Source organism: Vigna unguiculata, chromosome 5 (genome assembly GCF_037176805.1).
Source record: "Vigna unguiculata cultivar grain cowpea cultivar isolate G323 ecotype 2 chromosome 5, ASM3717680v1, whole genome shotgun sequence".
Lineage (NCBI taxonomy): Eukaryota > Viridiplantae > Streptophyta > Magnoliopsida > Fabales > Fabaceae > Vigna > Vigna unguiculata.
Genome location: NC_140796.1, coordinates 25,969,916 through 26,042,004, shown reverse-complemented (window position 1 = coordinate 26,042,004; position 72,089 = coordinate 25,969,916). Strand labels below are relative to the sequence as shown.

The window sequence follows — 72,089 nt, the reverse complement described above, 5'->3', positions numbered from 1 at the left end:
TTATACATAATTTTATTTATTAATTTAATCACCATTAGTAATCATATTATTAATAATAATATTATGAATGAAAAAATAAAAATAATCGAAACTTCCTAAAATTTCCAAATAATATTATAATATTATTTGATAGTTACATTTGACGGATTTCACTCTCAGTCATTTCAGTATATATAGTTATCATCCCTAACCTTAAATATATGCTATAAAACATAACAAAAACATATTCATATATATATTTATATATTTATTATGTACATATAATGGATCATGCTTCTACTAATATACGCCGAAATAGAAGATACATAAATCTGAAACTTTTCCGATTCACAACTTAGAATATATATTTATCAACATTTCGAAAAATAAAAACAGTCCACAGCATTTAATACCCATTAAATCTATTCAATTCTAAAAATAATAACAAATCAGCAACATTAAATAAACAAAAAAAATATTATTCTGATACCAATCGTAATTTTTTGGGTAAATCATGTATTAGTTTTATCTCCTTCAAATATTTGAAGAACTCATTCATATAACTACAGTATAATAATATTAATATTGTGTCAACACTTGACTCATAAAACCCTAAAACTATCACAAATGTTACAATTCCATGTCAACCTCTGAAAAATAACACCTCATTCGTATCACATGTTGAACCCATACCACTAGTCATTGCCACCCCATGAGTATAGGGCCTCATCTCATATCAATACCATGTCCCATTAATTCCAACTCACTCATTAACTTCACATGCCAAGCTTCCACGATATCCATCATTCCATTCATGAATTATGTGACACATACATGGCAATCCATTATATATATATATATATATATATATATATATATATATATATATATATATATATATATATATATATATATATATATATATATATATCTCAACATATCAAGCATACCCAAACAATTACAAATCATCCAAGGACAACCAAGCAATCAAACCACACACTGTCTCGCCCAATCCCTCGCTCAGGCTGAAGGGTCTCGCTCAGGCAAGCCCCCTTCGCCTAGCCGAGGGATCGAAAAGGAAACAGGAACCAACGCGGGATCTCACTTAGGCGAGACCCCTCTCGCTTGGGCGAGTGGTTCGCTCGCTCAAAATAATGAGTTGGACGCTTGGGCGACCTTTCGCGAAAAAGGATTTGGGCGAGCCTCCGCCAAACTCACTTAGGCGAGTCCGACTCGCTTGGGCGAGATTATCAGTTCTCGCCTGGGCGAGATTATCAGTTCTCGCCTTGGTCTCACCTGCAGCAGATGTATCTTTCAACCCCAGCCAATTACACAGAGCATTTCACGTCCCAAGAACAATGATTAACCCATACAAATAATTCGCAAGCTCAAGAGCAGGCATAAAAACACAACTTAAACTCGAACCCTAATTTCCTGTACTTGGAAACGTTAGCTAAGGCTTTGATACTCGAACAGTGAGGGACAATAGCTCACGGGACAGTTTTGCGAGCTGAAAAACAGTGGTACAAGTTCCAAAAACGAGCTCATTAGAAAGCTCTAACTGAGAACATACTGAAGAATCAAAATGAACATAGAGCTTGAGTTGGGAGGGACTTACGCGAAACGGAAGAATGAGGTTGAGCTTGCTAAGCTATGACGACTCCAAACCCTAGCAGAGGATGACGACAGCTGCTCTAAGAGATATGTGGGATCTGTTTTACGAAGGCTAGTTACAAGTTAGGCTTTTGGGGTATCTTAGGTCAGAAATTGAATTGGGCCAACCCCATTTAGGCCCAAAAGATTGGGCAACCTCTACAATAAGATGGGCAGAAATAATTGGGCCTTACATTCCCTCCAACAACAAAAATTTTCGACCTCGAAAATGAAAGCTTACCAGGCAAAAAGATGTGGGTGTGATTTCCTCATATCCTCCTCCAACTCCCAAATCGAGTCACTCGTTCTCTAATCCCAGATGAATGTAACTAGGCGGATTTCCTTTCCTCGGTGCTCTTTAACTTTGTTATCCTCTAGAGCGACGGGTGATACTTCCACTGTGAGGTCTTCCCTGATCTGTATATCCTCGGCTTCCAATACATGCACTAGGTCAAACACGTATTTCCTCAACTATGATACATGAAACACTGGATGAAGGTTCGCCAACTGCGGGGGTAAGGCTATCTCGTAAGCCACCGGCTCAATCCTCCTCATGATCTGATAGGGGCCAAGGAACTTGGGCAAAAGCTTCCTTGAGCGGAGAGCCCTTCCCACTCCCGTGGTTCGGGTCACCCTCAGGAATACATGATCACCAGTTGCGAACTCCAGAGGTCTCCTCCTACGGTCTGCATAGGCCTTGTGCTTACTCTGAGAAGCCTGCATCTTGTTCCTCACCGTTCTCACTTTCTCAGTGGTCTGCTCTAACAATTTTGGTCCAACCAATACCGCTTCCCCATCCTGATACCAACAGAGAGGAGTCCTACACCTCCTGCCATAAAGAGCCTCGTATGGCGCCATGCCGATGCTCGCATGGAAACTGTTGTTGTAGGTAAACTCTATCAAAGGTAATACCTCATCCCAAGCACTCAGATGATCCAATATGCAAGTCCTCAACAAATCCTCTAATGACTGAATTGTCCTCTCAGACTGGCCATCGGTTTGAGGGTGATAAGCTGAGCTCATAGTCAACTTGGTCCCCAAAGCCTCCTGTGAGGTTTGCCAGAACCAAGATGTAAATCGTGGGTCTCTGTCAGAAACTATGCTCAAAGGTACTCCATGCAACCTCACAATCTGCTTAATGTATAGTTGGGTACATCTTAGTCATGCTAGGATGAAAACTAAGATGACTCTTATGTCCTTCCTCAAGAATTAACTTCTTTACCTCAGCATCATTGGGTACACAGATCCTGCCCTAGAACCTCAAGATATCATCATTACCCAAAGTGAAATCTCTAGTCTCATCTGACCCAAGCTGTTCTCTGACTCTGTTCAGGTTGGCATCTAATAAATGCCTCTCTCTCACTGAGCTCAAGAAGTCACTAGATATAGTATGGGTACTACACCTAATGGACTCGGACCCTAACTCCACCTGTAGCCTCATGTCCCTAAACTTCTCCAGTAATTCTACCTCTTTTATCATGAGATGTGTCGTATGTACAATCTTCCTACTCAGAGCATCTGCCACCACATTTGCCTTCCCCGGATGATATAGAAGCTCGAAGTCATAATCTTTCAGGAACTCCATCCAACTCCTCTACCTCATGTTCAGCTCCTTCTGGTCAAACAAGTACTTCAAACTTTTGTGGTCGCTGAACACATGAAACTGAGCACCATAAAGATAATGCCTCCAAATCTTCAAGGCAAAGACTATCGCCGCCAACTCTAAGTCATGAGTGGGGTAATTCCTCTCATGCACCTTGAGTTGTCTCGAGGCATATGCCACAACCTTCTTCTCCTGCATCAAAACGCAACCAAGTCTGAGGTGGGAGGCGTCACAGTAGACCTCGAACGGTTTCCCGACATTCGGGATCACTAGTATTGGAGCGCTAGTCAATCTTTTCTTCAACTCCTGGAAACTTTACTCGCACTTATCTGTCCAAGTGAAGGGTTGGTCCTTCCGAGTAAGCAGTGTCAGGGGTGCCACTATTTAGGAAAATCCCTCTATGAACCTCCTATAGTAGCCCGCTAACCCCACAAAGCTCCTGATCTCTGTGGCCGACTTAGGACTTTCCCACTTTACCACTACCTCAACCTGCGCTGGGTCCACTACAATCCCCTTGGCGGATATCACATGCCCCAAAAACTGAACCTCATCCATCCAGAATTCGCACTTGGACAACTTGGCATACAACTGTTTCTCTTTCAGAACACCAAGCACCAACCTTAGGTGTTCTGCATGCTCCTCCTGAGTCTTAGAATAGATAAGGATGTCATATATGAAAACTATGACAAACTTATCTAAGAAGGGTCTGAAAATCTGGTTCATGTAGTCCATGAACACTTCTATAGCATTGGTCACACCAAAAGGCATAACCACGTACTCATAGTGTCAATACCGGGATCAGAAGGCCGTCTTCTGCACATCATCAGCCTTTACAAAAATCTGATGGTATCCCGACCACAGGTCTATCTTCGAGAATACTAATGACCCATGCAGCTGATCCATCAAGTCATCAATTCTCGAGAGCGGATACTTATTCTTGATCGTCATCTTGTTCAGTTGCTTGTAGTCCATACACAGGCATGAACTCCCATCCTTCTTCTTTACCAGCAACACTGGTGCTCCCCACGGCGAAGTGCTGGGTCGGATAAACTGCTTCGCCATCAGTTCCTCTATCTGTTTCTTAAGTTCCACCAACTCTGCCGGAGCCATGCGGTATGGAGCCATCGATACCGGACCTGTCCCTGGTACTAGGTCAATAGAGAACTCTACCTCCCTACTGGGAGGTAACCCAGGTACTTCATCCGGAAACACGTCCTCAAACTCATGCACCACAGGTATAATTGATGGTCCCTCTCTCTCCTCCACTTCCAATCTCCCTCACCACCCCTTGAGGAGATAGCAACTGGAGCTCCTCTGAATCGGGAAACAACAACCTCTTCTCCTGGCAGTCTATAAGGATGCGGTTGGCAGAGAATCAATCCATCCCTAGGATCACTTCCAACTCTTGGAGAGGTAGACATATCAGATTCACCCTATATCTGCGTCCTTCCACCTCCACAGGAGACCTAGCACACAAGGACGACGTCCTGACCAAACCCGATGCCGGAGTAGATACCACAAGTTCACACTGCAACTCACACCGGTAGACCCAACTTTTTCACACAAGCATCTGACACAAAGGAGTGTGTCGCTTCAGAATCATATAACACGCAGCATCTCATCCCAAAAATCACACAATAACCCATAACGAGGTTACCTGAAGTTGTCGCCTCTACTCCGGTCATGGCATAGACTCTGCCCATCGCCTGAGGCCTGTTACCTCTATCTCTCCGCTGGTGCTGGTGAGGAGTCTGAATTGGAGGGCGTGTCGTTGCCCTAGCAAGAGTGGGACAATCCTTCCCAAAGTGGCCCTCCTTACCACAGTTGTTGCATCTGCGGTAACCCTCCATGCGTGGGCAAGCGCTCCTCAGGTGTGGGCCCCCACATATGTAACACTGCCGCTGACCCTCTACCTCATTCTTCATCTTCTCCATCACCCTGACCTTCTCCACTAGAGCGGCAAAATCCTTAATGGATAAGGGTGCTTGATATCGCTGTCATTAGGCGATCAAATTACCACTACTTTAGCAACTTCAGTATTGCCAGTTAGTAGTGAACAAAATAGTTAGGGTTAAGATAACCCTGAGTCGTCTCACAACGAATACGGAATTGATCTCAAATATTTGATTCTTAAAAATGCAATTAAAACTAGCAATTATAAAAATAGGGGGTTTTGATATGCAAAGATAATGACACGGAAGATTGTAAACACAGTAATAGTAAATAGGTCAATTCCACTACTTTTTCTAAATAAGATTCTTCATTGGTTATCTAGAGATTATTGTTAAATTAATTATTGTTGTTGATTTACAAATTAATCAATGTAAAGACTCAATTCATTTGTTGGCATCCTCACTTTTAATCAAAGTACAGTCTCAATTAAAAGTGAGAATTGTTAGATTGTCCATAGTAAATTCAATCAAAGTACAGTCTCAATTAATTTTACTATGCCTAATCATGTCTATTCCTTTGTTTCTTTACCGAATAGAAAACTTAATTAATCAAAGTAAAGTCTTAACTAATTTTAGTTAAAGTAATTACCTCTAATCAAATTAAAGTCTCAATTATTGGCAAAAACTTATCTAATCAAATGAAAGTTTCTAAACAAAATCAAAGTAAAGTCTCAATTTAATTTAAAAACCTTTTAACTCATATGATTAGCATGCATGTAGATTTAAAATCATTATTTTCTATTCAATTAAGAAGCAAATGACATAGATAAACAAAAACCACAACAATAATCAAAATAACAAAACATATAAATTCATCTAACCTCAGAATCCATTTAAGAAATTACAGTGGAATCAACCCTTAAAGCTTAGCCCTCCATGGCTTTGATGGAATACATGATAATATGATGAAGGAAAGAAAATAAAAGAAAAGAATGAGAGATGTGGTGGAGACGGTATCTACCAAAACCAGAGAGTTCTAAGTGTCTAAGCTGTAAGTTATAAATTGTAAGTCCTCCCGCTTCTGCTCCCTTAAGTCTATTTATATAGGCTTCCACTGGACTTTGGGCTTTATCTATCAGTTGCTAAAATCTTTTATTTTTATTTAATTAATTAGCAACTTAATTCTTGTCCAATTTCCAATTATGCCCCTCTTATTTAAGCATTTTTACAAAATTGACCAGAATTTGACCAGAGTTTGACCAGTTGACTACCTATCAGATGCTGACACGTGGCGCAGAGTGCACTTTCCAGAATTAGGGTTTCACTGTCACACTCTTCTCCCTCCCTCGTGACGGCGCGGCTGCTCCGATGTGGTGGCTGCTCCGGCGACTTGGCTGCTGTTGCGTTTGCGTGGCGGCTTCGTGATTCCTGTAGGTGCTTCCATGGTGGTTCAGCAGCGTTTTCCAGCGAAGACAGGTACGTGAACGAAACTGGTTCGTGCAGATGCAGGTGCAGGCACTAGTGGTGGTCGAATCTGAAGGTGTTCGCTGCTGCGTCGCAATGGTTGTGGTTTCCGCTACTGTTATGGCCGTTCTCGCTCACGGCTGCGCAAAGAAGATGGAGGCGGCGCTGCTCGCGGAATCTGGATTTGCGGGTGCAGGCGTGAATGAAGATGGTGGAGTTGTTGCTGCAGCGGTGGCATGCGAAGCTCGATGGAGATGCGCTGGTTGCTCGCGCTCGCGGAGAAGATGAACTCGCGGTGGTTTCCGGCTTGGCGATGGTGCGTCGTGGTGCGGAGAAGACGGAGGCGGCACGGTGCTGTTGCGGTGGTGATGGAGATGGCGCGAAGGAGGAAGATGGTTGCGCCGCCGTTGCTGCAGATTGGTGGTGCTGGTGCGTCGCCGGCAATGGCGTGATGGTGATGCAGTGGTGGCCGGCGAGGTGAGGAGGTGCGGCGGCGGCTGCCATGGTGGTGGAAGGAGAGAAGAAAATTAGGGTTAGGGTTTCATGAGTGAGATGGAGGAGATGATGACGTGGCAGAATCTGAGTGGTCAATTTGGTGAGTGGAGGATTATGACATGTGGCAGCTTATGGTTGGCTAATTTTAAAAGGTGGGGATTGCCACATGGCATGATCTGGTTGAGTGGAGTTGAAGTGGTAGGAGGGGTGCAACTTAGTGAAAACTGGGGGTGCAGAACAGGTTTTTGGTGGTCCACTTTGCAGGAGTGTGCAAATAAAATCTGGGGGTGCATTTCGCTCCTGATTTATTCTTTTTCAGAATTTCTTGATTTTGGACTTATTTTGTAACTTTGAATATTTTAAAATCACACTATTAATTGACCAAAAATAAATTCCAACTGCATTAACAAACGTTAGAATATCCAATAATATTTTATGCAACTAAAATCAATTTTTACGCCACTTTTACCAAACTTACTCAATAAATCCAATAATCACAAATCCTAATTAAATCAATCTTTAAGCACTGAAAATTCAATTAAATCTCCAAATTTAAATATTAAATGAGGGCAAAAATTTGAACTCATCACAGTGCTACCATCAAGCGAATATCTCCCCTGAGGCCGTTCTCGAATTTCTGGCATCTCCACTCCTCATCGAGCGGCAAGGTATAAAAGTGGCTGAGGTGCTTGAACTTCTCAGCATAGTCGGTCACCGTCTTCCCTCCCTGGGTCAGTTGGAGGAATTCCACCTCCTTGGCATATCGAATGCTGTCTGGGATATATTCCGAGAGGAATTTCCCCCTAAAGGCCTCCCACGTCACCGACTTGCCTCTCTCCTCCATGATGGATTTGGTACTGGTCCACCAGTGCTCAGCCTCCCCGGTGAGCATGTATACTGTGAAAGCTAACATGTTCTCCGCTGGGCATGTTTTCGCATAAAAGATCCTCTCTAGATCCTTCAGCCATTGGTTTGCTGCGTCTGGGCTCGTCTTCCGGTTGAACTTCACGGGATGGTGTTTCAGGAAGTCTTCCAGACTCAACTCCCTGACTGGTGGTCGTGGCTGCGGGCCAAACACTGGGGCAGTCACCATGTTCTCTTCCAGTTGGCGGAGGGCCTCCATATGTTACCTATGAGCATCCTCGGCAGCCACACGTGCAACCTCCATCTGCTGCATCACTGCTTGTTGTTGCTCAAGCGACGCCGCCTGTCGCTGCATCGCTGCCTCATGTTGCTGCATCATCGATGTGCTTTGCTGCATCATGGCAGCCACCATCGCCTCTATTGCCCTGGCGATATCGGGCAAGTCACCCTGGGACGATTGTGAAGTCCTACGAGGAGGTGCCATAGTTCACTGACACACAAAAAAATCACTTGGTTAGGCTCGAATAAGGCACGAATTTAACTAAGAACACTCAGAAGGCACAGAGAAAGCTAAGCGGACATCCAAGTCCATAGACCTAAGGAATGACCGCTCTGATACCATAAATATAACGTCCCATTTAATTATTAAGCGAAATTAAAAGACATGTCACACAAAATAGTAATGTAGAGTAGTCTTGGGGTCCTTAACACAACCCCTACAAACTGGGCTCACCACGATGCCAATGGAAACCAGATAAATACATGGGCTGTAGCCCTAAAGAAAACCCATGAAACAAAGAAACATAAAGTCCAGCCCAGATGGCTAAGCAGCGGAATCGCCATTTCCTTGCTGACCGCGGGAACCTCGCCCATCTGCTCCCATCAATTAAATTGATGATCATCGCAAGAAATAAAAACCACATACAAGACAACCATACAACAAACAGGGTAAGCTAGAGCTAACAACATTTTCATCATACAGTCAAATATACTTTCACCGGATTCAGCGGATGCTTGCACTTGTGGTGGATACCTCTGCTCACCCCCAAACTATGTGTTATAAGTGTTACGATGCATCAATTTTCCCTCACCACAAGGTTAGCCCTTAGTGAATTTCAGGCCTCCTGCTACTCTCACCACAGGAGTCAGTCTGCTCTAGGTGAGACTAATTAATTCCTTAGAGTGTCAGGATGCAACCTTACCTTGAATCCTTACCTAGTTATACAGATGGGGTACCACCATGGACACCCACTAACACGGGCCATGGAATTACGTCCCGACCACTGAAGCGCAACCATTGAGGCCTCACCAAGACACTCCAAGGAATTACACACTGACACGGACCCAACAATCATAAATCAACAATAAGAGAATACCAATCATGCTTACAATTCCATGTCAACCTCTAAAAAATAACACCTCATTCGTATCACATGTTGAACCCATACCACTGGTCATTACCACCCCATGAGTATAGGGCCTTGATGAGTCATTATTATCTTCCATTCCACTAGCCTTTGTGTACCCATTAGACAGTTGATTAGTGCTTAATTGTTCATCTTTAGAGTGTTTTTCATATATTGGGCTTTATTGGGCCACTGTTCCGAATTTGGACTAATTTCACATTATTTGGCCTAATTTTTGTTTTTAATTATTTTTAGGTATTTGGGTGAAGCAATATTGGAGCTTGGACGTCAATATTCAGTTGAAGAGAGTCGCCAAATCATTTCCATGTCATTTCCATGTCATTTCCACGTCAGCAAAGTCAATGGGTCAACATTTGAGGCCCAGAGTGGCATTTTTGTAATTTTGCAGCTCATAATGGCAATTTCATAATTCTGAGTGGCATGGGTGATATGACCACGAAATTAGGTCTGCATGGGGAAGACCCGCCGCTCCATCATCTTCAACCTCTCTTCAAAACCTCCAATTTCGTTCTCCAAGCTTCCATGGACGTGCCCCTTGCGGTTTTTCACGTTTTTGGCTCATTTTTACCGTTTTTATGCATATTTGATAGCACCCATTGAGGGTTTTTTGTTTTGAATTCATTTTCTTGCTTGGGTAGTTCGTTTTGTGGGTTTTATACACTTGAAAAATGCATAGAGGTGTTTACGGACGACTTTATTGTATATGGGTCCTCATTTGATGCATGTTTGGATTGTTTGGACAGAGTTTTAAACAGGTGCATCCAATCTAACCTTGTTCTCAATTTTGAGAAATGTCATTTCATGGTAGAACAAGGCATAGTATTGGGGCACATAATTTCAAAAAAGGGCATTGAAGTTGACCCTGCCAAGATCTCAATTATTTCACAATTGCCTTACCTCTCTTTTGTGCGAGAGGTTCGTTCTTTTCTTGGCCATGCAGGGTTTTACAAGCGCTTCATTTAAGATTTCAGCAAAAAAGCCCTCCCACTGTCCAACCTACTGCAAAAGGATGTTGACTTCATCTTTGATGAATGATGCAAATAGGCTTTTGATTGCCTCAAGAAGGCCCTGACCACAACTCCAATCATTCAGGCGCTCAACTGGACAGCCCCATTTGAGCTTATGTGTGATGCATCCAATAATGCATTGGGGGTTGTTCTAGCTCAAAGGATTGATAAGCAACCGAAGGTAATCTACTACGCCTCCAGGACATTAGATGTTGCCTAAGCAAAGTACACCACAACAAAAAAGAAGCTCCTTGCGGTAGTTTTTGCACTTGAAAAGTTTCGATCTTATCTGCTTGGTTCTCTTGTTGTTGTGTTTACTGACCATGCAGCTCTTAAGTAGCTGATGAAGAAGGCAGAATCAAAACCTTGGCTGATAAGATGGATGCTCTGGCTCCAAGAATTCAATTTGGAGATCCGTGATAGGAGCGGAACACAAAACCTAGTTGCAGACCACCTAAGCAAGATTGAGAGGTCTACTGATGATGCTTCACCAATCTGGGATCACTTTCCCGATGAAAGTTTGTTGACACTCTCTACTTCTTCCTCACCTTGGTTTGCTAACATTGTTAATTATCTTGCTGCTTCTATTTTTCCTCCCCTAGCATCAAGAGCTCAATGTGATAAACTCAAGAGCGATGCTAGGTATTACATTTGGGATGACCCCTATCTGTGGAAAATGTGCAATGATCAGGTTACCAAGAGATGCATTCTGGACCATGAGATTGACTCGTTCCTCAAATTTTGTCATTCATCTGCACCTGGTGGTCACCTTGGCACACAGAGGACAACTCGCAAGGTGCTAGATTGCGGATTTTATTGGCCCACCATCTTCAAAGATGCGTGGAGGATATGTAGCACATGTGAGGAATGCCAACGAGCAGGAGGAGCCATTTCTTGGAGACAACAGATGCCTCAACAACCATGCTATTTTGTGAGGTGTTTGATGTCTGGAGTATAGATTTCATGGGCCCTTTCCCTGTCTCTTTTGGTTTCACTTACATCTTGCTTGTTGTTGATTATGTTTCAAAATGGGTGGAAGCCAAAGCCACTAGAACTAATGATACTCGAGTTGTTGTGGACTTTGTTAGGTCTAACATATTTTGCAGGTTTGGAGTTCCTCGAGCTATTGTTAGTGACCAGGGCACCCAGTTTTACAACAGATCCATAGGGGTTTTGCTTCAAAAGTATGGGGTCGTGCACAAACTTTCTACACTATATCACCCTCAAACTAATGGGCAAGCCGAGATCTCAAATAGAGAAATCAAGAGGATCTTGGAGAAGATTGTGCAGCCCAACAGGAAGGATTGGAGCAATAGACTTGAGGACGCTCTATGGGCTCACAGGACTGCTTATAAGGCACCTATAGGGATGTCTCCTTATCGGGTTGTCTTTGGTAAGCCTTGCCACCTTCCAGTGGAGATAGAGCATCGAGCATACTGGTCTGTCAAGTCATGCAACTTCTCTCTTGATCAAGCTGGGGAGGAAAGGAAGCTGTAGTTGAACGAGTTAGATGAGATCCGTTTGGAGGCATATCAGAACTCTATGTACTACAAGGAGAAGACCAAGAAATTCCATGATAGCTCCATAGCTAGAAAGGAGTTTATTGTTGGTCAGCAAGTTTTACTGTATAACTCCAGACTTGGACTCATGGGGGGTAAGTTGCGATCAAAGTGGATTGGTCCTTTTGTTGTTACTAATGTTTATCCTTATGGTGTAGTTGAAATCAAAAGCCAGTCCACCGATAAGAGCTTCAAAGTGAATGGGCATCGTCTGAAGCCATTCCTTAGCAATCTTGCCTTGGTGGATACTGTTGTGGAGGAAACTTCCCTGCTTGACCCCACTGCTGTTTCACCATGATTTAGGGAGTTTTCTTTCCCCTTCTTCTTTACTTTTATTGCACTTGTCCAGGTCTGTCTGTCTGTTGTTGTTTCCGTTTGTTTGTTTCATTTTTGTTAATTTGTGTTAGTCAATGTTATGTTTTTGCTTTCTGTTTGGAAAATCACTTCACTCTTGGAGGATGAGTTGTTGGTTACTCTGTGGACTGATATCCTTGGTTTCTCTTTGCATGTCAAGTTGCTTTTGGAATTATTTTACCTGTGTGAGAATTTGAGCCACTCTCTGTTCTTTGATTGTGAGAATATGCCTCTTGAATGCTTGCATAGTGGCCTTGGCTTGACTCTTTCTGAATGCTTTTCTGATTCACATGCATGTTGGGATATGATTTAGGCAATTTTGTTCTGTGAGCCTATAGCCAGATGAGCCTACCTTGAACTGTTTCCGTTGATACCCCTTTTTGAGCTTGCATACCCTTTCATTGTTCTACAACTCATTACAAGCCCTTAGCCTGAAAAACCATGATTATTCCTACATTAGGAAATTTTGGAGCTTTGGAATTGTTTTGAGAATGGGTGCTCAATTAAGTGTGGTCTGGTTGTGCGTGCACTTATTGTTGGTTCTTGGAATTGCTCATTTGTACACCAAAGTAGGATTTCAAAATTGTTGTTTCTCTGCATGTTCTTTGTATAGAAAAAGAAAAAAAAAAGAGAGAAAACAAAAAGAAAAGGAAAGAGAATAAAGAAAAGAAATAAAAAGGAGTTTGGATTTGAGCATTGTGTGAGAACCGAAGTTGGAAGTATTGGTGTTTGGGATTACTTTCATCATTGATTGAGACTTATTCCCCATTGCTCCTCTATTTCCTTGGTTTCTTAGCTACTTATCCATATGTTCCACACCTTGTCCTCAGCCCCATTACAACCTTGAAAAGTCCTTCTGATCTTGACCTGCGTGTGTTTCTGGTTTGGTTGTTGGTTCTAGAGGCTTGCCAAGTATCTTTGATGTTTGTTTTTCAAGGGTGCTTTGAGAGTAAACAGTAGCCTAGAGATTTGAGTGATACAGTGCATATTTCGTGAGGTTATGTTGCTTTCAATTCTCTCCTTGAGCTGAACTGAGTACTTGACATGTTTTGAATTGCTTGGATGATGTTCATGGATACCTTGCAGCTTTGAATCCTTCTGTGTTAGATGTGTTTCCATTTGTCTGTGTCGAGTCTGTTTGTCATGTGTCTGTTTGTCTTGTGTCCTTTTGTCTCTCTTGTTATGTTTGTGATGTCCTTGCTTTCCTTTACTCTTTAATTTTGCCCAGGAGTGCAAAAGGGTAAGTGTGGTCGATTTTGATGAGTCATTATTATCTTCCATTCCACTAGCCTTTGTGTACCCATTAGACAGTTGATTAGTGCTTAATTGTTCATCTTTAGAGTGTTTTTCATCTGTTGGGCTTTATTGGGCCACTGTTCCGAATTTAGACTAATTTCACATTATTTGGCCTAATTTTTGTTTTTAATTATTTTTAGGTATTTGGGTGAAGCAATTTTGGAGCTTGGACGTCAATATTCAGTTGAAGAGAGTCACCACATCATTTCCACATCATTTCCATGTCATTTCCACGTCAGCAAAGTCAATGGGTCAACATTTGAGGCCCAGAGTGGCATTTTTGTAATTCTGCAGCTCATAATGGCAGTTTTGTAATTCTGAGTGGCAGGGGTGATATGACCACGAAATTAGGTCTGCATGGGGAAGACCAGCCGCTCCATCATCTTCAACCTCTCTTCAAAACCTCCATTTTCGTTCTCCAAGCTTCCATGGACGTGCCCCTTGCGGTTTTTCACATTTTTGGCTCATTTTTACGGTTTTTATGCATATTTGACAGCACCCATTGAGGGTTTTACGTTTTGAATTTGTTTTCTTGCTTGGGAAGTTCGTTTTGTGGGTTTTATACACTTGGAACAGCACCCATTAATGGGGTTTTCGCATTTATATATGATAACACCGTTTTGCATTCCATTGAAGCTTTGAAATCTCTCTTTTTGCTCTTAATTTTCGTTTTTTAGATTTCATAAGTTAGGCGTTTTTGATTCTGTTTTTGTGATTCCAGAATTGTGGTGTCTAATTGCTCATTTCCATGTCTAGCTAATTTCGTGTATTGACTCCTTGATACAAAATGCAATAAAGCTTTGAGGTTGTGCTTACTTGTGACATATGCCATATCTCTTTGTTCTAATTCGGGAATGCATTGTGATGAATCTGTTTGTGCTTAATTTACAGAGTAATTGCATGTGTTTTGGTTAAGTTATGTTCATGCTTAATTTATGTAACTTGGCTGTCACGAATTTAAGGATGTGTGCTTTGCTTAATTGCATAATGAAGCTAGATTATAATTTTCGCTTAGTAGATTATTATCTAGTGGATTGAGAGAAGGCAGAGGTGTTAATTTGGTGGCCTATGATAAGTGAATTTGAGTTTCAATCAAGGATGTCAATACGATTTTAATCACTCTTTGCATTCAATTTAATCTGTTGATTAGAATTCTGAATTTGTCTGCCAACCCCCCCCCCCCTTTGTGTTGTATTGTTGTGTTCGTCTGGAAATTGTGATAGAGCACTATCCCAAGATTCCATACAAGAAGAACTTAAAGATGAACATTTACAATTCATAGGACCTATGACAAGGGCAAGGAGTAAGAGATTGAAAAATTACATTTATTCAAGACTCTTGATATTACAAGCAACTACAAGTGAAAATTCAAAGGATATGAAGATCATGGCTTGGAGCACTCTTGAAGGATAATTATTAGGAAATTAATTTATATTTTTAAACTTTGGGTTTTCTTTTAGAAAATAAGTTATGTTTTTGGGCTTTGGGCTTTCTTTTATAAATTAGTTTATGTTTTGGTTTGGGCCTTCTTGTAGGGTTCTTAGGTTTTCTTAAACTCATGTACCTATGTATAGAGGTATCAAAAACTATTGTAGACACTGTTAGTCATATATTGAATTTGATTTTCATTAAAGAGAGGGTTCTCTTTGTTCATGGCTTAGGCCTTTGGTTCTTATCAAAGATTAACATCTTTGTGGCGAATCTTCACTTGACTTATCAATCTGCTAGATTGTGGCGTCCTCCATCTCTGTCTTATACCGCGTTCTTCTCTGATTTATTCGTGTCGTGCCTCTTGAGGATTCAAATTCAGAAACGATCATACTCTTTCCTGGATAGGATCGTGTCATCTGGTATCTAGAGCAAGGTTCTGGTTTGAATTTCCTCTTCTATGTTATTTTTCTGTCATATGAAACAAAAAAAAAATTAATTACAATTTTTAATGTCTCTTTGTTCTATGTTTTGTTTTAAATTTTGTTTGTTTCCTTTGTAAGGAGTAAAACCCCTAAGGTTGTTTCCAATTTGGTTGAATTTTTTGTTTTTTTTATTTGGCGTATTTATTTTTTTTTTCTTTTTTGTTCTCTGTTTAAATTGTGTATTTCTACATTTGATTTGTGAAAATTATTTGTTATTGTGTTTGGGATTTTCAAGTGCCCATACTTTGATTTACATGAGTATGAGGGTTTGAAGGATCAATTGTTTAATTTGTTTTTGTGTTGAACTGCAAAAAAAAATATGAATACAACAAAAAAAAAATATTGTGGATCAAGTCAAAAGGAAACAAATTTATATTGGAAAAAAAAAGTAGAAAAAGAAGGATCCAAAAAAAAGGTGGGGGGGAGTTCAACACAACTTTTATTGCAATTTTATTTGTGGTTTATTGATATTTACTTGCAATAAGTCTTTCTCTTAGAGTCTCTGTGTTGTCTCATTTAAATCTCTTTGGTAGTCCTATTATTTTCTAATTTTAATTTTCTTGTTTTGTGTCTTTACAATTCCTTGAAGTTTGGTCTAGTGTTTTGAATCTTCTTTGTCCTCTTAAGTCAAGATTTAGATCTCGCAACTTTCTTCACATTGTTTGTTCACTCTTTCCTTAAGCTACTAGAGTTCTTCGCCAAGCACTAAAGGGAATTTGAGTGGTAAAAGGCAAAAGAGTACATTCAAGAAAAAGCCTATATGTGTGATAGATGAGTGGAAAATTGAGTGAAACACTTAGCGGAGTGGTGAGGTCCTAAATATATTTTATTATACTAACATTTTCTTGCAGGAATTAGCAAATATTGAGTAATGAAAAATGTTTCCACAGAGGCATCCTTTTGGAACTGGTTTAACATATGGTTTAAATTATCCTACTCCTAACCAAGATCGTTTGGTTCAAGGACTTGAACGTACCAAGAGACTGACATGTAGAGATACACCTAGTGTTTATGAGGTATTGGTAGCAGACGTTAATGCCTTGGAGTCTAGAATTATAAAGCTAATTGGCAAGATTGCTAGTATTAAACGGAAGCACAATCTTGTTAGAAAATCATTGCCAAAGACAAGTACACTAAGATGTTCCAAATGTGAAGGCTATGGGCATGAAACTCATCAATGTCCTAATGGGGATGCAAGTCCCGTGACTCATGAAGACCTCAAGAACTACATTTCATACTTGAGAGAGGAGGAAGAAAGGACAATGCAAAAATTAGATGTATTGAAAAGAAGGCAAGAGCGAAAGCTAAAAAGAGTCCATGAGAAGGAAACACTTATAGAAAATGAAGCAAAGGAAAAGAGAGAAAGAGACGAGAAAGAAAAGAGAGAAAAAGTAGGGAAAGAAAAGAGCGAGAGAGAGGAGAAAGAAGAAGGAGAGAGAAAAGAGAACAAAGAGAGAGAAAAAGTAAAGAAAGAAGAGAGTAGGAAAAGAGAGAAGGAAGAAAAGAGAGAAAAAGAAGAGAGCGAGAGAGGAGAAAGAAGAAGGATAGAGAAAAAAGAAAGAAGAGCGAGAAAAAGTAAAGAAAGAAGAGAGTAAAAAAAGAGAGAAGGAAGAAAAGAGAGAAAAAGAAATAAGAGAGCATTATGAATTGTCAATGAAAAAATGTACTAACTTTCCTCTTATTGTTTTATTGTCTATGGACGATTTATTCATCAAAGAGCAATGGCATCAATAATGGAAAGACGAAAGGATACTTAGGGAAGAGCTATTCATCAAGCAACAAGGAGATCAACAATGGGAAGACGAAATGATGATAAAAAAAGACACAAGCTTAGAAATATACGCTCATGAGTTAGCTTGTTTACCCATTTCTAACAAACCTACAGGTGATCAAAGTCATACCTATAATTGGGTTGTTTGTTTGAGCAATATTCCTTTTCTTTTCTTTGAGCATTTTATCTTTAATTTAAAATTCTTTGATGATTGGTGCAGGTGGGTATTTGACCCTGGAGGTAGAACTCCAAATCTTTTATAATAAGAGATTGACCTCTTTCAGGATCCAAATTTCAATTTAGTAGAATTTCTATTATTTTATTTTCGATTTGTGTCTTTGATTTATGTTTGTGTTTGTGCATAAGACCTTCTAGAATTCGGGTCAAATTCTCTCCAAACAGGAGAGAATGATAAAGAATCTTCAAGTGAGACAAATTTGAGGACAAATTCTCTTTAAGAAGGAGGGAATGATGGAGCACTATCCCAAGATTCCATACAAGAAGAACTTAAAGATGAACATTTACAATTCAAAGGACCTATGACAAGGGTAAGGAGTAAGAGATTGAAAAATCATATTTATTCAAGACTCTTGATACTACAAGCAACTACAAGTGGAAATTCAAAGGATATGAAGATCATGGCTTGGAGCACTCTTGAAGGATAATTATTAGGAAATTAATTTATATTTTTAAACTTTGGGTTTTCTTTTAGGAAATAAGTTATTTTTTTGGGCTTTGGGCTTTCTCTTATAAATTAGTTTATATTTTGGTTTGGTCCTTCTTGTAGGGTTCTTAGGTTTTCTTAAACTCATGTACCTATATATAGAGGTATCAAAAACTATTGTAGACACTTTTAGTCATATATTGAATTTGATTTTCATTACAGAGAGGGTTCTCTTTGTTCTTGGCTTAGGCCTCTGGTTCTTATCAAAGATTAACATCTTTGTGGCGAATCTTCACTTGACTTATCAATCTGCTAGATTGTGGCGTCCTCCATCTCTGTCTTATTCCGCGTTATTCTCTGATTTATTCGTGTCGTGCCTCTTGAGGATTCAAATTCAGAAACGATCATACTCTTTCCTGGATAGGATCGTATCAAATTAAAGCTTTGAATGAAAATATTGGTCGTTGGGAGACGACTTGGTTCACTTTCACATACTGCATTTAATATGTTTTAATTTGGTGGGTCACAGCCTCTATCAGGTCTCACCTTATATCAATACCATGTCCCATTAATTCCAACTCACTCATTAATTTCACATGCCAAGCTTCCACGATATCCATCATTCCATTCATGAATTATGTCACACATACATGGCAATCCATTATATATATATATATATATATATATATATATATATATATATATATATATATCTATATCTCAACATATCAAGCATACCCAAACAATTACAAATCATCCAAGGACAACCAAGCAACCAAACCACGCATTGTCTCGCCCAATCCCTCGCTCAAGCTGAAGGGTCTCGCTCAGGCGAGCCCCCTTCGCCTAGGTGGGGGCTCGAAAAGGAAACAGGAACCAACGCGGGATCTCGCTTAGGCGAGACCCCACTCGCCTCGGAGAGTGGTTCGCTTGCTTAAAATAATGAGTTGGTCGCCTGGGCGACCTTTCGCGAAAAAGGATTTGGGCGAGCCTCCGCTAGACTCACTTAGGCGAGTCAGACTCACCTGGGCGTGATTATCAGTTCTCGCCTTGATCTCACCTGCAACAGATGTATCTTTCAACCCCAACTAATCACACAAAGCATTTCACGTCCCAAGAACAATGATTAACCCATATAAACAATTTGCAAGCTCAAGAACAGGCATAAAAACATAACTTAAACTCGAACCCTAACTTCCCGTACCTAGAAACATTAGCTAAGGCTTTGATACTCAAACAGTGAGGGAAAATAGCTCACGGGACAGTTTCGCGAGCTGAAAAATAGTGGGACAAGTTCCAAAAACGAGCTCATTAGAAAGCTCTAACTGAGAACATAGGGAAGAATCAAAATGAACATAGAGCTTGAGTTGGGAGGGACTTACGCGGAACGAAAGAATGAGGCTGAGCTTGCTAAGCTATGACGACTCCAAACCCTAGCAGAGGATGACGACACCTGCTCTAAGAGATGTGTGGTATCTGTTTTACGAAGAGTAGTTACAAGTTAGGGTTTTGGGGTATCTTAGGTCAGAAATTGAATTGGGCCAACCCCATTTAGGCCCAAAAGATTGGGCAACCTCTACAATAAGATGGGCAGAAATAATTGGGCCTTACACCAGAGGTGTGCATTTATGTTGTCTTTCTAATAACTCTAAAATATCATATACATATTTTCCTACCTTTCTTTTTCTATTTCTTAGGAAATATTTTTAAATCTCATGTATATAACCATATTCACCCACGTAACAATATATCTTTTCAATAAATCCATTTAACAAATAATCATCATTTATAACTCATTTATAGTGCCATAATTACTTTATATATCCTTCAAAATAATCTCTTATCTTTCATATTCTAAAACATCATTTAAATAAAATAAATCTTTTAAAATAATAAACCATTACGTTTCTTATAATAACTTTCTAAATAAATACTTTTTAAATAATTAATGGTGACTTAAAAATATTTAACATCTTTTAACAATATCTCATAATATTTAACGACATATATCTAATATATTTTAATTAAATAAATTTGAAACCATTTTGTCTTTTACTTTAAATATTTATTTAATCTCATTTATTTATTTTTATAATTATCATAATTTTTTGGATCTCTTATTCTCTTAACAAATAAATTTTTCGTCCTAAAAAATGAAATTTCTAGAATGCATTTTATACAAAATTAAAAATATTTTAAAACTGTACAAAATTAAATTAATATTTTAAAACATGAATTTGATTGTATAAAATCATATTATTAGTATCTATATATAAATATTTATACAATTGTATAATTAGTTTTTAAATTAAATAATTAGTTATTGCAATATATATATATATATATATATATATATATATATATATAATTTATACATAATTTTATTTATTAATTTAATCCCCATTAGTAATCATATTATTAATAATAATATTGTGAATGAAAAACAAAAATAACCGAAACTTCCTAAAATTTCCAAATAATATTATAATATTATTTGATAGTTACATTTGACGGATTTCACTCCCAGTCATTTCAGTATATATAGTTATCATCTCTAACATTAAATATATGCTATAAAACATAACAGAAACATATTCGTATATATTTATATATTTATTATGTACATATAATGGATCATGCTTCTACTAATATACGCTGAAATAGAAGATACATAAATCTGAAACTTTTCCGATTCATAGCTTAGAATATATATATATGCAAGTCAGATGATCCAATATGCAAGTCCTCAACCAATCCTCTAATGACTGAATCGTCCTCTGAAACTGGGCATCGGTTTGAGGGTGATAAATAGTCAACTTTGTTCGCAAAGCCTCTTGTAAGGTTTGCCAGAACCGGGATGTAAACCGTGGGTCTCTGTCAGAAACTATGCTCGAAGGTACTCCATGCAACCTCACGATCTCCTTAATGTACAGCTGGGCTAACTTGGCCATAGACATCCTTAAGTTCATCGCCAAAAAGTGGGCATTCTTGGTCAACCGGTCCACTATCACCCAGATAGTGTCATGTCCTCTAAAAGTCTGTGGTAAAAGGGTTACAAAATCCATGGAGATGTTGTCCCATTTCCACACTGGTATTTCTAAGGGCTGTAGGTTCCCACCGGGCCTCTAGTGCTCCACCTTCGCCTTCTGACAAGTGAAACATGCTGATACGAACTGAGCCACATCTCTCTTCATCCGTTGCCACCAGAAAGTCTCTTTAAAATCTTGGGGCATCTTAGTCATGCCAGGATGCAAACTAAGACGACTCTTGTGTCCTTCTTCAAGAATTAACTTCTTTACCTCAGTATCATTGGGTACACAGATCCTGCCCTGGAACCTTAAGATATCATCATTATCCAAAGTGAAATCTCTAGTCTCATCTGACCCAAGCTGTTCTCTGACTCTATTCAGGTTGGCATCTAATAACTGTCTCTCTCTCACTGAGCTCAAGAAGTCACTAGATATAGTAAGGGTACTAAACCTAATGGACTCGGACCCCAACTCCACCTGTAGCCTCATGTCCCTGAACTTCTCCAATAACTCTACCTGTTTTATCATGAGATGTGCCGTATGTACAGTCTTCCTACTAAGAGCATCTGCCACAACATTTGCCTTCCCCGGATGATATAGGAGCTCGAAGTCATAATCTTTCAGGAACTCCATCCACCTCCTCTACCTCATGTTCAGCTCCTTCTGGTCAAACAAGTACTTTAAACTTTTATGGTCGCTGAACACACAAAACTGAGCACCATAAAGATAATGACTCCAAATCTTCAAGGCAAAGACTATCGCCACCAACTCCAAGTCATGAGTGGGGTAGTTCCTCTCATGCACCTTGAGTTGTCTTGAGGCATATGCCACAACCTTCTTCTCCTGCATCAAAACGCAACCAAGTCCGAGGTGGGAGGCGTCACAGTAGACCTCGAACGGCTTCCCGACATCCGGGATCACTAGTATCGGAGCGCTAGTCAATCTTCTCTTCAACTCCTGGAAACTTTCCTCGCACTTATCTGTCCAAGTGAAGGGTTGGTCCTTCCGAGTAAGCAGTGTTAGGGGTGCCACTATTTTGGAGAATCCCTCTATGAACTTCCTATAGTAGCCCGCTAACCCCACAAAGCTCTTGATCTTTGTGGCCGACTTAGGGCTTTCCCACTTTACCACTGCCTCAACCTTCGTTGGGTCCACTGCAATCCCCTTGGCGAATATCACATGCCCAAAAAATTGAACCTCATCCATCCAAAATTCGCACTTGGACAACTTGGCATACAACTATTTCTCTCTCAGAACACCAAGCACCAACCTCAGGTGTTCTGCATGCTCCTTCTGAGTCTTAGAATAGATAAGGATGTCGTCTATGAAGACTACGACAAACTTATCTAAGAAGGGTCTGAAAATCCGGTTCATGTAGTCCATGAACACTGCTGGAGCATTGGTCACACCAAAAGGCATAACCACGTATTCATAGTGTCCATATCGGGATCCGAAGGCCGTCTTCTGCACATCATCAGCCTTTAACAAAATCTGATGGTATCCCGACTGCAGGTCTATCTTCGAGAATACTGACGACCCATGCAGCTGATCCATCATGTCATCAATTCTCGGGAGCGGATACTTATTCTTGATCGTCATCTTGTTCAGTTGCTTGTAGTCCACACACAGGCATGAACTCCCATCCTTCTTCTTTACCAGTAACACTGGGGCTCCCCACGGCGAAGTGCTGGGTCGGATAAACTGCTTCGCCATCAGTTCCTCTATCTGTTTCTTAAATTCCACCAACTCTGCAGGAGACATGCGGTATGGAGCCATCGATACCGGACCTATCCCCGGTATTAGGTCAATAGAGAACTCCACCTCCCTACTAGGAGGTAACCCAGGTACTTCATCCAGAAACACGTCCTCAAACTCATGCACCACATGTATAATTGATGGTCCCTCTCTCCTCCACTTCCATACGGGCGAAGATTATGAAGCCTTGCGCGCCACTCTGAATCTTTCTCACCACCCCCTAAGGAGACACCAACTTGAGCTCCTTTGAATCGGGAAACAACAACCTCTTCTCCTGGCAGTCTATAAGGATGCAGTTGGCAGATAGTCAATCCATCCCTAGGATCACTTCCAACTCTTGGAGAGGCAAACATATCATATTCACCCTATATCTGCGTCCTTCCACCTCCACGGGACACCTAGCACACAAGGACGACGTCTTGACTAAACCTGATGTCAGAGTAGATACCACAAGTTCACACTGCAGCTCACACACCAACAGACCCAACATTTTTTCACGCAAGCATCTGACACAAAGGAGTGTGTCGCTCCAGAATCATATAACACGCAACATCTCATCCCAGAAATCACACAATAACCCATAACGAGGTTACCTGAACCTGCCGCCTCTGCTCCGGTCATGGCGTAGACTCTGCCCGTCGCTTGAGGCCTGTTGCCTCTATCTCTCCGCTGGTGCTAGTGAGGAGTCTGAACTGGAGGGCGTGCCCCTACCCTAACAAGAGTGGGACAATCCTTCCCAAAGTGGCCCTCCTTGCCACAGTTGTTGCATCTGTGGTAATGTCCCAACCGAAATCGCGACGAGACGACGAACCAAAAAATAAAATTTTGTAAAAACAGAGTTTGGAGTCGCCAGCATAGTTATTATAGGAAACTAGGGAAAACCATAAAAAAGAGCAAGGTCTGCGAAAAACCAGATTTTGGGTCCGGGAGTCGGTTATGCATGGGGAAGGTATTAGCACCCCACAACGCCCGTCCTAAGACGGTACCTTTAATTAAATGTGAAAAAGTTATGTGTTTTTTCTAAATATTTATTTTTCCCAAAAAATGTTAATAAAAGAATGTACAACCCCCAAGATAAAAGAATGCATTGGGCCCGACGAGGATTAATCATCGCTCCTACGTATCTCTATGTGAATGGAGAATCAGGGTTACGTAGTTCTTTTATGAAAAAATATTTGGATAAATATTTGAAGAATGGTTTAATTTTTTTAATAATTTTGAAAACCTTTTCATTTAAATTTTTAGTATTATATTAATATTGATGTCACACGACGCGAGCGGCCGAACTGACACTGAAAATAAATTCTTTTTTTTAATCTTTGATTTTTTTATCTTTTTAATCTTTTATAATTTTTTCATATTTTTTTTAAAGTTATTTATAAGTGGATGCGGATGTCACTGCAACGTGAGCAACCAGATAGATATTAAAAAGTAAACAAAGAAAACTATTTTTTATTCTTAGATTGATATATATTTTTTTAGAGAAAAAAAACGAAAGTCTAAAATCAGTGTCACGCAACGCGAGCGGCCAAGCAGACACCAAAGAAATAGGAAATATTTTTGTTAATGATTTAAACAAAATAACGAAAATAAAAAAAATAAATTAAAAGAAAAAAACTAACAATGACGTACCTTCTGCCTTTTCTTTTTTCTTGCCTCCTTTTATAATATTTTTGTGTTTTTTTTAAGAGAGATAAAATGAGATGCGTCTGTGTGGGTGGTAATGAGAGAGAAAAAAAGAGTATAGAGAATCTTCTTCTTTTTTTTTACCTCCTTCAATATGTTTTTTAGAGAGATGAAAGAAGAGGTGTGTATGTGGGAGTGGTGATGGGAAAGAATTAGAGAAGTGTAGAGAATTTTTTCTTTCGGTCATGATAGAGTGCGTATTTATACTCGCACCTTGCAATATCAATACAATCTCAGCCTTAATTGTAATGAACAATATAAGGAAGAAATTGGTTATGATAACAACACATTATGGAAATCAAATCATAGTAAATCATAGCACAAAATCAATCCCAAATTAGTAATATTGATTCTAACCATTAACAAATCAGAGCACAAAATCAATCTCAATTAGTAATATTGATTATAACCATTTGAAGAAATATTTCTTTTAATTATTAGAATATTACTAATTTCTCTTCTAGGAACAAGGGTAGAAAGCAGGTTGAGTTGTTGGGCTCATGAGAAGGAGTGCGATAATTAATATCAAATTTTTGAAAATAAATTTATTTACCCGGACGAAATTGGGTGTTGACAGGTAACCCTCCATGCGTGGGCAAGCGCTCCTCAGGTGTGGGCCCCCACATATGTAACACTGCACTCGACCCTGCTGGGGAGGAAGACCCCTAGACCCCTGCGGCTGATGGGGAGGTCTGTCATATGGTCTCCTCCGCTCGTCGTGTCTGGGCTTGGACCTATATGGTCCATCAATCCTCTCAGGCTGCTGGGGTCGCTGCCCTCTACCTCATTCTTCATCTTCTCCATCACTCTAGCCTTCTCCACCAGAGCGGCAAAATCCTTAATGGATAAGGGTGTTACCATCAAGCGAATATCTCCTCTGAGGCCGTTCTCGAATTTTCTGCATCTCCACTCCTCATCTAGCGGCAAGGTATAAAAGCGGCTGAGGTGCTTGAACTTCTCAGCATAGTCGGTCATCGTCTTCCCTCCTTGGGTCAGTTGGAGGAATTCCACTTCCTTGGCATATCGAATGTTGTTTGGGAAATATTCCGAGAGGAATTTCCCCCTAAAGGCCTCCCACGTCACCGGCTCGCCTCTCTCCTCCATGATGGATTTGGTACTAGTCCACCAGTGCTCAGCCTCCCCGGTGAGCATGTATATTGTGAAAGCTAATCTGTTCTCCGCTGGGCATGTTTTTGCATCAAAGATCCTCTCCAGATCCTTCAGCCACTAGTTTGCTGCGTCAGGGCTCGTCTTTCTATTGAACTTCACGGGATGGTGTTTCAGGAAGTCTTCCAGACTCCACTCCCTGACTGGTGGTCGTGGCTCCGGGCCAAACACAGGGGCAGTTGCCCTGTTCTCTTCCAGTTGGTGGAAGGCCTCCATATGCTGCCTATGTGCATCCTCGGCAGCCACACGTGCAGCCTCCATCTGCTGCATCATTGCCTGCTGTTGCTCAAGCGACGCTGCCTGTCGCTTCATCGTTGCCTCATGCTGCTGCATCATCGCTGTGCTTTGCTGCGTCATGGCAGCAATAATCGCCTCTATTGCCCTGGCGATATCGGGCAAGTCACCCCGGGACGATTGCGAAGTCCTACGAGGAGGTGCCATAGTTCACCGGCACACAGAAAATCACTTGGTTAGGCTCGAATAAGGCAAGAATTTAACTAAGAACACTCAGAAGGCACAGAGAAAGCTAAGCGGACATCCAAGTCCATAGACCTAAGGAATGACCGCTCTGATACCATAAATGTAACATCCCATTTAATTATTAAGCGAAATTAAAAGACACGTCACACAAAATAGTAATGTAGAGTAGTCTTGGGGTCCTTAACACAACCCCTACAAACTGGGCACACCACGATGCCAATGAAAACCAAATAAAAGTCTAACAAAATGAGAGTAGAATAGTGTGGCATAGAGCAATACATGAGCTGTAGCCCTAAAGAAAACCCATGAAGAAAAGAAACATAAAGTCCAGCCCAGATGGCTAAGCAGCGGAATCGCCATTTCCTTGCTGACCGCGGAAACCTCGCCCATCTGCTCCCATCAATTAAACTGATGATCATCGCAAGAAAGAAGACCCACATACAAGACAACCATACAACAAACATGGTAAGCTAGAGCCAACAACATTTTCATCATACAGTCAAATATACTTTCACCATCCAATATCAATACAACAACCAAGCATGTTATGACTTTTCAATCGATACACTACGACTCGACTCGACTCGACTCATCCGGATACGTATAACCTAGTCGGATTCAGCGGATGCTTACACTTGTGGTGGATACCTCTGCTCACCCCTGAGTTGTTCATCCCCGAGCTATGTGTTACAAGTGTTACGATGGATCAATTTTCCCTCAACACAAGGTTAGCCCTTAGTGAATTTCAGGCCTCCTGTTACTCTCACCACAGGAGTCAGTCCTCTCTAGGTGAGACTAACTGACTCCTTAGAGTGTTAGGATGCAACCTTACCTTGAATCCATACCTAGTTATACAGATGGGGCACCACCATGGACACCCACTAACAGTGGTCATAGAATTATGTCCCGACCACTGAAGCGCAACCCTGGAGGCCTCACCTAGAAACTCCAAAGAATTACACCTTGACACGGACCCAACAATCATAAATGAACAATAAGAGAATACCAATCATGCTTACAATTCCATGTCAACCTCTGAAAAATAACACCACATTAGTATCACATGTTGAACCCAAACCACTGGTCATTACCACCCCATGAGTTTAGGGCCGTGATGAGTCATTATTATCTTCCATTCCACTAGTCTTTAGGTACCCATTAGACAGTTGATTAGTGCTTAATTGTTCATCTTTAGAGTGTTTATCATCTGTTGGGCTTTATTGGGCCACTGTTCCAAATTTGGACTAATTTCACATTATTTGGCCTAATTTTTGTTTTTAATTATTTTTAGGTATTTGGGTGAAGCAATTTTGGAGCTTGGACGTCAATATTCAGTTGAAGAGAGTCGCCACATCATTTCCATATCATTTCCACATCAGCAAAGTCCATGGGTCAACATTTGAGGCCTAAAGTGGCATTTTTGTAATTCTGCAGCTCATAATGGTAGTTTCGTAATTCTGAGTGGCAGGGGTGATATGACCACGAAATTAGGTCTGCATGGGGAAGACCAGCCGCTCCATCATCTTCAACCTCTCTTCAAAACCTCCATTTTCGTTCTCCAAGCTTCCGTGGACGTGCCCTTTGCGGTTTTTCACGTTTTTGGCTCATTTTTACCGTTTTTATGCATATTTGACAGCACCCATTGAGGGTTTTACGTTTTGAATTCGTTTTCTTGCTTGGGCAGTTCGTTTTGTGGGTTTTATACACTTGGAACAGCACCCATTAATAGGGTTTTCGCATTTATATATGATAGCACCGTTTTGCATTCCATTGAAGCTTTGAAATCTCTCTTTTTGCTCTTAATTTGCGTTTTTCAGATTTCATAAGTTAGGGGTTTTTGATTTTGTTTTTGTGATTCAAGAATTGTGGTGTCTAATTGCTCATTTCCATGTCTAGCTAATTTCGTGCATTGACTACTTGATAAAAAATGCAATGAAGCTTTGAGGTTGTGCTTACTTGTGAAATCTGCCATATCTCTTTGTTCTAATTCGGGAATGCATTGTGATGAATATGTTTGTGCTTAGTTACAAAGTAATTGCATGTGTTTTGGTTAAGTTATGTTCATGCTTAATTTATGTAACTTGGCTGTCACGAATTTAAGGATGTGTACTTTGCTTAATTGCATAATGAAACTAGATTGTAATTTTCGCTTAGTAGAGTATTATCTAGTGGATTGAGAGAAGGCAGAGGTGTTAATTTGGTGGCCTATGATAAGTGAATTTGTGTTTCAATCAAGGATGTCAATACGGTTTTAATCACTCTTTGCATTCAATTTAATCTGTTGATTAAAATTCTGAATTTGTCTGCCACCCCCCCTTTTGTGCTGTATTGTTGTGTTCGTCTGGAAATTGAAGCTTTGAATGAAAATATTGGTCATTGGGAGACGACTTGGTTCACTTTCACATACTGCATTTAATATGTTTTAATTTTGTGGGGTACGACCTCTATCAAATTTGGCGCCGTTGTCGGGGACCAATCGTTTCGTTCAAAGTAAAATTTTTAGTGTGTTTGTGTTCTGTGTTTTGGTGTGTGTAGTTCAAGTGTGGTTGAGTTGGTATATGTTCATTGTGATGTTCATGTTGTGTTAAGTTCAGTGTCTGTTTCCATTCCTGTGTGTTTCTGTGTAGTGTAGTGAATAGTGTCGCGACGCACATGAATAATGTCATTTGTAGTAGTGAATAATGTATGAATAGTGTCGGAATCTGGCATTTAACTTCTGGATTTTTGTTCTGGTAGCTACGGTGCTTTTTTTGACTTGAAATTCCCCTCCCCCCCACTTCTAAGACTTTGAACTTGATAGGAAAAATAGCTGGAGCAGTTGGTATATGGTCTGAGTTAAGAGATTCAAAAAAATTTTGGACTGATTTTTAGTGAAACTTCAGAGGACCATAACTTATGCTCTGGTTATCAGAATCACTATTATTTTATATGCATTTGGGGTGGAATTTGATTTCCCACCTTGTTGTAACCGGTTTATCCAGTTTCCAAACTCAGATTCTCCAGAAAATTCCATTTTCTACATTTCAGCAATCATTTTTGTGATTTTTCTTCATTTTTTCCACTTTTGAAAAATTGTTAAAAATACTTGTGCTTTGAGTTTTGATCTGATTTTTTTTGTGCTTCTGTTAGACCACTCAAAGGAATATCCTACCAATTTTCAAGTCATTTGGAGGTCGTTTGAGTATACTTGTAGTTATACCCTATGTTATGCCAATATCACTAGAACTCATGTTTTTTGGTGCATGACTAGGGAAAACCCAAGTGAATTACAACCATTTGACCCTGAGATTGATAGGAAATTCCACAGAGGAAGTAGGCATCTTAGGAATCCATCTTTGCATGCTAAATATTCAGTGACTTTTCTTGACTCTTATGATTCTCATCACATTCCTAACACTCCTCATTCTTTGCATTCTGAGCGTACTGTTTATTCTGAGCATTTTGATTTTCATACTGATAATATGGCTCAACCTCCTCCACCTCATGAGAGAACCATGAGTGAGCTCACTGCACCAGATTTCACTTATGATAGTTTATGCATTCAATACCTTGAGGAGGAGGTTCCATATGTGCTGAAAACTGGTTCAGTACACTTGTTGCCAAAGTTTCATGGTCTTGCAGGTGAGGACCCGTGCAAACACTTGAAGTAGTTTCATGTCGTATGTTCCACCATGAAGCCTGCAGATGTCCAAGAGGACCATGTATACTTGAAGGCTTTCCCCCATTCTTTGGAGGGTAATGCGAAAGACTGGTTATACTACTTAACACCCAGGTCCATCACAAGCTGGGATGACCTAAAGAGATTATTCCTTGCCAAGTTCTTCCCTACTTCAAGGACAATAGCCATAAGGAAGGAAATTTCTGGCATCAAGCAGCAATCTGGGGAGACCCTTTATGAGTACTGGGAGAGGTTCAAGAATCTCTGTTCAAGCTGCCCACACCATCAGATCTCTAAACATCTCTTTCTGCAGTATTTTTATGAAGGTCTGCACCACATGGATCAAAATATGATTGATGCCACAAGTGGTGGTGCCCTTGGTAACATAACCCTAGCTGCAGCCAGGCAACTAATAGAGAACATGGCTTCAAATTCTCAACAATTTGGCACAAGGAGTGATGCCATAGTTGTTAGAGGTGTTCATGATGTAGGAGCTGTCGAGTACACGAAGAAGTTGGAAAGTAAAATTGAAGCTCTTACCACACTGGTCAACCAACTTGCTTCCAATCAGAGAGCTCCAGTTGCAAGAGTTTGTGGCCTTTGTACATTTGTTGATCATTTTACAGACTCTTGCCCAGCATTGCAACAACAGGCTACTGCTTCTTCTTTTACACTAGTGGATACCCCTCAGGCCTATGCAGCAAATATTTTCAACAATAATAGGCCCCAACATCACAACAGAACCATGATTTGTCAACAAACAGATATAATTCAGGATAGAGGAATCACCCTAATTTGAGATGGGGAAACCAGGGTAACCAGCAGCCCTAACAATTTCCAAATGTGCAACCACCTCCACAACAAAGAGTTGCACATGCACCACAACCTGCTCCTGTTCCACCTGTACCCACACCAGCTCCTGTTGCAGCATCTGCACCTTCTTCTTCTACTTCATTGGAGGAGTTAGTCCAGATGGCCACTTAGCTAAACCAGGCACAGGCTCAGAATTCTGACAAGCTTCCATCACAAACGGTGGAAAATCTGAGGAATGTGAGTGCCATTACGTTGAGATCTGGGAAGAACATTGAAGTTACCACTTTCGAGCCTACACCTTCAAAGGAAGTCGACCCTGCCACACTTCAGAGAAAGCGTGATGCTCATGCAGCTGGTCCTTCCACATCTGGTGTGACTTCTACGCCTTCCACCTCTACTGCTGCACCTTCCATACCTCTTCCTTTCCCTCCAAGAGCCATTCCAAGCAAAAAGATGGAAGAGGTTGACAGGGAGATCTTAGAAACATTCAGGAAGGTGGAGGTGAACATACCTTTGTTGGATGCCATTAAACAGATTCCCAGATATGCAAAGTTCTTGAAGGAGCTATGCACGCATAAGAGGAGGCTAAAGGGAAACGAAAAGATCAATATGGGCAGAAATGTGTCAGCATTGATAGGTAAATCTGTTCCTCAGATTCCTAAGAAGTGCAAGGACCCAGATACATTTTGTGTACCCTGCATCATAGGTAACAATAAATTTGAAAATGCAATTCTTGATCTTGGTGCTTCAATAAATGTAATGCCTCTGTCTATTTTTAAATCTCTTTCTCTTGGACCTATGCAACCTACGGGTGTGGTGATTCAGTTGGCAAATAGAAGTGTTGCCCACCCCGTAGGTTTGGTTGATGATGTTTTGGTTCGTGTTGGTGAATTGATTTTCCCTGCTGATTTTTACCTTCTTGATATGGAAGAGGGATTTTCACATGGTTCTGCACCAATCATTTTAGGCAGACCATTTGTGAAAACTGCACGAACCAAAATTGATGTCCATGCAAGTACTTTGTCCATGGAGTTTAATGATATTGTTGTGCGATTTAACATTCTGGATGCCATGAAACATCCTTCTAAGGATCATTCTGTTTTTCACGTGGATATTATTGATAATGCTGTTGATGGATTGATTTCTGATTTCCACTCTCTACATGCATTAAAACATTCATCTGTGTCTGAGTTATCTGAATTTGCATGCATTGATGTTCTTGATTCTAATTCTGATTTTGATTCTGATGATGTTGAATTTACTGAGTTTGAGTTTTTGGATGTTGTACCTATTGACTTTGATGTTATACAATCAGGTTGCACTAACCATATTGCAGGAAGTACATATGCATCTAATTGTTATGCTCAGGTATAGGCTGTGGAACCCATTTCTCCCTCCCCTCTGGTTCCTGATATTCAGCCAAAAGTACTCCAGAGTTGAAACCACTGCCAGACAACCTCAAGTGTGTCTACTTAGAGGAGGAGGTCAAACTGCCTGTCATCATTTCCACCTCCCTCACTGCTGAACAAGAGCAGAGGTTGTTGCACGTTCTTAAAAAGCATAAGAAGGCAATTGGATGGACATTGGCTGACATCCCTAGTATTAGCCCATCAACATGCATGCACATGATATTGTTGGAAGATGGAGCAAAGCTAGTGAGACAGCCACAGAGGCGACTCAACCCTGTCATCTCGGATGTTGTAAAGAAGGAGGTGACCAAGCTTCTACAAGCTGGGATCATCTACCCCATTTCTGACAGTCAGTGGGTCAGCCCCATCCATGTTGTTCCAAAGAAGATAGGCCTCACTGTAGTCAAGAGTGAAAAAGAGGAGCTGATTCCAACAAGAGTGCAAAACAGTTGGAGAGTTTGCATTGACTACAGAAGGCTAAATCAAGAAACCAGAAAAGACCACTTCCCCTTGCCTTTTATTGATCAGATGCTTGAGCGCTTGGCAGGTAAGTCCCACTATTGCTTTCTTGATGGGTTTTCTGGTTATTTTCAAATTCACATTACACCTGAGGACCAAGAGAAAACCACATTCACCTGCCCCTTTGGCACTTTTGCCTATAGGAGGATGTCGTTTGGCCTATGCAATGCCCTTGGCACATTCCAGCGGTGCATGCTTACCATTTTTAGTGATTTTCTTGAAAAATGCATAGAGGAGTTTATGGACGACTTTACTGTATATGGGTCCTCATTTGATGCATGTTTGGATAGTTTGGACAGAGTTTTAAACAGGTGCATCCAATCCAACCTTGTTCTCAATTTTGAGAAATGTCATTTCATGGTAGAAAAAGGCATAGTATTGGGGCACATAATTTCAAAAAAAGGCATTGAAGTTGCCAAGATCTCAATTACTTCACAATTGCCTTACCCCTCTTCTGTGCGAGAGGTTCGTTCTTTTCTTAGCCATGCAGGGTTTTACAGGCGCTTCATTCAAGATTTCAGCAAAAAAGCCCTCCCACTGTCCAACCTACTATAAAAGGATGTTGACTTCATCTTTAATGAAGGATGCAAAGAGGCTTTTGATTGCCTCAAGAAGGCCCTGACCACAACTACAATCATTCAGGCGCCCGACTGGATAGCCCCATTTGAACTTATGTGTGATGCATCTAATTATGCATTGGGGGTTATTCTAGCTCAAAGGATTGGTAAGCAACCGAGGGTAATCTACTACGCCTCAAGTACATTAGATGCTGCCCAAGCAAACTACACCACAACCGAAAAGGAGCTCCTTGCGATAGTTTTTGCACTTGAAAAGTTTCGATCTTATCTGCTTGGTTCTCCTGTTGTTGTGTTTACTGACCGTGCAGCTCTTAAGTACCTGATGAAGAAGGCAGAATCAAAACCTCGGCTGATAAGATGGATGCTCTGGCTCCAAGAATTCGATTTGGAGATCCGTGATAGGAGCAGAGCACAAAACCTGGTTACAGACCACCTAAGTAGGATTGAGAGGTCTACTGATGATGTTTCACCAATCCGGGATGACTTTCCCGATGAAAGTTTGTTGACACTCTCTACTTCTTCCTCACCTTGGTTTGCTAACATTGTTAATTATCTTGCTGCTTCTATTTTTCCTCCCCTAGCATCAAGAGCTTAATGTGATAAACTCAAGAGCGATGCTAGGTATTACATTTGGGATGACTCCTATCTGTGGAAAATGTGCACTGATCAGGTTACCAGGAGATGCATTCCGGACCATGAGATTGACTCGGTCCTCAAATTTTGTCATTCATCTGTACCTGGTGGTCACCTTGGCACACAGAGGACAGCTCGCAAGGTGCTAGATTGCGGATTTTATTGGCCCACCATCTTCAAAGATGCGTGGAGGATATGTAGCACATGTGAGGAATGCCAACGAGCAGGAGGAGCCATTTCTTGGAGACAATAGATGCCTCAACAACCCATGCTATTTTGTGAGGTGTTTCATGTCTGGGGTATAGATTTCATAGGCCCTTTCCCTGTCTCTTTTGGTTTCACTTACATCTTGCTTGCTGTTGATTATGTTTCAAAATGGGTGGAAGCCAAAGCCACTAGAACTAATGATGCTCGAGTTGTTGTGGACTTTGTTAGGTCTCACATATTTTACAGGTTTGGAGTTCCTCGGGCTATTGTTAGTGACCAGGGCACCCATTTTTGCAACAGATTCATGGGGGTTTTACTTCAAAAGTATGGGGTCGTGCACAAAATTTCTACACCATATCACCCCCAAACTAATGGGCAAGCCAAGATCTCAAACAGAGAAATCAAGAGGATCTTGGAGAATATTATGCAGCCCAACAGGAAGGATTGGAGCAATAGACTTGAGGACGCTCTATGGGCTCACAGTACTGCTTATAAGGCACCTATAGGGATGTCTCCTTATCAGGTTGTCTTTGGTAAGCCATGCCACCTTCCAGTGGAGATAGAGCATCGAGCATACTGGGTTGTCAAGTCATGCAACTTCTCTCTTGATCAAGTTGGGGAGGAAAGGAAGCTGCAGTTGAACGAGTTAGATGAGATCCGTCTGGAGGCATATAAGAACTCTATGTTCTACAAGGAGAAGACCAAGAAATTCCATGATAGCTCCATAGCTAGAAAGGAGTTTGTTGTTGGTCAGCAAGTTTTACTGTATAACTCCAGACTTGGACTCATGGGGGGTAAGTTGCGATCAAAGTGGATTGGTCCTTTTGTTGTTACTAATGTTTATCCTTATGGTGCAGTTGAAATTAAAAGCCAGTCCACCGATAAGAGCTTCAAAGTGAATGGGCATCGTCTGAAGCCATTCCCCAGCAATCCTGCCTTAGTAGATACTGTTGTGGTGGAAACTTCCCTGCTTGACCCCACTGCTGTTTCACCATGATTCAGGGAGTTTTCTTTCCCCTTCTTCTTTACTTTTATTGCACTTGTCTAAGTCTGTCTGTCTGTTGTTGTTTCCGTTTGTTTGTTTCATTTTTGTTAATTTGTGTTAGTTAGTGTTATGTTTTTGCTTTCTGTTTGGAACACTCACTTCACTCTTGGAGGATGAGTTGTTGGTCACTTTGTGGACTGATATCCTTGCTTTCTCTTTGCATGTCAAGTTGCTTTTGGAATTATTTTACCCTGTGTGAGAATTTGAGCCACTCTCTGTTCTTTGATTGTGTGATATATGCCTCTTGAATGCTTGCACAGTGGCCTTGGCTTGACTCTTTCTAAATGTTTTTCTGATTCACATGCTTGTTGGGATATGATTTAGGCAATTTTGTTCTGTGAGCCTATAGCCAGATGAGCCTACCTTGAACTGTTTTCGTTGATACCCCTTTTTGAGCTTGCATACCCTTTCATTGTTCTACAGCTCATTACAAGCCCTTAGCCTGAAAAACCATGATTATTCCTACCTTAGGAAATTTTGGAGCTTTGGAATTGTTTTGAGGATGGGTGCTCAATTAAGTGTGGTCGCGCACAACAAGTGTGGTTGTGCGCGCACTTATTGTTGGTTCTTGGAATTGCTCATTTGTACACCAAAGTGGGATTTCAAAACTGTTGTTTCTCTGCATGTTCTTTGTATAGAAAAAAGAAAAAAAAAAGAGAGAGAGAGAGAAAACAAAAAGAAAAGGAAAGAGAATAAAGAAAAGAAATAAAAAGGAGTTTGGATTTGAGCATTGTGTGAGAACCGAAGTTGGAAGTGTTGATGTTTGGGATTACTTTCATGATTGATTGAGACTTATTCCCCATTGATCATCTATTTCCTTGGTTGCTTAGCTACTTATCCATATGTTCCACACCTTGTCCTCAACCCCATTACAACCTTGAAAAGTCCTTCTGATCTTGACCTGCATGTGTTTCTGGTTTGGTTGTTGGTTCTAGAGGCTTACCAAGTATGTTTGATGTTTGTTTTTCAAGGGTGCTTTGAGAGTAAACTGTAGCCTAGAGATTGGAGTGATACAGTGCATATTTCGTGAGGTTATGTTGCTTTCAATTCTCTCCTTGAGCTGAACTGAGTACTTGACATGTTTTGAATTGCTTGGATGATGTTCATGGATACCTTGCAGCTTTGAATCCTTCTGTGTTAGATGTGTTTCCATTTGTCTATGTCGAGTCTGTTTGCCATGTGTCTGTTTGTCTTGTGTCTTTTTGTCTCTCTTGTTATGTTTGTGATGTCCTTGCTTTGCTTGACTCTTTAATTTTGCCCAGGAGTGCGAAAGGGTAAGTGTGGTCGATTTTGATGAGTCATTATTATCTTCCACTCCACTAGCCTTTGTGTACCCATTAGACAGTTGATTAGTGCTTAATTATTCATCTCTAGAGTGTTTTTCATCTGTTGGGCTTTATTGGCACTGTTCCGAATTTGGACTAATTTAACATTCTTTGGCCTAATTTTTGTTTTTAATTATTTTTAGGTATTTGGGTGAAGCAATTTTGGAGCTTGGACGTTAATATTCAGTTGAAGAGAGTCGCCACATCATTTCCATGTCATTTCCACGTCAACAAAGTCAATGGGTCAACATTTGAGGCCCAAAGTGGCATTTTTGTAATTCTGCAGCTCATAATGGCAGTTTCGTAATTCTGAGTGGCAGGGGTGATATGACCACGAAATTAGGTCTGCATGGGGAAGACCAGCCGCTCCATCATCTTCAACCTCTCTTCAAAGCCTCCATTTTCGTTCTCCAAGCTTCCATGGACGTGCCCCTTGCGGTTTTTCACGTTTTTGGCTCTTTTTTACCGTTTTTATGCATATTTGACAACACCCATTGAGGGTTTTACGTTTTGAATTCGTTTTCTTGATTGGGCAGTTCGTTTTGTGGGTTTTATACACTTGGAACAACACCCATTAATGGGGTTTTCGCATTTATATATGATAGCACCGTTTTGCATTCCATTGCGTTTTTCAGATTTCATAAGTTAGGGGTTTTTTATTCTGTTTTCGTGATTCCAGAATTGTGGTGTCTAATTGCTCATTTCCATGTCTAGCTAATTTCGTGTATTGACTCCTTGATAAAAAATGTAATGAAGCTTTGAGGTTGTGCTTACTTGTGCAATCTGCCATATCTCTTTGTTCTAATTTTGGAATGCATTGTCATGAATCTGTTTGTGCTTAATTTACAGAGTAATTGCATGTGTTTTGGTTAAGTTATGTTGATGCTTAATTTATGTAACTTGGCTGTCACGAATTTAAGGATGTGTACTTTGCTTAATTGCATAATGAAGCTAGATTGTAATTTTCGCTTAGTAGAGTATTATCTAGTGGATTGAGAGAAGGCAGAGGTGTTAATTTGGTGGCCTATGATAAGTGAATTTATGTTTCAATCAAGGATGTCAATACGGTTTTAATCACTCTTTGCATTCAATTTAATCTGTTGATTAGAATTCTGAATTTTTCTGCCAACCCCCCCCCTTTGTGTTGTATTGTTGTGTTCGTTTGGAAATTGAAGCTTTGAATGAAAATATTAGTCGTTGGGAGACGACTTGGTTCACTTTCACATACTGCATTTAATATGTTTTAATTTGGTGGGGTACGGCCTCTATCAGGCCTCATTTTATATCAATACCATGTCCCATTAATTCCAACTCACTCATTAATTTCACATGCCAAGCTTCCACGATATCAATCATTCCATTCATGAATTATGTCACACATACAAGGCAATCCATTATATATATATATATATATATATATATATATATATATATATATATATATATATATATATATATATATATATATATATATATATATCTCAACATATCAAGCATACCCAAACAATTACAAATCATCCAAGGACAACCAAACCACGCACTGTCTCGCCCAATCCCTCGCTCAGACTGAAGGGTCTCGCTCAGGTGAGACAGTCTCACTCAGGCGAGCCCCCTTCGCCTAGGCGGCGGCTCGAAAAGGAAACAGGAACCAACGCGGGATCTCGCTTAGGCGAGACCCCTCTCGCCTGGGCGAGTGGTTCGCTCGCTCAAAATAATGAGTTGGTCGCCTGGGCGACCTTTCGCGAAAAAGGATTTGGGCGAGCCTCCGCCAGACTCGCTTAGGTGAGTCCGACTCGCTTGGGCGAGATTATCAGTTCTCGCCCTGGTCTCACCTGCAGCAGATGTATCTTTCAACCCCAGCCAATCACACAAAGCATTTCACGTCCCAAGAACAATGATTAACCCATACAAACAATTCGCAAGCTCAAGAACAGGCATAAAAACACAACTTAAACTCGAACCCTAACTTCCCGTACTTGGAAATGTTAGCTAAGGCTTTGATACTCGAACAGTGAGGGACAATAGCTCATGGGACAGTTTCACGAGCTGAAAAACAGTGGGACAAGTTCCAAAAATGAGCTCATTAGAAAGCTCTAACTGAGAACATACGGAAGAATCAAAATGAACATAGAGCTTGAGTTGGGAAGGACTTACATGAAACGGAAGAATGAGGCTGAACTTGCTAAGCTATGACGACTCCAAACCCTAGCAGAGGATGACGACAGCTGCTCTAAGAGAGGTGTGGGATCTGTTTTACGAAGAGTAGTTACAAGTTAGGGTTTTGGGGTATCTTAGGTCAGAAATTGAATTGGGCCAACCCCATTTAGGCCCAAAAGATTGGGCAGCCTCTACAATAAGATGGGCAAAAATAATTGGGCCTTACACCAGAGGTGTGCATTTATGTTGTCTTTTTAATAACTTTAAAATATCATATACATATTTTTGTACCTTTCTTTTTCTATTTCTTAGGAAATTTTTTTAAATCTCATTTATATAACCATATTCACCCACGTAACAATATATCTTTTCAATAAATCCATTTAACAAATAATCATCATTTATAACTCATTTATAGTGCAATAATTACTTTATATATCCTTCAAAATAATCTCTTATATTTCATATTCTAAGACATCATTTAAATAAAATAAATATTTTAAATTAATAAACCATTACGTTTCTTATAATAACTTTCTAAATAAATACTTTTTAAATAATTAATGGTCACTTAAAAATATTTAACATCTTTTAACAATAAATACTTCAAAATAATCTCTCTCCAATTGCACGTACTCTCTCTCACTTACTCTTCTCTCAAGTGCTCTTTACACTCCACACGAAAATTACATTAAAAAGTGGCTTAAAGGGTATTCATTACCTATTTACTGAATGTTTTCAGCCCTCTAGATTGCCACTCTTGGCTACTAGGGTTCCAACCCTTTCATGTTCTTGCTAAGGAAAAATTTAGCAAAAAAAAGAGTAAATTAGTTCTTAACAAGGTTTGAACTCACAACCCATCACTCACCAAGTCAATTTCACAACCATTCAACCAATTCATCTTTTTGTGATAACTCCTATAATTTTAGGAATGTATCACCACGCCACGCATTCCATACATAATCAAACAAAAATACCTAATTTAATTAACATTCAAGTGGCACACATAGGACTCGAACCCAAGTCCTCACACACCATAAAGTACTCTCAACCATTTGAGCTAGTACTCTTCCACATCATAGTTCCACACATTAATTTCTTTAAATGTTCCTATTATCCGTCCTAATTAAATAATTAATTAAATAACTATCTAATTTTCCCGGGTCTTACACACAAACCACATAATCACAAACAAGATATTTGGAGATGTATTAATTTTTTGATTTTGTTGTTTATAGGAAAATCTATATTTTTAAGTAAAGATAAATTTTTCCTATTTACTATTTACTTAGTTTTATGTCTTTTTTTTTTTGTTTACGAGAACCTATATTATGAATGAAGTGGGTAAATACTACCTAGTTTCTTAATTGAGATGCAATGTTTAGTTGAATAAGTTATTCAAGTAACTCAAAAACCGTTCACAATCCTTTCGATTCAAAAATATTGTAGTTCGATTCAAAATTAGTGTAGTTCGGTTCAAAAATATTACAGTTCAAAAATATGATATGGTATATAGTAGTCAGTTTAATTCATATTGCAAGTACAATTCAGTTCAGTGCAGTTAGATATAACAAAATAATATTTAGTTAATTTCAGTTCAGGTAAACTATTTTTTAGTTCAAAAATAGAGCAATTGATTCAAAATCAGTGCAATTCGGTTCAAAAATAGTGCAATTCAATTCAAAATTAGTGCAATTCAGTTCAATTTTAGTGCAATTTGGTTCAAAAACGGTTCAAAAACAATGTAGTTAAGTTCAAAAGTAGTGCAGTTCAGTTAAAAAATAGTGTAGTTCAGTTCAAAAATAGTGCAGCTCAACTCAAATGTAGTGCAGTTCATAAAACAGTTCAGTTCATATTACAGTGCAGTTCAGTTTATTAGAAAAAAAACAGTGTAGTTCAGTTCGCCTGAACTGAGGGAGCAATTTGAAATTTGTGTTTTTTCAAGCAATGTAGTCAAAGAGGTTGGATATATACAATTTTTAGGTTTAAATACGCTTTTGGATTGCCCACACTTTTAAGGCTAGTTTAGATATCTTAGTTTTGGATATATATTACTTTATATTTAATAAAATTAAATTGTAGAAGCTAAATATGTACTAAATTATAACAATAAAAACTATATAAATTGAAACCTTACTACTAACTAGTATTTATCAAAAAAACATGTGTTATTTAAGCTCAAAATATTAACAAATTCAGCTTAAGTTAGCCTAAGAAAACACCTCCTAAATTTTTTGTTACATTATAGTCTTTTTATAATATATTTAAGTAATTATATTTTCTTATAAAAAAATCTAGGCATATTAAAATTCATTATTTTAGTATATCAAATTAAAAGATGAGGATATAAAAAATTTGTTTTAGAATACTAAAACAAATTTTATAGAATATCAAATTTAATATGTGATTATCTAATTTTACCTTCTAAAATTTGATAACAATATACAACAAACTCCTTCACCCTCTTCTCTATTTGCTCGCTCCAGAGCCTCTTCAAATCTTTTCCCTTCTTCTCTCCTTTTTCTACTACTTTTGACGTGGATTATCGTTCTCATCTCTTTTTCTCTTGTGAAGGTAGAGAACACAAAATGGTGATGAAGAGCAAGAGTAAGAAAACCCAATCCCTGTTCTTTGATATCAGTAGTTTGCAATGATTTTAATTGTTTATTTTTTTATTATTGTTGTGAACTTTTTGGGTTGCAGAGAGTAAGAGTAAGAGGGTTTCGTTGAAGAAGAAGTACAAGGTGATACAGAAGGTGAAAGAGCACAATAGAAAAAAAAAGCGAAGGAAGCGAAGAAGCTTAGGCTGAGTGGGAAAAATAAGGTTGAGAAGGATCCTGGTATTCCCAACAATTGGCCTTTTAAGGAACAAGACCTCAAAGCCCTTGAAGCGCGAAGGACGAAGGCCATTGAGGAATTGGAGCAAAAGAAAGTCGAACGCAAGGAGAGGGTAATTGTTTTATCATTATTCAACTCCCATTTCATGAATTATTTCTATCGTTGGTTGATTATGTTTATTATGATTTGTTATGTTACATGATCAGCTAAATGGATGAATAAATAAAAAATGTCGGTAGAATTTTTATGTAAACCTTGTTCCTGTAGAAAGTTCTTCATGGACAGAAAGAAAGATATATGATAGAAGATAATGAGGGTGCTTGACTATTGGTATATTAAAATGTTTTTGTATTATTGTATCAGTGAAGATTGATTGTTGCTACGAAGAAAAACATTCCTTTGTGATTTCTGTTTTCCTTGGAGTTAGGAACTTACTATTCATTACTTGTTTCAGGCTCGTAAAAGGAAATTGGGCTTGCTAGAGGAGGAATATGACTCTAAGTTGCTAGAGGATTCTAATAAAAATACTAATGATTTTGGTAATGTTGTTGTCGCAACCTAAATTGCGACGGGATGATGAACTAACAAAGAAAGGATTTGGAAAAAGAGATTAGAAGTCGCCACCATAGTTTATTCTGAAAAACTATGGAAAACCATAAGAATAAAATAAAGTCTACGAAAACCAAATTTAGGGTCCGAGAGTCGGTTACACGTAGGGAAGGTATTAGCGCCCTACAGCGCCCACCCAAAGGCAGTACCTTTAATTAAATTTGCAAAAGAGATGTGTTTATTTAAATATTTATTTTTCCCATAAATAAGAAAATATTGAACAAAATCATTTTTTGAGTGAAAGGGACCCCCGGCAAGGGTTAAAACCTTGGTCCTACATATTCTTATTAAAAATGAGAAATCAGGGCTACGTAATTCTTTATAAAACTATTTGGAAATGATTTGGAAAACCTTTTGATTTTTGGAAAGTGAACCTTGCAAGGACTTGCCCTGCTCCTACGTATCTGCATTCACAATGGAGAATCAAGGCTCACGTAGTTCTTGATAAAACTTGATTAAAATATTTAATTCTTAAAGTTGTCTTTTGACATTTTTGAAAATAAGTGTCATGCGACGCATGCGGCCAAGTTGACACCAAAATATGTCTATGATTTTTATATTTTGAAAAGGAGTGTCATGCGACGCGAGCGGTCGAGTAGACACCAAAATCATTTTAATAATTTTGTATTTGAAAAAGGAGTGTCGTGCGCAAGCGGTCGATTAGACACCAAAATCATTTTAATAATTTTGTATTTTAAAAAGGAGTGTCGTCCGACGCGGGCGGTTGATTAAACACAGAAATTATTTTTTTATAATTGTTGTATTTTAAAAAGAAGTGTCGTGCGACGCGAGCGGTCGATTAGACACTAAAACTATTTTTATAATTCTTGTTTTTGAAAAGAAGTATCGTGCGACGTGAACAGTTGATTAGACACTAAAAGAAAAAATAAATAAAATAATTTTAAATTTTATTTATTCTTATTTTTATTAATTTTGAAAATTATTTTAATTTTTATTTCAATTTAAAATATTTTTTATTATTTTTGAAAATGATATGATTGAGATGTGATATTTAATAAAATAAAAAGGTAAAATTGGAAATAGAAAATGAAATTGCATAAGTAAATATGTGGGTGCAATGAGAAAAACTTCACACATAGGAATGAGGTGCACATAGAAGAAATACATGGTGCATAAAGTAAACACATCCTAGCCTAAAAAAGGAAATTAAAGAGTGAGGTGTGTGCTTAGTGAAACGCGGGTACATAAGGTGAAATAAAACTAAATGTACCGGGTGTGGGGTTATTACATTTTGGAGTGCATGAAGTAAAGAAAATAAAAACAAATGGTCCAATTATAAAACATATTTGCATAGGTGTGTGAATTAAGTTTTGGGGGTGCACGAAGAATTAAAGAATCTGCCCAATATCCTAAACCTAAATCAAATTATTCTTCCAGAAAGCACATCACCTAAAACTCTTCTTCCCCAACTTCATCTTCTACCTCACGCTGCACCAACCATAGACGCTACTCACTACCAAGTCGCCAGCGACGCGGCCAACAACGGCGCTGGCCTCCATCATCATTCTTCCAATGACGGTGGCTTCACCTCTCTCAAATGCGCAGAGCACCATAGCATGGCCTCCATGTTTGCGTCTCTCCTCCGCCTGGTCAACATCGTGCTACTCCGATGTTATCAAGCCATTGCCATAGACATCCACCATCAGAACGTGCCGCCAAAGACCATCAACTCCGCAACACCACACATCACCGTGACCCTTTTTCTCTTTATTCAAACCCCTTCCTTTCCGGTCCAATTTCAGTTTCGATTGTGGTTTATTAACTTCAAAGTTGGAGATGAAAATAATATTACCAAAATATACGAAACTGAGCAAAAATTGAGCAAAAATTCTGTAACCTACTATGCGCAAATCTTTTTCGTTCCCTTGTGTTTGTTCTTTAATTATCGTTGCCGCTGAATTGTTTGATATACACCTTTGAATCTTTTTTCTGGGTTATGGCTCTCAATTGAATTGAAATGGAGATGAGTAAATTAATGTTGATATGAGGATGAACTTTTTTGGACGAAAATTGTGAGAATATCCTATTACAATGAATCTTCTCCTTTTCTCCCCTCAAAATGGCATTTCCTCCCTCTATATTAACGTGTTCTTTAAAAACTGATGGAAGTTACTGCTATCAAAACAACAATTGTTCCCTCCCATTAATCAAAACCGTTTTCCCCTTTTTTTTTAATTTTTAAATTTCAATTAATTAAATAAAGAAAACATAAAAACAAATGAATCTATTTTAATTCAATCTTTAATTTGAAAACAAAATCTCTTTTTTTTATTATTATTTAAAAATAAAATAATAAAATAATAAAATAAAATAAAAATTTAAAGAAAAACTTTTTAATCAATTTTATTATTTTTAAGACAATTTATTACCACTTATTTTTTTGGATATTTTGGAAATAATTTTTTAATAACATGGACGAATTTGGGTGTAGACAGCTACAAAGACCAGAGGTGTGCATTTATGTTGTCTTTCTAATAACTCTAAAATATCATATACATATTTTCCTACCTTTCTTTTTCTATTTTTTAGGAAATCTTTTTAAATCTCATGTATATAACCATATTCTCATATTCACCCACGTAGCAATATAACTTTTCAATAATAGTGCAGTTCAGTTCGCTTGAACTGAGGGAGCAATTTGAAATTTGTGTTTTTTCAAGCAGTGTAGTCAGAGAGGTTGGATATATACAATTTTTAGGTTTAAATATGCTTTTGGATTGCCCACACTTTTTAGGCTAGTTTAGATATCTTAGTTTTGGTTATATATTACTTTATATTTTAATAAAATTAAATTGTTGAAGCTAAATATGTACTAAATTATAAAAATTACAAGTTTGGGTGAGAGAGCGAGAGACATCGAAGGGGAAAGTAATAAAAGCACATGACTTGCTTAACTTTAGAGATGTTGCTTACCACACCTCCGTTTTGGGAGTCACCAGTGACAAAGGGAGCTAAAATTAGGGTTTTACATTGGGAGTCATCGATGTGGCAAAGGAAATTGAAATCAGGGTTGGAAAGAAAGGGGAAATGGGAAATAGAAAAAGGGTTGGAGAAAAAAAGGGAAAAAAAGAAGCGGAGCAGAGCGAAACCTGCCTTTTTGAATGAGCAGAGTTACTAGCTCCCAACCTTCAACGTCCCGGGCACATTAGGGATTTTTATTGGTAGCACATTAAGGGCCAACACCAAATTTTAGAGGTTGATTCATGAAGCTATTTAGCTTTAGTCGAATTCTGGCACTAAACGAAATGGGTTAGGGTTAGCAATTGGACGGTGTGAAATGGCTAAGACAATGAAACCTCCTTGTAACCTCAAGTTTTACAAATATACTATTTTTTTAATCAATATTTTCATTTTCCTTAGACATTAAATATTAAAATATATAATGGAGTCCCTAAAACCGACGCTTTAGATATAGAGAGTTAAACACCGCATCATATATTAGCTGTTTCCCACTCACGTAACATTTTTATTCAATAAAATAAAACTCATATAACATGTGTCGGTTAAGCCAACTAAAAAGCTTTTTAACCGACTCTAATGATGTTCACCTCTAATCCGACGCAGCTCAACGGAAGCTAAATTGTGTGATTCTTGTAGTGCATTTTGTTTTTTACTTTAAATATTTATTTAATCTCGTTTATTTATTTTTCAAATTATTATCATTTTTTGGATTTCATATTCTCTTAACAAATAAATTTTTCGTCCTAAAAAATAAATTTTTAGAATTAATTTTATACAAAATATTTTAAAGTTGTACAAAATTAAATTAATATTTTAAAACATGAATTTGATCGTATAAAATCGTATTATTAGTATTTACACATAAATATTTATACAATTGTATAATTAGTTATTAAATTAAATAATTAATTATTGTAATATATATATATATATATATATATATATATATAATTTATACACAATTTTATTTATTAATTTAATCACTATTAGTAATCATATTATTAATAATAATATTATGAATGAAAAAATAAAAATAACCGAAACTTCCTAAAATTTCCAAAAAATATTATAATATTTTTTGATAGTTATGTTTGACGGATTTCACTCTTAGTCATTTCAGTATATATAGTTATCATCCCTAACATTAAATATATGCTATAAAACATAACAGAAACATATTCATATATATTTATATATTTATATATTTATTATGTACATATAATGGATCATGCTTCTACTAATATACGCCGAAATAGAAGATACATAAATCTGAAACTTTTCCGACTCACAGCTTAGAATATACGTATATATCAGCATTTCGAAAAATAAAAACAGTCCACAGCATTTAGTACCCATTAAATCTATTCAATTCTAAAAATAATAACAAATCAGCAACATTAAATAAACAAAAAAAAATATTATTCTGATACCAATCAAAAATTTTTGGTTAAATCATGTATTAGTTTTATCTCCTTCAAATATTTGAAGAACTCATTCATATAACTACAGTATAATACTATTAATACTGTGTCAACACTTGACTCATAGAACCCTAAAACTATCACAAATGTTAGGGCTGGGCAAAGTTATTCTAATTGCACTAAACTATAAGTTATCTGTACTATATTATACTAAAAGAATTAAACTATTGTCAATGAAAACGGTACTGTATTATTTGTAGTTTGGTTTAAAAAAAACTGAACTTCCTGTATTTCAGTGCAATTAATTGTGTGAACTGTGTGTTTTATTCTTCTTTTTTATGGTACCAATCCCATGTCTTTTTCGATCATCACTGTACTACGACACAAATATGAGAGTTAGCATAATTTTTTTTCAAAGAGGCCAAAATAAAAAGTTAAAACCACGCATCATTTATCCTTAACTTATTAACCCTACATCCCATTTCGTGTTTTTTTTTTCATAATATTTTTAAGAAAAATGAAATTTATGTATAAACTAAATTATGTATATGTAAATTAAAAATTAAAATATAATATTACATGGAAAAAATTGTTTGTGTCCGTATAAGTTGTTGAACAAAAAAAAAATCGAAACCAATTATCTTGTGTTAAAAATGTGATAACATTCTTATAACTTATTGATACTTAATTTCACTACTATTTCTTTTCAAAACTTGATAAAATTTTCATAAATTAATTTACAAAATAGTTAATTTTAATTATTTTAAAAAAACTTTTTAGAAATCAATAGTCTCGTAGATGTGGAGAAGTTCAAGCCTATACTTAAAAAAAAAAAAAAAACCCCACTTCTCTCCTTACACTTTGGTTGGTAGATTTTATTTTTCCTCTTTAAGAGATGGATACATGAACTCTGACTAAAAAAAAACCATTTTTGGAAGTGACTGATATTTTTTTTTGCACAACTTTTTAGTTTAATGTCTCTAAGCTATGCTTTAATGGTTTCGTGATAATCCACAAACCACATAATCACAAACAAGATATTTGGAGATGTATTAATTTTTTAATTTTGTTGTTTATAGGAAAATCTATATTTTTAAGTAAAGATAAATTTTTCCTATTTACTATTTACTTAGTTTTATGTCTTCTTTTTTTTTTTGTTTACGAGAACCTATATTTTGAATGAAGTGGGTAAATACTACCTAGTTTCTTAATTGAGATGCAATGTTTAGTTAAATAAGTTATTTAAGTAACTCAAAAATCGTTCACAATCATTTCGATTCAAAAATATTATAGTTCAATTCAAAATTAATGTAGTTCGGTTAAAAAATAGTACAGTTCAAAAATATGATATGGTATATAGTAGTCAGTTTAATTCATATTGCACGTACAATTCAGTTCAGTGCAGTTAGATATAACAAAATAATATTTAGTTAAATTCAGTTCAGGTAAACTATTTTTTAGTTTAAAAATAGAGCAATTGATTCAAAATCAGTGCAATTCGGTTCAAAAATAGTGCCATTCAGTTCAAAATTAGTGCAATTCAGTTCAAAATCAATGCAATTTGGTTCAAAAACAGTTCAAAAATAATGTAGTTAAGTTCAAAAGTAGTGCAGTTCAGTTAAAAAATAGTGTAGTTCAGTTCATAAAACAGTTCAGTTTATAACAGTTCAGTTCATATTATAGTGCAGTTCAGTTCAATTCAGTTTATTAGAAAAAAAATAGTGCAGTTCAGTTCGCTTGAACTGAGGGAGCAATTTGAAATTTGTGTTTTTTCAAGCAGTGTAGTCAGAGAGGTTGGATATATACAATTTTTAGGTTTAAATATGCTTTTGGATTGCCCACACTTTTTAGGCTAGTTTAGATATCTTAGTTTTGGTTATATATTACTTTATATTTTAATAAAATTAAATTGTTGAAGCTAAATATGTACTAAATTATAAAAATGACAAGTTTGGGTGAGAGAGCGAGAGACATCGAAGGGGAAAGTAATAAAAGCACATGACTTGCTTAACTTTAGAGACGTTGCTTACCACACCTCCGTTTTGGGAGTCACCAGTGACAAAGGGAGCTAAAATTAGGGCTTTACATTGGGAGTCATCGATGTGGCAAAGGAAATTGAAATCAGGGTTGGAAAGAAAGGGGAAATGAGAAATAGAAAAAGGGTTGGAGAAAAAAAGGGAAAAAAAGAAGCGGAGCAGAGCGAAACCTGCCTTTTTGAATGAGCAGAGTTACTAGCTCCCAACCTTCAACGTCCCGGGCACATTAGGGATTTTTATTGGTAGCACATCAAGGGCCAACACCAAATTTTAGAGGTTGATTCATGAAGCTATTTAGCTTCAGTCGAATTCTGGCACTAAACGAAATGGGTTAGGGTTAGCAATTGGACGGTGTGAAATGGCTAAGACAATGAAACCTCCTTGTAACCTCAAGTTTTACAAATATACTATTTTTTTAATCAATATTTTCATTTTCCTTAGACATTAAATATTAAAATATATAATGGAGTCCCTAAAACCGACGCTTTAGATATAGAAAGTTAAACACCGCATCATATATTAGTTGTTTCCCACTCACGTAACATTTTTATTCAATAAAATAAAACTCATATAACATGTGTCGGTTAAGCCAACTAAAAAGCTTTTTAACCGACTCTAATGATGTTCACCTCTAATCCGACGCAGCTCAACGGAAGCTAAATTGTGTGATTCTTGTAGTGCATTTTGTTTTTTACTTTAAATATTTATTTAATCTCGTTTATTTATTTTTCAAATTATTATCATTTTTTGGATTTCATATTCTCTTAACAAATAAATTTTTCGTCCTAAAAAATAAATTTTTAGAATGAATTTTATACAAAATATTTTAAAGTTGTACAAAATTAAATTAATATTTTAAAACATGAATTTGATCGTATAAAATCATATTATTAGTATCTATATATAAATGTTTATACAATTGTATAATTAGTTATTAAATTAAATAATTAGTTATTGTAATATATATATATATATATATATATAATTTATACATAATTTTATTTATTAATTTAATCCCCATTAGTAATCATATTATTAATAATAATATTATGAATGAAAAAATAAAAATAACCGAAACTTCCTAAAATTTCCAAATAATATTATAATATTATTTGATAGTTACATTTGACGGATTTCACTGCCAGTCATTTCAGTATATATAGTTATCATCCCTAACATTAAATATATGCTATAAAACATAACAGAAACATATTCATATATATTTATATATTTATATATTTATTATGTACATATAATGGATCATGCTTCTACTAATATACGCCGAAATAGAAGATACATAAATCTGAAACTTTTCCGACTCACAGCTTAGAATATACGTATATATCAGCATTTCGAAAAGTAAAAACAGTCCACAGCATTTAGTACCCATTAAATCTATTCAATTCTAAAAATAATAACAAATCAGCAACATTAAATAAACAAAAAAAAAATATTATTCTGATACCAATCGAAAATTTTTGGTTAAATCATGTATTAGTTTTATCTCCTTCAAATATTTGAAGAACTCATTCATATAACTACAGTATAATACTATTAATACTGTGTCAACACTTGACTCATAGAACCCTAAAACTATCACAAATGTTAGGGCTGGGCAAAGTTATTCTAATTGCACTAAACTATAAGTTATCTGTACTATATTATACTAAAAGAATTAAACTATTGTCAATGAAAACGGTACTGTATTATTTGTAGTGTGGTTTAAAAAAAAACCGAACTTCTTGTATTTCAGTGCAATTAATTGTGTGAACTGTGTGTTTTATTCTTCTTTTTTATGGTACCAATCCCATGTCTTTTTCGATCATCACTGTACTACGACACAAATATGAGAGTTAGCATAATTTTTTTTCAAAGAGGCCAAAATAAAAAGTTAAAACCACGCATCATTTATCCTTAACTTATTAACCCTACATCCCATTTCGTGTTTTTTTTTTCATAAGATTTTTAAGAAAAATGAAATTTATGTATAAACTAAATTATGTATATGTAAATTAAAAATTAAAATATAATATTACATGGAAAAAATTGTTTGTGTCCGTATAAGTTGTTGAACAAAAAAAAATCGAAACCAATTATCTTGTGTTAAAAATGTGATAACATTCTTATAACTTATTGATACTTAATTTCACTACTATTTCTTTTCAAAACTTGATAAAATTTTCATAAATTAATTTACAAAATAGTTAATTTTAATTATTTTAAAAAAACTTTTTAGAAATCAATAGTCTCGTAGATGTGGAGAAGTTCAAGCCTATACTTAAAAAAAAAAAAAAAAACCCACTTCTCTCCTTACACTTTGGTTGGTAGATTTTATTTTTCCTCTTTAAGAGATGGATACATGAACTCTGACTAAAAAAAAAACCATTTTTGGAAGTGACTGATATTTTTTTTTGCACAACTTTTTAGTTTAATGTCTTTAAGCTATGCTTTAATGGTTTCGTGATAATCCACAAACCACATAATCACAAACAAGATATTTGGAGATGTATTAATTTTTTAATTTTGTTGTTTATAGGAAAATCTATATTTTTAAGTAAAGATAAATTTTTCCTATTTACTATTTACTTAGTTTTATGTCTTCTTTTTTTTGTTTACGAGAACCTATATTTTGAATGAAGTGGGTAAATACTACCTAGTTTCTTAATTGAGATGCAATGTTTAGTTAAATAAGTTATTTAAGTAACTCAAAAATCGTTCACAATCATTTCGATTCAAAAATATTATAGTTCAATTCAAAATTAATGTAGTTCGGTTCAAAAATAGTACAGTTCAAAAATATGATATGGTATATAGTAGTCAATTTAATTCATATTGCACGTACAATTCAGTTCAGTGCAGTTAGATATAACAAAATAATATTTAGTTAAATTCAGTTCAGGTAAACTATTTTTTAGTTTAAAAATAGAGCAATTGATTCAAAATCAATGCAATTCAGTTCAAAAATAGTGCCATTCAGTTCAAAATTAGTGCAATTCAGTTCAAAATCAATGCAATTTGGTTCAAAAACAGTTCAAAAATAATGTAGTTAAGTTCAAAAGTAGTGCAGTTCAGTTAAAAAATAGTGTAGTTCAGTTCAAAAATAGTGCAGCTCAGCTCAAATGTAGTGCAGTTCATAAACCAGTTCAGTTTATAACAGTTCAGTTCATATTATAGTGCAGTTCAGTTCAATTCAGTTTATTAGAAAAAAAAATAGTGCAGTTCAGTTCGCTTGAACTGAGGGAGCAATTTGAAATTTGTGTTTTTTCAAGCAGTGTAGTCAGAGAGGTTGGATATATACAATTTTTAGGTTTAAATATGCTTTTGGATTGCCCACACTTTTTAGGCTAGTTTAGATATCTTAGTTTTGGTTATATATTACTTTATATTTTAATAAAATTAAATTGTTGAAGCTAAATATGTACTAAATTATAAAAATGACAAGTTTGGGTGAGAGAGCGAGAGACATCGAAGGGGAAAGTAATAAAAGCACATGACTTGCTTAACTTTAGATATGTTGCTTACCACACCTCCGTTTTGGGAGTCACCAATGACAAAGGGAGCTAAAATTAGGGCTTTACATTGGGAGTCATCGATGTGGCAAAGGAAATTGAAATCAGGGTCGGAAAGAAAGGGGAAATGGGAAATAGAAAAAGGGTTGGAGAAAAAAAGGGAAAAAAAGAAGCGGAGCAGAGCGAAACCTGCCTTTTTGAATGAGCAGAGTTACTAGCTCCCAACCTTCAATGTCCCGGGCACATTAGGGATTTTTATTGGTAGCACATCAAGGGCCAACACCAAATTTTAGAGGTTGATTCATGAAGCTATTTAGCTTTAGTCGAATTCTGGCACTAAACGAAATGGGTTAGGGTTAGCAATTGGACGGTGTGAAATGGCTAAGACAATGAAACCTCCTTGTAACCTCAAGTTTTACAAATATACTATTTTTTTAATCAATATTTTCATTTTCCTTAGACATTAAATATTAAAATATATAATGGAGTCCCTAAAACCGACGCTTTAGATATAGAAAGTTAAACACCGCATCATATTTAGCTGTTTCCCACTCACGTAACATTTTTATTCAATAAAATAAAACTCATATAACATGTGTCGGTTAAGCCAACTAAAAAGCTTTTTAACCGACTCTAATGATGTTCACCTCTAATCCGACGCAGCTCAACGGAAGCTAAATTGTGTGATTCTTGTAGTGCATTTTGTTTTTTACTTTAAATATTTATTTAATCTCGTTTATTTATTTTTCAAATTATTATCATTTTTTGGATTTCATATTCTCTTAACAAATAAATTTTTCGTCCTAAAAAATAAATTTTTAGAATGAATTTTATACAAAATATTTTAAAGTTGTACAAAATTAAATTAATATTTTAAAACATGAATTTGATCGTATAAAATCGTATTATTAGTATTTACACATAAATATTTATACAATTGTATAATTAGTTATTAAATTAAATAATTAATTATTGTAATATATATATATATATATATATATAATTTATACACAATTTTATTTATTAATTTAATCACTATTAGTAATCATATTATTAATAATAATATTATGAATGAAAAAATAAAAATAACCGAAACTTCCTAAAATTTCCAAAAAATATTATAATATTTTTTGATAGTTACGTTTGACGGATTTCACTCTTAGTCATTTCAGTATATATAGTTATCATCCCTAACATTCAATATATGCTATAAAACATAACAGAAACATATCCGTATATATTTATATATTTATTATGTACATATAATGGATCATGCTTCTACTAATATACGCCGAAATAGAAGATACATAAATCTGAAACTTTTCCGATTCACAGCTTAGAATATATATATATCAACATTTCGAAAAATAAAAACAGTCCACAACATTTAATACCCATTAAATCTATTCAATTCTAAAAATAATAACAAATCAGCAATATTAAATAAAGAAAAAAATATATTATTCTGAGACCAATCGAAATTTTTTGGTTAAATCATGTATTAATTTTATCTCCTTCAAATATTGGAAGAACTCATTCATATAACTACAATATAATACTATTAATATTGTGTCAACACTTGACTCATAGAACCCTAAAACTATCACAAATGTGTAACCTAAACAAAGAAGAACTTAAAGGAAGAGAGGGAGTTAAAATTTGTGTTCTCTCAAGCAGTGTAGTGAGAGAGGTTGGATATATACAATTTTTAGGTTTAAATACGCTTTTGGATTGCCCACACTTTTTAGGCTAGTTTAGATATCTTAGTTTTGGATATATATTAGTTTATATTCTAATAAAATTAAATTGTAGAAGCTAAATATGTACTAAATTATAATAATAAAAACTTTATAAATTGAAACCTTACTACTAACCAGTATTTATCAAAAAACACATGTTATTTAAGCTGAAAATATTAACAAATTCAGCTTAAGTTAGCCTAAGAAAACACCTCTTAAATTTTCTGTTACATTATAGTTTTTTATAATATATTTAAGTAATTATATTTTCTTATAAAAAAAATCTAGGCATATTAAAATTCATTATTTTAGTATATCAAATTAAAAGATGAGGATATAAAAAATTTGTTTTAGAATACTAAAACAAATTTTATTGAATATTAAATTTAATATGTTAATTATCTAATTTTACCTTCTAAAATTTGATAACAATGTACAACAAACTCCTTCACCCTCTTCTCTATTTGCTTGCTTCAGGGCCTCTTCAAATCTTTTCCCTTCTTCTCTCCGTTTTCTACTACTTTCGACGTGGATTATCGTTCTCATCTCTTTTTCTCCTCTTAAGGTAGAGAACACAGCATGGTGATGAAGAGCAAGAATAAGAAAACCCAACCCTTGTTCTTTGATATCAGTAGTGTGCAATGATTTTAATTGTTTATTTTGTTCTTATTGTTGTGAATTTTTTTGGTTATAGAGAGTAAGATTAAGAGGGTTTCGTTGAAGAAGAAGTACTAGGTGATACGGAAGGTGAAAGAGCACAATAGAAAAAAAAGCGAAGGAAGCGAAGAAGCTTAGGCTGAGTGGAAAAATAAAGTTGAGAAGGATCCTGGTATTCCCAACAATTGGCCTTTTAAGGAACAGGAACTCAAAGCCCTTCAAGCTCGAAGAACGAAGGCCATTGAGGAATTGGAGCAAAAGAAAGCCGAACACAAGGAGAGGGTAATTGTTTTATCATTATTCAACTCCCATTTCATGAATTATTTCTATCGTTGGTTGATTATGTTTATTATGATTTGTTATGTTACATGATCAACTAAATGAATGAATAAATAAAAAATATCGGTAGAAGTTTTATGTAAACCTTATTCCTGTAGAAAGTTCTTCATGGATAGGAAGAAAGATATATGATAGAAGATAATGAGGGTGCTTGACTGTTGGTATATTAAAATGTTTTTGTATTATTGTATCAGTGAAGATTGACTGTTGCTATGAAAAAAATAGTCCTTTGTGATTTCTGTTTTCCTTGCAGTTAGGAACTTACTATTCATTACTTGTTTCAGGCTCATAAAAGTAAATTGGGCTTGCTAGAGGAGGAAGATGACTCTAAGTTGCTAGAGGATTCTAATAAAAATACTAATGATTTTGGTAATGCTGCAAAGACCAGAGGTGTGCATTTATTTGTACTTTGTTGACAGTTTGGTTAGTTTGACCTTTCAAGTGCTTGCTTGCTTGTGTTCAGACAATTGTTATTTTTGGTTTTCTTATTCCATAGATAGCTCAGATAGAGCCTTTTACAAGGATCTTTTTAAGGTCATTGAAGCCTCTGATGTCTTACTGGAGGTCCTTGATGCCTGGAACCCCTTGAGGACTCGCTGTCCTGAGATAGAAAACATGGTGATGAAATCGGGTCCTAATAAACGTCTTGTCTTGGTTTTAAATAAAATTGGTAGTTTACTGATCACATTTTATTTTTGTCTCCTTTCTCCATTTTGGTATATTTATTTTTGCACTGCCTAATCATTTGACCCATATAATAGATCTTGTGCTTGAAGAAGCTTTAGAAAAGTGGCTTAAATACCTTAGAGAAGAATTACCTACCGTGGCCTTCAAGTGTAGCACACAACAACAAAGATCAAAAGGGCGGATAGCTTCTAAGAAAGCCAAATCAAGTAATTGTCTTGGAGCTGATACTCTACTCAAATTGTTGAAGAATTACTCAAGAAGTCATGAGGTAACAAATTTAATAATGATGGGTGTTTGTAAAATTGCAACTTCATAATGAAATTTTGTGCTGAATTAGTTTCTTGTGAATCATTTGTCAGAGTTACAATTTTGGTTTCTGTATTGTGCTTCCCTTCATGGAATTGTTATCTGATATATTATTGAGAAACCTTTATGTATTCACTGCTGATCCTTTTTTTGGTGCGTATGGGTGTGGTTGTGCATGTGTTTCCATGCATTTAGCCTGGGATATTTTAAATATATGGTGTTGCTAATGTGCGTTGGATAAACCATCTTGACATGAAAATTATACAATAAAGGATATCTTTATTGGAAAAACCAACTTAAATGCTGTCAAATTGGCAAACTTAAATGTTGAACCAAATATAAAATCAGAAGGTTGTGCAAATAATTCATACTACATAAATTTAGGAAGAAGTGAAGAGCCTAAGTGAGTTGGTTTTCATTTTCTCTGTCTCTTACATTTAGAGTCAATTTGAAGCAATGTTTACAGATGGATGGGTATTGTGCTCCGGCTCAAAAAGAAAAATAAAGTGGTAGATCAAACTATTTTTTTCATATGTTAGCAGAAATTAAATTATTACAAAATCCTATGTCTATGGTGCTTGCTCCTAAAATGATATCACTTCTAGTTGGGATTTGAGAATTGTTGGCATTAGTGTTCTCTATATTGCTGATGCCTTTTTCTGAGTCATAGTTTCTATTGCAAGATAAGTATCAATCCTGTTAGATAGGGTTTTTTCTTACTATTGTGGTGTTGGTGCTATTTTATCTGTTGAACATGATTTAATTATCCAAATATATTTTATTTTTAGAATCAGAACCATAGAAATGTCTGTTTAGGTCTAATTTAAAATTTAACTCTACAAAAAAAAGGAAGTTTGCACGTAGTTGAAATCATGCACACACACGGTCTATTTTAGTCATCTAGGTGACACTGATCTCTGACATTTGTTTGCCTGTGCATGAATGTGTCAACTTTTGGTCAATCACATAGTAAAAACTAAATATACAGATTTTAAGTTGGAAGAATATGCTTTTGTGCGCATCTTCATGGGTTATCATTGCTATCTTTTGAGGATTTTCATTTGACTTATTTTTTATTTTCCCTTGTGTAGTTGTTTTTCTAGTCTTTGTAATGTCTATTGCTTATACATTAATTGTTTTATTTTTTCTGCTTTTGTCCTTTAATTGTAGATAATTGATTTTGTTGTTGTTTTGCTTCCTTGTCTTGACAGATCAAGAAGTCAATAACCGTGGGTTTGATTGGCTTGCCCAATGTGGGTAAGAGTAGTCTTATTAATAGTTTAAAAAGGTCTCATGTTGTCAATGTTGGCTCTACTCCGGGGTTAACAAGATCAATGCAAGAAGTTCAATTGGACAAAAATGTTAAGTTGCTAGATTGCCTTGGTGTTGTTATGCTGAAGTCTCAACATAATGATGCTTTCATTGCCTTAAAAAATTGCAAGAGGATTGAGAACTTAGAGGATCCAATTAGCCCTGGTATACCGAGTCATTTCCCCCCTCCCTTATTATCTGGTTATTCAGGTGTTTATTTGCATTAATTCAGTTTGAAATGAATGGTAGAAGATTTATAGGTATTTTACATGAAAAAAATAGTAAAAGAAAATGAGCTTGTGACATTGAAGAAATTCTATTCAATTCTACAACAGTTTGAAGTATTTTCTATTTTTTGGTGTATTTGGTTTGACTAGTGCCTATATATATAAGGGTGCTTTTTGTCTTTAAACATGTTATTTTTGTGTAAATTTCTTATCCCCTTTTCCTCCATTTTCTCAAATAGAATTACTTTAAATTATAAATTCAATTATTTTCAGAATCGTTCCCTCTTTACAACTTCCCTTTACTTTTGTGTTAACAATGATGGTGTGAATGAGGTTAGTCCGTGGGTCACTGGCTGTGTACATTGTATTTTAATATATGGTTGTGTGTGGTTTGATCTAACCATTCTCCGAATGTCGGTGATAATAGCACCCTTTGGTTAAATCTTGTTACTTACCCTTGTTATAAAATGGAGTTTTGTTAGGTTTTAAAAATGCAACTTGATAGGTGATGTTATAGAACATTGGATTTTTTTTATGCATGGGCTATTGGGTTATGCTTCCTTTTATGCTTTTTTTAAAATTCTATGGTTGTTTTTATTTTATTTAGATATAAATTAATGCTTGATTTAGTAATGAGAATTTTAATTTCCAAAACGCTTAGAAGTTTCAATGATACAATTATTTTATTTATGGAAAATCCTGATTTAAGTTGTACCGACTCTTGTTAAGTAAATTGAAAGACTTATTTCTTTACTTTTAACTTGGCCAACGCAATGAAGGAAATTCTAAAGCTCTGTCTGCCTGAGCAGCGGGTAACTCTGTACAAAATTGGTAGTTTCAATGTAGGTGATGTTGACGACTTTCTGCTGAAGGTAGCTGAAGAGAAGCGCAAACTCAAGGAGGGTGGAATACATGATGTTGCTACTACTGCAAGAATCGTTCTTCGTGATTGGAACGAGGGTACGCATGCATGGAATTTCTTAAATTATGATCAGAGAACCAATTACTTTTTTGTGTTTTGAAGTTAAAATTGAGAAAGAACTTTACGTAGAAATTTCTCTTTCTGTTTGTATGTTTCAGGTAAAATTCAGTATTATACCATGCCCCCAAATAGGGATCAAGGTGAACCTTTAGAGGCGAAGATAGTTTCTAAATTTGCAAAAGAGTTTAACGTTGATGAAGTCTACAACAATGAATCTTCATATATTGGGAGCCTTAAATATGTTGATGACTTCAATGTTGTTGAAGTTCCTTCAAGTCACCCTCTTAATCTTACTGAAATGATGTTGGAGGTTTGTTTCTTGAAACCGTTTAGATAATTGACTATTGTTGATATGAATCTTATGTTGGAAATTTTAGTGTTTTCACACTTACTAATTAAAACATTCTCTTGTAGGATGAGACAGAAACCAAGTCAGGTAACCAAGGCGAAGGTCCCGAAAATGTGGGTGAGGTGGATGAAGCCATGGAAGATGATGGTGGAAAGAAAAAGGATAACAATGCAGCAAGTAGGCAAAATGAAAAATTATACACTGCTGACGGTATGCTTAATACAAAACTGAGGCGCGCAGAGAAGAACAAAAGAAGAAAGAATAAGAAAGCTTCAATGGATGGTGATTACGATTTCAAAACAGATTACTTCCAAAAGGGAGCCTTAATGGATTCTGAAAACAGCCAGAGTGAGGATGCTGATGATGAACCAGTCAACTCCGAAGTGGCTGTGTGTTTGCATCCAAATTGATGAATGATAAACAAGCCAACATATTCATTATTTAAATATTATATAATAAGGTTTTGCCTTTTCATTGGGTCTTCACATATTTATTATCCTTCAAATTTCTATAATAATCTTCTTCAAAAATTTAATAATGATACATCTCTTAAAATCCACTAAATTGAAAGGTGATATTATTTTTTCAATGTTTATAAACTACGTTCAAAAATAGATATGAAATTCATATTCCATCAAACATTGAGTCATGGATTTTAACTATTATGTGAAATGAAAATCGAATACCATTAAGGTAAAAAGAAAGAAAAGAGACGAAGAGAAAATATATAGAAAATTACATTATTTGAAACGACTTAAAAGATAAGCGAAAGGAAAAATATTATTTAAAATTTTAGAAATTAAGATAAGATTTCATGAAAGAGAGAGTATTACGGTATTTTAAAACTTCACGTACTTCTAAAAGTATAAAATTGATGTAAAGGGATAATATCTCCTTCTAAAAATATACAATATGATTTTTTGCAAATACAACACAAAAAGTTAATAGTCAAATTTTTTAAATAGAAAATAATTAAAAGGGTTAAGTATGTTTTTAGTCCCTGAACTTTGGTCTAAAATTGGAATTCGTCCCTGGTTGAAACTTTGATAAATTTTGGTCCCTAAACTTTAAAAATGAATTAATATAGTCCTTTTAACCCAATTTTATTAACTTTTTTTATAGATTTTGAACGCATTTAGTTGTTTATGCTGTTTGATACATTCTCGACTCAATATTCACCGAGAAAGGCATTCTATTAGAGTAACTGAGATGATATGAGAATGCTATGTCACCAAGCGCTTGAGCAACGAACTACAATTTATCAACTCCACTAGAAGTAGGGGTTCTACTAACCTTCAACATGTCCACATTCCTATGAAAGGATAAAAAAGATTTACTTACCACATTTCACTTCTCTTATCCTAAATAAAGAAAATAATATAGGTAAAAAAACCTAACCTGGAGCACATGGGAGAATACCTCTCGCGGCGAGGGTTTTTCAACACAACGTAGAAAGTTTTGCGGAAGAGCCTAGTGATGCAATGTGTTTATGAAGGAGCCTCACGACATTGGTTTTCCATCACGACGGAGATTTGCGGTGTGCGACAGAGATTCACGGTGTGCGACGAGATTGACATTGTTTCGCGACTAGCAAAGGTTTGCACTGAGAGATTTGTGATTGGTGCAAAGTTTCACGAGTAGAGGAGCGACCTTAGAGGAGACTCACAGAGGTTCACTGACATATGTGAAAATGTAAGGGAAAGAAAAAACAAAATTGCAGGGGAAGTCGAAAACCTAAAATGAAAGTCACACAGGGAAAAGAAACTCGCGCTTCTTTTTGTGTGAAAGCACTTCACTTTTAACGACGGCTCTTTATATAATCGCTGTTATTTCTTGCCTGTTCCCACTTTTAATGACAATTGTCTATATAACCGTTGTTAAAAAGTTAATAGAAATTGCAAAATCCACTGTGTTTTTTTTACAACATTGATTTTTTAACTATCTTTATTTGACGTCGTGAAAGTCTCTTTTTACACTAGTGTCTCAATCTTAACATTAATGAATTGTGTACCTTTAATTGTTGAGATTCACTCTTATTTATAGACAATTAATTAAGTTAGTTTTAAGTTATGAGTTGGATCTTGTATTGGGCTTATGTGGGCCCTTATGGGCCTCTGTTAGATTCATATGGGCACAGTTTCAGGTTCCATGTTTTGCCCTATGTGATACAGGCTAATTCAGCCATTGGTTCATGGCAGCCAATCTTGCTGCTATGGTAGATAAACCATCCATTAAATTTTATGCTTTTGTATGGAATTGTTTTTTATTATTTTCTAAGAAGTAGAGGCATGAGTATATAATGGGATTCTGCTGCACTTTTTATATTACATTTTAAACAATACTAACATTAAAAATAACTATATAAGAAGAACACATCACAAAAGCACTAATTTTCATCCATATAATTATAAACTATCATAAATCATCTCTATTCATCACGTTTTTCTTCTTTTTCTTTAATATATATGTCTTATGTGTTCCTCTTGGCTGCATTGTCTTGTGAAATCTCTATTTGATTGAAGCTGGAAACTGATTACATCCACAACATTCTTAGAGTACACTTGATTCAAACAAAATTCTAAAACGAACGAAAGAGGAACACACCAAATATTTATTTTATTGTTATTCAAACATTAAACAAATAATGTTAGGAACCATTATTCTAACAGAAGGTATGAGAACAAGTCTCAATATGGGTCGAAATCATTAAGTATTGCATAATTTAAAAACTTATTGTAAATTATGTAATCGAAAATTAAAGATACTGTAGCATATAATTCAGAAAAACATCTTACATCCTACAATTCCTACAATTCCAAGTACGTTTCCAGAAAAACCGTGAAACTTGATATGATCTCCTTAACTTGACAACACAGTACATTTACCAAACCTTCATAGCAGTGTTTTGCATTGAAGAAAAACAAATGGTTGGTGCTTTCCTCAACATCAACTAAGAAAACCTAAGGCTACCTAATTCCTACCCGCGGTGAAACCAAGCTTTGAGCATAATCATAAGAGAAAAGATGCACTTTGTTAGTTTCGTTAAGTTCACGCCCATCTATTCTATTATATCTGGTGTTGTACCGAATAAAGTCGGTTTATGTATATATGTGTTTGCAAGCAGCACAACGTCATCATCATCATCTTCACACACAGATAATCGACGACTCTAATGAAAAACCATGACTGAGATAATGATCCTCATAACATAAAGTCAGTAACTTGGGCTAAGATTTTTCTATCGTTAAACTCTCTTCAGCCAAACAATAAAACTACCTTCATAATGATGAGAAAGATACAAACAACCCTTCAAAACCTCAAGTTCAGGATTACAAACATATATTTCTAAAATGCCATCAGGCATAGAAAAATATTTGCATATGTCTCATTCTTTATATGGTAAGAAAATATTTCAAGCTGATTCGTTTTAACATCACCAGAGTAGGACTTGGGGAATGCTAACCAGTTTAAAGTACCACTCACAAAAGTTCCAAAAGTTCCACGACTTTCACGCCCAATCACGATGGGAAAAGCGTCACAAGTTAAAGTATTTCTCCAACAAGTATCCCCTAAAGACCAAACTCTTACCTCCAGTTTCTGCGATTCATTGTTATTATTATCCAAGAACAGAACATGATAAGTGTCACTCAATTCATCGTACCCAAACCCAAACATAAACCAGGAAGCATTTTTATAATAGCTGCGTTCAAGACAAATATGTGGGGAGTCTTTAGACATGATCCTTGTGACTGGATTCCAAATCCGAACGCAGTATTCTTCAAATCCATCTTCAACACAAGAATCTTGTAAGCATACTAAGCCGTTGCAGACACCCAAGACACTGTAACTGCGATTGAATGGGCGATTGGTGTGATGTAAAGTTTTAAGGGTGATGATGGGTTGTCTAGTAAATCTTGTATACGGAAATAGGATGTGAGTGTTTCTTGGAGATAGTTGAAGATGCAGTTTCGAATGCAGAATAGAGACAAGGTGGTTCCACACTTTTGAAACGTATCTTAATTGCACGACATCCTTCAACGGAAGCCATGACAAAATTTCCATGAACATATATTCGGGAAGAAGTAAACTATTCAGAGGAGAAAACATTGTGCAGGAGGGAAAACCCACTTCACACAAAGGTTTTAACTGTTGAGAAAAAGGTGGAGATCGGAGAATGAATTCACAGATAAGAAGGAAAGAAAAATGGTCACATCCAAGATGAAAAGATGTTGGATGCTTTAGAAGCTTTTATAGATGGAAAATATGTTTTTGACAAAACAAATTTTAACAAATTTGACAAAGTTTTCATATATATAAAAATAAAATAAAATAAAATAATTTTTATTTTTTAACCAAAATTAAATAATAAAATAGTGTTATTTTTATCTAAATAGGTAATTTATCAAAATTTATTAAAAAAAACTTTATTAAACTATCATTTCTCTTTACAAAGAGAATGTAAGTCCCTTTTTCAGTTTCATAAAGTTTTGGGCCTGGCCTTTTTGGAGGCCCAAGGCCAGCCCTTCAGTAGGACCCCTAACCCCTTCATTTCTATTCCATTTTCAGAAACCAGCTTTTGTTCCCTCTTTTCATCTCAAGCCAGGTTCTCTGTTAGGGCTCTTCATCCTCACGTCTCTGAGTTAGCAAAACTCTCCCTTTTTCCAGGTAAGCTGACCTTTAGAGCTCAGGGTTCGTTCCTTCTCCTCTTCACTCTGTTTAAAACGCGTGGGTCAAGTTGGGGTTAAGTTCCTTGACTTCGTTTTGTCCCTTTCTCCATGTTTCAGCTCATTCCTGGAGCTGTAGTACCCCTTAGTTCAGATCGGTTTGCTTTTGGTGCTCAATATAGAGGTAAGGGAAGCTAGATTTATCGATCTCGAACTATTCTTGGCTGTTTTTGGTCGTTTTTACGTTTATATGCGTGCATAGTGTGCTTTTGTTGGATGAAATTTAGTTGCATGTGTACTTGGTCGATGATGTGAGCCATTCTCGCCGCTGCTTGTGTGTTGACAGTGGTGAGATCTGTTATTCTCGCCCAAGCGAGCTCGTCTCGCCTAGGCGAGAGTATCAGAGTGCTCACTGCCACGAGAACTCGCCTAGGCGGCCCATTCCCGTTTTGAGCGACGCATAGTCTCGCTCAGGCGAGAAGGCCTCGCCTGAGCGAGAATTCGTGAAGCCTCCACTGTCGCGCGTCTCGCCTGGGCGAGAATCCGCTGTTTCAGTGAGGCCAGCTTCTCGCCTGAGCGAGTTTGCGAATGTGTGACATGTTTTCTTGACTGTTTGAATGATTTGTTGCATTTATTGGTTAGACTTTTCCTCCTAAAAATGACGTACGTGATTATACTTGGGTGTTTGGATTTTTATGAACGAAATTGGCATGCTTGGTATGAAATTGATCATGAGTTTGTGGCTTCGTGATGTTTTAACATGAAAAATTGGATGAATGACCAAGAAGAGGTGGGGATTGTATGAGAAACATGATTCTGATTGTGAGATAGGCGTAATTCCATTGAGTCTCGTGGGGAGACCTCGTGGTGGCGTGTAGTGTATATATTAAGATAAGGATTCAAGTAAGGACTGCATCCCGAAGCTCTAAAGGGTCAGTGAGTCTCAAGTAGAGCAAACTGACCCAAGTGGTGAGAGTAGCGGGAGGCCCTAGTCTATGGCAGGATAATGGCCCTAGACGTTTAAAGGCTAACCTTGTGCGTGGTAGGGTGAAACCCATTGGCAATGGCTCTGCAGAGCAGTAGAGGCCACCACAAGTGCAAGCGTCCAGTGAATCTGATCTTAATATATGTATCCGGATAATCGAGTCATAGTGTCTTGCTTGCTTGTCATAACATGAATTATGTGCCTCTGTGTTGTATGTCTGGGAATGTTTATGCACTTATTCCTTTATATTATGATAAGATTAAATTGCACTAGCTTACCCTTGCATTTTGTGTTGTTTCTGTTATGTTTTCTCTTTTGCGATGATCACCTTCTGGTGGGAGCAGATGAGAGGGAGGTTCGAGATGGATCCGGGAGACGCAGCGGTGCGGCCTAGATTTCCCTGTCTGGATGTCTTAGGAGTAGTTTCATGGCCATGAGGCCTTTTGTATTAGTTGCCTTAGTGGCAACCTTTTTGCAAAACTGTTGCACTCTTTTAAATTCTTTTTTGCTTAGGACTATGTGGTATGCCTAAGTTTCCTTTTAAGTACTTCCGGATGACTGTAATAGTTATCTTTCCTACGTTTTATATTTCCCTAAGTGTTTATCGTTATTATGATCTTGTGACATTTTATTTAGTAGTATAATATTTCTAAAATGGGATGTCACAGAGAATGCGAGAATGCGGACCACACCCTTCCTTGTTAAAAATTTGTTTGTCAAAGCTTCATTTTCCTTCTAAAAAAATAGAGGTAGGAGTATACATATAGGATTCTCAATTCCTTCTACACATTTTAACCAATACTCCTACATTAAAAAAACTTAATATTTTGATAAAGTTTGTTTTTACAAACAATATTTTTAGAAAAAAAAATTCTAAAACTTTATTATTTTAATTTTGTAACTTTCATAAAAAAATAAAAAAAATTTCTATTTAGTAATTTTGTCAAAAATTTATTTGTCAAAAAACCATTTTTGAAAAACTTATAGAAGCAATAATTTTAACACTACATCATTCTACTAATCACTCTTATCCATCGTTTCTTTTTCTATTTTCTAAATAAAATAAACATAGTTTCTTTTTCTATTTTCTAAAAAAAAAACAGCATTTGCTTTTTTAATTTTTACAACTATTCTGAGAAGAGGAAGACATTGTATAGGATGACAACAGAGTGGGGCGAAAACGGATTTCGCTATCTTATAGTTGTTATTGTACATGAAAACAAATTCATTCACATTCTCGTACCCAAACTCAAACGCTATCAAAATTTTGTCTCATCCCGATCCCCATAGGTAACATGTATATACTGATATCCATACTCATATCCGCTTTCTTACTCTTTCTCAATTAGTTAAATTTTATAAATTAATAAAAAATTACAGTAAATAAAGTACAATATTAACAAATATTTAATATTAAAGGGAGAGTATTATATTTTCTTCAATATCAACTATTTATAAAAAAATTATAATTATATGCATTTTAAATTAAAATAAAAAATAAAATTTCATGAGAGTCAAAATATTTATTAAATATTCATAAAAAAATATTTTAAATGTATGTTTACTTCAATTTTTCAAATTCTAATGAAATCTCTCTTTTTTGTACATTATTAAAAATTATAATACATCACTTTATCAAAATCACACAAAGAGCAAAGATTAAACTAATAATAATTAAAACTTAACAAAGATATTTCATCTTTTGAATTTCAATATATGTTGGATGGTGATAAAAAAGATTCATGACAATTATATCAAATTATTATATAACAGTAAATAAAATTTATCTATACAATTATAGTGATCAAATTACACGTATGAAAATAAGTTAGAAAATAAAAATAATTATATAAAAAATATCAATACATGATAAAAATAATAAACAAATAAAAATACTAAAAAGTGATCAAATGGAAACCATTTGACAAACCGTCGAATGAAATCACACAAAAGATAGAAGTATATAGTTAAGGGTATGATAAGATGAAAAAGACCTTAGAGATCCAAGAAAATTTCTTAAATATCAACTAGTCAAACGATTGAGAAATAATAAAAATTGATTTAGTGAATGAAAAGAGGTTTATGATATTGAATTTCATGACAAGCCAAGCAATTAAAAAAAAATAATAATAGAAAATGTATTATATATATATATATATATATATATATATATATTAATTTGTTTGCCATAAAATTCATTTAAATCTCCAATATATTTTTCATCTTATCATAACCTTTATGCAATTATATTCAAATGATGTATGTCAATTAAATATTTTTTATGTCTCACATTTGAATATTTCTATTTATTTTAATATTTTTATTTATTGTATATTTTCTTTTCACATGAGAACATTTAACACTCTCAATTTAAGTGTTCAATAACATAAACTTTTTATTTATTATGTAATATAAAAATTTTATATTTTTTACTCTATTATTATTAATTTTTTCTTCATTTGAAGAATTATTTTGTTTCGCTAAAACAATTTTGGTTATTTCTCAACCATTGAGTCGGTTGATATTTGAAAAGTTTTCTTAGATCTCAAAGTATTTTTCATTTTATCATACCTTTCATTATATATTTGTTTTTCTTTGTACGATTTCATTCAATGGTCTCTCAAATTGTTTCTAAGACACACATTTTATCATTTTTTAATATTTTTATTTGTTTTTTATTTTTATAATGTAAAATACTACTTTGATATATTTTATATAATTATTTTTTATATTTTGTCATACTTTGATTTTGTCACTATAATTGTATAAATAAATTTTATTTACTATAACATAAAATTTTAATGTAATTGCAATGAATTTATTTTTATCACCATCCAACATATATTGAAGTTCAAAAGATACAATATCTAGGTTAAAATTTTATTATTATTAGTTTAATATTTGTTCTTTAAGTTATTTGGATCAAGTGATTTATTATAAGTTTTATTAGTGTATAAAAAAGATATTCATTTGAATTTAAAAAATTGAAGTAAACATACATTTAACATATCTTTTAATTTGCATATTTATTTTCCTTTAATATTCTTTTAAAAAAATTAAATTTTATCAACTACAATTCATTAATGTTTGCAAATTTAATAGATGTTTTGGTTCTCGTGAAATTTGATTTGGTATTTTAATTTGAAATCTATACAATTATAATATAATTTCTTTATAAATATTTGATATTGAAGAAACAACCCTCATCTCAATATTGAATATTTGATAATATTATCTTTCCTCTGCCGTAATTTTTTATTATTTTATAAAAAATAATTAATTAATATTAAAGTAGTAAAAAAGTTGGTACGAGTATTGATGGGGAAAACAATAACACAAACAATATACCAGAGAATGCAGCGGATATAATTTCCCCTAACTTGCAAGTATCTATGAGGAGCAATAATCAAAGAGCAGCAATAATAAATCACCAAAAGCATAAATAAAGGCACCAAGATTTTTAACATGGAAAACCCCTCAAATCAAGGATAAAAACCACGAGTCGTCCAGACCAAAGAAATAGCTTCACTATGATCAACAAGAGTACAAAAGAGTCTCAATCAATAGCACAAATTAGTGCCAACACCCAACCAAATAACAAAGCAACAAAGCTTTCAAATAGAGAAGAACAAGAGAGGAAAACCTCTAAAAATCACTACTGCAGTGCGAAATTAATATCTCCTAACTCAGATCTCGTATCAACGATCCCACCGGTCAGATTGAAGAGCAATGAGTCCCGAACCTGCTGTAAAACTTTCAGCGCAATCCAACGGTGAACGAACCCGTAGTGCCGAATTTACGGCGACAACTCTATGAAAAACGTGAACAAAATTTTCCCTCTACCTCTCTCTCTATGTGTTCGGGCTTTCAGTGTGTTCTGACTCTATTGTTCTGTCTCTCTCTTTATTTTATAGCCCCTCTCCATTAGGTTAAGTGAGACATCGGCTTTTCAAGTTTTGGGCCTTTTCTCCACATAGGAAGGGAGCCCAATACCCAACAAATCTCCCCCTCACAACTATGTGGAGATAACCACCAAACCAGCGATCTCACAACAAACTTCAAACTTCCCTCTTGGCAATGCTTTAGTCATCATATCAGCACCATTATCATTTGTATGAACTTTTTCCAACTCCAACAACTTAGCATCCAAAGCATCACGTATCCAATGATACCTCACATCAATATGTTTGGATCTAGAATGAAAAGTTGGATTCTTACCAAGATGGATAGCACTTTGGCTATCAACGAACAATGAATAGTTATCTTGCCTAAAACCAAGCTCTTGCAAGAATTTCTTCAACCATAACAACTCCTTGCATGCTTCAGTAATAGCAACGAACTTTTCCTTCTCAAAACACTTAGGTTCTCCACTGTCAGTTAAGGTTATGTACTCATCACAAGAATACCTTGTAGAAGGTTGTTTCTGTCTATTAGACCTCCTGAGTTGGACTTGAGGTGATTCAGATATATCACCAAGATCATCATCATTATGTTCCTCTTGAGCATCATCAATTGGAACCTCTACTCCACTTCCAAACTGTTGATCATCAACATCACCATGTTTCTCATTGTCTTGAGCTTCCGTTTCAACATTCTCCAAATTGTGAGCGGGCAACCTCATCGGATTACCATCAGTGAGATTACTATCTTTCTCGGGTGTGGTCTTCTCCACCTTATCAATGTCTTCAATGGTCTGGTCTTCCATGAATTGTACATCACGACTTCTAACAAGCTTCTTCTCAACAGGATCATAAAACCTGTAGCCAATAAAAATACATTGCCTTGTCTTTTTATCTAACTTGGATCTTTCATCCTTAGGAACATGAACAAATGCCCTGCAACCAAAGACACGCAAATGATCATAGCTAACATTCTTACCAAACCAAATTTTTTTCTGGCACCTCAGTATTCAAAGCAACTGCGGGATTGAGATTAATAACATGCACAACCGCAAGCAATGCCTCTCCCCAAAAGTGCTTAGGCAACTTTGCTTCTGAAAGCATACATGTAACCCTTTCAACCAAGGTCTTGTTCATCCTCTCCGCTAGACCATTCAACTGAGGAGTTTTAGGAGGAGTCTTCTTGTGTCTAATACCATGTTGCCTGTAATAAACATTGAAAGGTCCACGGTACTCACCACCATTATCACTACGGATGCATTTCAGCTTCTTGCCTGATTGCCTCTCAACCATAGCATGAAATTCTTTGAACTTTTCAAGTACTTGACCTTTCCGCTGAAGAGCATATGTAAGGCCCCCTTTTTATTTCTGCCCTAACGGTAGTGGGCTGCCCTTGTAAGTGGGCCTAAGGGTTGGCCCAACGTATATAAACCCTGCTATGTTGCCCTAATCCCATCTCACACTCACTCTTTCAGAAATCAGCCGTCAACCCTCTCACCAAAAAGAGCTCTGCTAGGGTTCGTTTCTTCATCTCGAACAAGTCCGCTCAAGCTCCATTTTTGTTTTCTGCTCCTTGTAAGTGATCCCCAATCTCATGCCTTTTCCACGTAAGAGCTATTTTCTGTATACCTTCACTTAAGGTTCCATAATAACGTTGTTCTGCTACTGTTCAGTCGTTCCGCCAGTTTTCCAGCCCGTCTCTCGAACTGCCGTGCTCTAAGGTCCCGCGTCGAAGTTCTGTTAAGCCGCTTTCCAGGTACGGGAAGTTAGGGTTTTAGTTTCGAGTCATTATTCTGAACCGTGTACGAGTTGGTTGCTGATTTTATGGTGTGATATTTCGTTCTGGTATGTTAGAGTGCTTTACATGAGTAGTTTGGATGAAGAACATGGCTGTACAGTGAAGAACAGTGGCGAGACCTGTTAATCTCGCCCAAGCGAGTCCATCTCGCCTAGGCGAGATGAAACAGGGAGCTCGCCTAAGTTTTTTGCGCGAAACGTCGCCTAGGCGGCTCGCTCAACTTTTGAGCGAGCAGGCAACTCGCCCAAGCGAGAGGGATCTCGCTTAAGCGAGATCCCGTGTTGCCCATGCCCTTTTTTTTGGCGCTGAGGCTCGCCTGAGCGAGCACGTCTCGCCTGAGCGAGACCCCCTCAGCCTGAGCGAGATGCTGGGCGAGACAGTGCTGTAATTCGGATGTTTGATGTTCCCGAGTGATCCATGATGGTTGAGTATGATTGTGTGATGATGAATATGTATATAATGGAGCATAAAGTATATTTTTGGCATGATTCATGAATTGTGGATGAATGGGTTGGTATGAGACTTAGCATGTGAAATGAATGTGTGGTTTGAGATTAAAGGAACTTGGTATTAATGTGAGACGAGGCCCTAGACTCATTGGGGTGGTGATGATCAAAGGCATGGATTTGAGATGTGATTGATATGAGGATTAAACTTCAAGGGTTGATATGGAATTGTAAAATATAATTTAATATTCTCTTATTGCTGATTTATGAATGTTGGTCCGTGTCAGTACGTAAGTCCTTGGGATCTCTAGGTGGGATTCCCAGGGTCGTGCTTCAGTGGTCGGGACGTAATCCCATGACCCTGTTAGTGGGTGTTCATGGTGGTGCCCCATCTGTATAACTAGGTAAGGATTCAAGGTAAGGTTGCATCCTGACGCTCCGAGGAGCCAGTTAGCCTCACTTAGAGCGGACTGACTCTTGTGGTGGGAGTAGCAGGAGGCCTGAAACTCACTAAGGGCTAACCTTGTGGTAGGAGAGATTTTGATTCATTGTAACACTGGTATCACATAGCTCAGGATCGAGCAACTCAGGGTCGAGCAGGGGTATCCACCACAAGTGCAAGCATCCGCTGAATCCGACCGAGTTATACGTATCCGGATGAGTCGAGTCGAGTCGTAGTGTATTGAATGAAGAGTCATAACATGTTTGGTTGCTATGTGGATGAGAGGATGAAAATATATTTGATTGCATGTGAATATGTTAATTGGCTCTAGCTTACCTGTTTTGTTGCATGGCTGTGTTGTATGTGGTTGTTGTTCCTTGCGATGATCATCAACTTGGTTGATGGGAGCAGATGGGCGAGGTTCTCGTGGTCAGCAAGGGAGCGGTGATTCAGTAGCTTAGCCATCTGGGCTGGAGGCATTTTATTTACGTTTTCCTTAGGGCTACAGCCCCTGTATCATCTTATGATTTCTTACTCTACACTCTTTGTTAGATTGGTATATGTTTTATGTCGGCATTGTGGTGTGCCAGGTTGTAGGGGTTGCGTTAAGGACCCCAAGACTACGCTGCTATACTTTATCGCGTGACGTTTCATTTAATTTCGTTTTAATAATTAAATGGGACGTTACAGCACAACTGGTAACATCTTCTGGTTCGCCAGGGTGTTAAAGGTCAGGTTTGGGGTTCGATACCCACTGACAACAACCTGCCTTGCGAAGTGGGGGGACACTTGGGGCGAGGGGTTGGGGTGTATTGGGCTGCAGACCTGACACTGACATTGCTGGGGTGGGCCAGGAGGTGTTATAGCATAGACCTATAGCTTCCTGGAACAATCATCAATAAAAGTAACAAAGTAAAGTGCACCACTAAACGAATTTACCTTTAATGGGCCGCAAACATCAGAATGCACCAATTCAAGCAATTCTGACTTCCTTGAGGGAGGATGTTTCTTAAAAGATACTCTGGTTTGTTTACCAGCCATGCAATGAGAACATTTCTCCAATTCTGCTTTCCTCAATCCCATAAGCACATCCTTTTTAGCTAAGTAGTTAAGCCCTTTCTCACTTATATGACCAAGCCTCCAGTGCCACAAAGATGCCTCCATATACATAGCATTCACACTGTCTTTAGCAACCAAAGCTTTAGTCCAGTACAATTTAGATTGTTTCTCCCCTCTGGCCATAACCAAGTTACCTTTAGTGAGCTTGCATTTACTAGAACCAAAGTGATTGTCATAACCACAATCATCAAGCAACTGCACAGAGATTAAATTAAAACAGACATCCGGAGCATGTTTGACTCCTTTAAGCAACAACTGCACTCTCATGTTGGTTTGCAGGCAAACATCACCAACAACAATCACTTTAGACTCACCATCATTACCCATCTTCAACACTCCAAA

General features: G+C 36.6%; 1 protein-coding gene, 1 non-coding gene and 1 pseudogene across 2 annotated transcripts; 1 reads left to right on the top strand and 2 right to left on the bottom strand.

The window, feature by feature from the left end:
- Window positions 1-7,672: 7,672 nt before the first annotated feature.
- Window positions 7,673-8,209, bottom strand: LOC114172025 (uncharacterized). Its single transcript, XM_028056764.1, has one exon. The coding sequence runs from the start codon at window positions 8,207-8,209 to the stop codon at window positions 7,673-7,675; it is 537 nt and encodes a 178-aa protein (XP_027912565.1).
- A 21,691-nt stretch (window positions 8,210-29,900) lies between these two features.
- LOC114171323 (small nucleolar RNA R71) lies at window positions 29,901-30,007 on the bottom strand. Its single transcript, XR_003601436.1, has one exon. It is a non-coding gene; the product is annotated as a small nucleolar RNA R71 (small nucleolar RNA).
- A 10,983-nt stretch (window positions 30,008-40,990) lies between these two features.
- On the top strand, window positions 40,991-58,804 carry LOC114171317 (guanine nucleotide-binding protein-like NSN1; annotated as a pseudogene).
- Window positions 58,805-72,089: the final 13,285 nt, after the last annotated feature.

Coding starts and splice junctions, on each gene's coding strand:
- LOC114172025 (XM_028056764.1), bottom strand. CDS start 8,209: ATGGAGGCCCTCCGCCAACTGGAAGAGAACATGGTGACTGCCCCAGTG.